Source organism: Sturnus vulgaris, chromosome 7, assembly GCF_052056855.1.
Source record: "Sturnus vulgaris isolate bStuVul1 chromosome 7, bStuVul1.hap1, whole genome shotgun sequence".
Classification (NCBI taxonomy): Eukaryota; Metazoa; Chordata; class Aves; order Passeriformes; family Sturnidae; genus Sturnus; species Sturnus vulgaris.
Window position 1 is genome coordinate 36,816,890 of NC_142249.1, and position 55,202 is coordinate 36,872,091.

Genomic DNA, 55,202 nt, shown 5'->3' on the forward strand with positions numbered 1-55,202 from the left:
ATGTGCCTGGGATTTTATATTACATTTCTGCAATTTTCATTCTGCTATTATCTATTTTTATTATGAGCTTTATTCCATCAGAAGCTCTGATAACTTCAGTAAAAAGTTTATTTGGGAAAACAAATCCAGAAAGGTTTTCATTGTAGACTGCTAGGGAATTTTTGGACTGCCAGTCATTCTTATTTCCAGTTGGGATTTATTGCCTGTTTGTCACTTGTAGTCTACAGATTATACTTATCAATAAACAAAGACCTGGGTTTTTTTATTACAGTTTATGCATGTCAAGGATGATTTTTCATTCACCTGCATCATCAGACAAGTTAATTTCTGAATATCCAGCAACTCTAGTTTGTTAGCTCATGGGATGACATGACACCCCTGCTGCCTTCCTTGAGGGGTTTTTACATTAAGTATAATATTAGTGTCAGACTCATGGATCTGTGACTGAAGGTACAAATGTGAGCAAACTCTGATGGGTAAGTTCCTTAGGATTAAGATGGTTTGAGTTCCAACTTAAAACGAAGAAAAATGTGGTTGATTTCAGAGTTTCAAGAGCTTTTTTTCCATGATCAATCTGCTAGACTCTGTTCCAGGGAAGGAAGCTAAATAGAGAAATAATTTACCTCTCTCGTAAAAGCTGCTCCAGGACCTTTCTGCTTACCTGCCTACATGGGTTAGAGCAGTCACACAGCAAGGAGGAGGCATGTGCACGGGGCCACATCCTCCATATGGGGTTCAGACACACTAAATAAATAATACATCCCTTCCTAATGTCTCAGCAGGATGATCTTTCACCCTCTGGCTCCAGTCTCCGGGAAGCCATTGTAGTTCCAGTTACAGTCATGCGCTTCTAATTTTTGAAAAGGTTAACACAGTTTTATCTTTAATAGCTGCTTGATCATTGCAGAAGCTAACAAGTCATGTTGGAAACATTAGTCAGGGAGACAGGGGGATATATCTGGGTGTCTCACACAATTATAAGGAGAGTTATTCTCCTGCTGTTATCACTGCATTACCATGGCTGGTATTGAAATGACATATTTATTAGGGGAGAGTACATGAGGTTCAAGAAGCTTTGGGTGCTTGCCAGTAGTGGAGTGTTTGCCTCTCCTCTCCTCCATCTGGTCATCTGCTTGTCCAAACCATCTTGTGAAAATAGTCAGGCTATTGCTGCTCCTCTTATATTCAAGGGTTTCATGCTGGCACTTTCACTGAAGGGCATCACCACGGTCTCTGCCTCAGTAATTTGATTAAATGGCAGAGTGCTGTGTCAGGTAGCTTCTTTTTTAAAATGTATTTAATTAAGCATATGCAACTTTGTGTCAATTGTCTTTGAAAAATGAATTGTAATACAAAATTTATTGTTCATTTTAAAAAGCAGTCTTGTGATTATCCCCACATCTTCTCTCTGACCAGATCCAGCCAAGCTCTCTGTTTGCCAGCAATAAGGAAAATCTCTGAATCTCTCCTGCTTTGGTGTTCCATCTTGGGAGAGATTAATATCAGGAACTGGAGTCCCATGGAAACTAGAGCCATGGAACAGGTCAAGGAACATAAGCAAAGTCAGTGGCCTCTCCTGTGGTTCCACTCTCTTTCCAACAATTCAGACTAAGAAATGTTATAATTCTTCCTGAGTTTTGAGTCACTACATGCTCTGGGAAAAAGGTAGGTGGATGCAAATATGTTTAAGTTGCTTTTTCACTAGAAAAAAAACTGTATTAACTTGGGGATCAGCACACAGATATAATGTTATTTGGCAGTTGTCCATGACTATGGATTTTTTCTAGTGAGGTATTTCTGTTTGCTTTAGTTCATAAAATACTTTGCAAAGACAGACTACAAACAAAACTGTATTCTTTTTTATTGCAAAATATATTATTATATTTTTGTATATTACAGATGAATACATAAATAATAATATATCTATATATTAATAATATATTTGTATCAAAATCTACATTTGTAGAGAGAAACAGATATGGACATTGATATAATTATAGATATAAATATCCATATGGATATTCCCAAAAGCATTTTGTGTTTAAGAAATTAGTAGTCTAAGTCAAATAGAACTAGCAACATCTGCAGCTGTTAACAAAGTTGCTGAGGTAATTTTTAACAAAAATTGTAAAATTCATTGGTTTAGAGAAAGCACACATTGCATGTAGGGCACGAAGAAATACTCAGTGCAAGAAGATTGATGTTTATCCACACCTAACTACATTTTAGCTGAATGTAGGTTAATATTACACCACCTTTCATAACAATTTTCACTAGATTCCATGGCAGGGAAGTCAGAATAAGATGAGCTCTAAGTTCATTTCCACACCAAGCCATTCTATGAGTCCATGGTTTTAGTGGCTTAGTGTTACTACTTGAAGGATCATTATTTGCTGTAGTTGCCTAAAGATTCCATATTGCCTTTAAGTGGGGAAAAGAACTAATGAACTTGTACAATTTGAGTAATCATAGCTAATAATTAAATAAGGCTGTAATTGCATCTATGGAGCTGTTCTGCGTTTTTTCTGATGTCCTAATTTTAATGACTTTGCTGAGCTTTAAGAGCAGAAGCTTAAGAGAAATTAAGTGTTCCCCATCTAGAGCTGATGACCAGAGATTGTGGAACACCCCAAAATAATTAAAATTCTAGCTGAAAGCCCAGCCCACATTCATTGTAATGTAATAACATTTTGATGCAGTTACTGCAGTGAATACTTAATAGTTACTTGATTTTTACAGTATCATGCGAAAGTATTTTGGAATTACAAAAAATTCTATAGAAGAAGAAAAAGGGACAAAAAATGAGTCTTTTGGCTTGCACAGTTTCTGGAGAGGTCTCTGACCTGTGCTGTGGGTGTGCACTTGGGGCAAACCCTGATGTCCTTTTTGCTGGTGAGCAGGGAGGGTACTTGGGACATCTAGAGCAGTAAAGAGGGAAGAAATATCTCCACTAAAAATTGCTACTTCAACATCACAAGCCGGGAGGGAAATGCTTTGACTGATAACTGGGGGCAAGTCTATAATGTTTGTGGACAGTAGAACTCCAGTCTGGCCACACCAGAGGCCAGAAAAAGGAAGAGAGAAGTGATTTTTTTTTTTTTTTAGCATTTTGAGATAAAGACTGGTTTTATGGGTTTGGATTTTTTTTCCTAGCTAGAGCACTCTCTTAATTTTCTTTATTTAGACTGTTTGCACACACATATTTTCTGGTGTTGGAATTCTCTGCTGCTTAATGTAAACACTGGGCAACATCTCAGTTATTTTATCAAGAGTGTTGCACTAAACATGAATGTGTCAACACATGAATAAACCTAGAAAAATTTAAAATAATTGGACAACTAGCTTCTACTGCAGCCTCCAGTTCACTAAACTAATAGCAAATGTGAATGCCATAATGGAAATATTGAGACCTACAGTGCAGAAAACACATAAAATGCTAAATGAATTAAGGAAACCCTGGTCATTGAATTACAACAGGGAAGCAAAACCTGACCCCAGGAGAAGGAAAATAGAACTGAAACTCCTGCTAAAATTGTGACAGGCTTTGGTCATAATCCACCATCTAAATCCATATGTGTGTCCCCTGAGTTTAACCTCAGTGTCACAAAAAACCCAAACCCCAGCCTGCAAAATACAGAACAACTGGGGTAAATTAAAGAAGTGCCTGCTTCTGCCTTCCCCCCAGGGAAAGGTGCTGCTGGTACCAAAGCTCTGGAGGCACCTGGAACTTGTAGCAAAGAACAAAACCAGTGTGGAGCAGCTCACAGGCTGGGAAGAGCATGTCAAAAGATGCCTCACAAAATCATCATTAAAAAGGCTTCTTCAACCTGTCAAGTTAAAAAAAAAAAAAAAAAAGACAAAAAAACCCAAAAAGCCCCCTAAAAAACCCAAACCAACTAAACAGAAGATAGGAACAAACTTCCAACAGATGTAGCTGTCATTTAAGATTAAAGCAAAAAGCTGTGGTACAAAACCTTACGATGTGTGCAATCACCCTTGTTTCTAGTAAAGCAAAAGCAGCAACGTTTCCCAAAATATATCCGTTAAAAATAAAGGAACAAAGTGCACCAACAGTAATTAAATCAAGGCACTGAGCAGAAGAGCTCCACAATCTGTCCACACATGCATCCTATAAGCACCTCAAAGCCCAGTCCTCAGGGACCAATAATCCCTCTAAGAAATTATTTACTCTCCTTGCCACAAAACGTGCTGAAACATGAAGCCATAAATTCTCCTGCTGAAAAGAGGAAAATATACCAGTTTTAAAGTGAGAGGAACAGAGGAGAGGAATGGTTAACTAAACTCACAGAGTGTGCCCTGCTGAGCCTGGGCAGGGGAACACTGCTGGAGCCTTGGCTTGGGATCAAGTGCCTATGAAAGAAGAAGGGAAGATGGTTGCTTTAGGAAAAAGATCCATTTCAAATAAGGCAGCCATGGTATCTAACACAAGTTAGTGGTGCTTCCAAAAAAAAAGCCTCCTGGAAATGAAGCAACCTTCCCATACTCATCTGTGCTGTGTCCAAACACTGCTCGTGTCCCCTCATCCAGAGGTGTGAATGGGACAGAAAACACCTCATGTCTCCAGAGCCTTTTCCAGCTTCTGGGATCAGGGAGGATTGAGGGAATAGGTCATTCCATGCCCAAAGTGGGAATGATTGCTTTCAGGTGAAAGGAGCTTACTGCCATGGCCAAAATCCACTTTTACTCAAGTAGCAGAGAGCTGTCTTTGCATATGAAAAAAAGAAAAAAAAAAAGCATCATGGAAATATGTCTAAACTCTTGTGTACTTAATTTATAAAGAAAAGCATATTTTTGGTTGATTTTTCTTTCTGAAATTATGTTTTCCCATTCTACATAGATGACTTTAAACCATCCTTCTGTGTTGTTTCACCTAATACCTGAACACTTGCATACAAGGAAACGTCATTTTCAGATTACTGCTTCTGCCACGCACATTAGAATTCCTTCCCTAGGGAATGAAATCCTAATTTTTAACAGCCAATCCAATTATTTGCATTTTAAATATCATCTTGATTAATCACTGACAAGCTACTCAGTACGAGACACTAGTCAAGTGAATATATTTTAAAAGTACTATATAATCAAGCCATTTAACCAAGCATTTTATATGTCTCAGGACAAAACAAACCTCTGTCAATAAAATTACAAGGCATATCACAATCTACAACAGATGCTTTATTGAATTCTTTAAATATATTACTCCATTAGCATCAGTTCATGTCAGTGTGGCACATCAGGTGAAGGCTTCTTAAATGAGCACGAGATAAAGGATGGACCTGTTGCAGCAATAGATTTACTGTTATGGATTTAAGAGGTCTCTGCTGTATTCACATTACTTTATTACCATTTAGCACATTCTAATTAAAAATAAAAAGACTTCTTCCCTTCGCCTCCTTCCCTTGTGCATTGAGAAGTGATTTAATTCTACAGAGAAAGAGCAAACGACAGATCAAAAGAAAATGTTAGACTATAAATTACCTGCTTCTCTGGACATATGGACTATTCATTAAGTATGAGGTTGAATGTTAGTTAAATTGCTTGGCTGTCAGATATGCTAATTCAACCGAGCCATTTTCTACACCGTGTACGACATTCCCATGCTGTGATTTAGGGAATTGTTTCTCATCTGGAAGCTCTGGCTCCCAGAGACTCTTCAGCCACATCTTTGCTGGTGTAACAAGGTCTGGCACTGCTCACAAGGCCAGGCAGGTGTCTGCTCTGCCACTTCCACCCAAAACCTGATATTCACTTAATTAGCACTGGATCACATCCTGAGAAGGTAAGCAGTGGATGAATAGTCCAAAAAAATTGCTAGGAATAGAAACGACAGCAGATTTGTCCTTCTCTTGGAAAAGCTCAAGTTTGCCTTTATGGAAATGAAATGCTGGGCTCCCCATATTTCAAAGTTTCCACATCTTTAAAGACAGCCTATGAACAGCAGGGCAAGGCAGGCAAATTGCACTCAAAACAGAAATGGAGTTGCAAAAAAAACCTACTTTGGTGACAGCCTAAAAGTTAATGGCAGAGTGGGTAGCTCATGCCTTTTGGTACACTTGGAGGGGGTTGTGCAAAGTACCTGTATCAGTACTACATTTTATTATTTAATTAAAACCTCCCATAGACATTTTTGTATTTATGCAAATTTTTGAGAGGGGAAAATTGTTGTTATTATGAATGAAAGTCCTGAATCCTCATTGTTGGATTTTTATTTTAAATTTTGATGGCTCTAATAATTCAGAAAATTAATAATGAGACGATTTGCACTGGATAGATCCTAGCAAATCCCTGCCAGAACCAGCTTAGCCCTTAGCATAGCTGAGTGAATGCAATTTAGCATTCTCCAGCAACCCTTTGCTCTTCCCAGGCTTCCTTTCATCAGAGACTTGCCAAAGTGTTTTGAACTGCTTGGTTATTTCTGACTTAGATAAACACCCTGTAGGAAATTAGATTAATACTAGTTCACAATGGGAAACCCTTATGACCCTGTTTCATTATTACCACTCCTATCATCGTTCACATCATGAATAAAGATGTGGGGCATTGCTCCTGGAAATACATTATGCTGCTAAAAGGCTGCATTTTTTTAAAGTTACCTTCACCTTGCTGGAAGAAATGGTTTCAGGCAGGTTGTCTGGAAGAGCTTCACATTTGCCAAAGTGAGCTGATACAGTGAACCTCCAAAAAGCAAGGCTAAGAAACAGCAGATACTGCCTTAGACTAGGGATTTGTTTTCTTTAGGATCATTTATAGCTTACCTAGTCTCAGATTAAATTTTTCCCCGTTGTTGGGACAGATGAAGAAAGCTGGGCTTTAATCACAGGCTGGCATTGCACTTCAGTATGGTTTTTGCTTGATGAGTTTCCTACTCGAAGAGCACGTGGTTAAAATTTATTTGGGACATTTTCCTATAGAGTAAATTTACCAAAAGGAAATTCAGTTCTGTGAGAGGAGAGAAATTTTCTGTGTATGTCAAACCTCTTCAGTCATTTGGGCTGTAATGAAGAACATGTTATCCAGCTTTAACCGGGTATTCATGTCAGGGAGAAGATTTCAACTACTTAGCAGGAATTTGGTTATAGAAATCAGGGCTCTCACTGTCATTTCTCTGAGAAAGTACTGCTGATTAATCCTGTTGTGGCAGGAGTCACCAAGCAATTTTGTTGCAACAGCCTTGAAGTAATTTTATTCGGAGAGAAGGCAAATCAGAATTTTTGTCTGAAAAAGCACAGTATTGTTCTCTGTTCTCCTAAAGAGTGGCCCTTTGAGAGAAGTTGTCAGACAGTGGAGAACTGGTTTTTGCATTTTATTCTCCACCTTTCCAGGGAGTTTCAAGGACAGAGCATCTTTCTGGGAACTGAACTGTGGTTCATGAGCTGAAGTTTTCAGAAGACTGGGTTATGGTTTGCCTGAATATGCCCTTTACTCTGATGAGATTGGTGAGGATATGTACAAAGTAAGTTAAACTCAGACTGTAACCAGACTCTGCTGCACGAATTTCTCCTCCCTGAACTATTCTCTAAGGGCAATGCTAAGCACTCAAATGTACATAACTTAACAGAATGACACTGAAAGTCTGGTCAATCGGAGAAAGCATAAATCTGAATTTAAATGTCCACTTTTGAAGATTTTTGGTTACTGACACTTATTGCAATAGCTTTGCAATCATACCCAGAAAATGCAATTGTGCATGAGTTTGTAAGGTTTTATTTGTAAATAATTAATATTTTGTCTCATTGACAGTGGATACAGAAAGTTTGCAGTGTTTGGGAAGATGAGGGGAGAGGTAGTTCCCACTTCAGTACTGAGAGCTGCTAAACTTAAAATTCAAGCTTCATTTCCATAAACGTGAAATATGAGGGTGAGAAGCGATTTAAATTTATGAATGGGGAATAAAATTCTCCTGCTCTAAAGCTCTCTTACCATGCACTAATAGTAGAATGGTAGATTATGATAGAATGGTTTGTGAATTTACATTGTGACTAAACTACAGATTGAACCAGCTCTGAGCTTTCAGAACATCAGAGTTAGATGACACACAGTACTGTGTAATTGTCAATTATCACAATATATCCATAAAGAAAAAGTCATTAAACAGCAGTGAAACTGCAGATGACTTGAAAGGTATCTAAATGTTTCTAAATTTAGCTCAATTAAAATAATAGACCAGTGTGAAAAATAGTGCTTAAGAAGTCTGAGGGGAGAAAAAATTATTCTAGTGATCTAGTAGTCTGCACTCTTTATAAACAAAGCTCTAAAGATTCAGAAACAAGATACTGTAATTGAAGTCCATTAAAATCAATAGAGGGATAAAAAGCAGATGGAAATAGCACAGGAAGGAAAACATGTCACAGGAGTTTCAGGGTACTGATTGTACCAAGGGAGTTTCAAAATATCAGGTGCTCACCTGCAATTTCCACTGAACTAAGGAAAGATTTTGATGATCAAGAACTGAGGAAGGCTTGGAAATCTGTCTGCTGGTAAATGTTGGCATGAAGCTCTAAGGATGTTGTTCTGCTGACCTTGCTCAGCCTGTGATTCCACCCCTGTGCCTCTGTTTTTCCTTTTCACAAGGTGTGGACTATAAATAAGTCATAATGCTGAATCACACCCTTTCTGCAGTGCAACATTCTCTGATCTGCATTCACTGCATCTGAAAGGGCAAAGAAAAGTATTTATGTCTGTCCTTAGGCTTGCCACGAATTACCCTGTCAGCACCCAGTATCTCTAAAAATATATCTGTCACTTAGAGAATTCTTGTCCCCACCCTGTCCTCCTCTCCCTCATGGCCATGAGGATCCTGAGGAGCCTCACCAGGTACAGGGACTGCATTCCAGCAGTGACAACTTTCACGTTCTGAGTTCATGAGCCCCGCTTCAGCAGCAAAAGATTTTACTTCTATTTGTGTTTTCCATCTGCTTTTTCATCTTCATCTGTCATTTTCATGATTTTCTTTCTATCTATGAAGAATGTCACTTTTCCTATTCAGGGAAATACAATTTTAAAGAATGTGATTGTCATTTTTCCTATTCAGGGAAATACAGTTTTAAAAAAATTGATTTTAAGTGTTGATGCTTTAGAAAAACATACACTAGCATGAGATTTATAAGATATAATTAAATGAGATTTTGTTGCTTTAGCTTAGAGGAAATTTCCCCTTATTTTCCTGACTCTTCTCTCTATTAAAATAACAGGAAAGGAAGGAAAAATCTACAGCATCCCCATGTAGTCACCGTTTGAATTTACTGTGCTTGGGTACCCAGCAGACCCATTAGTGAGTATCATTACATACAGACAGTGCTTATTTCAGGAAGAGCATCATATTTGATTATGAACTGTGGAACACATATAATTTTAATAATGCTATATTGGCCAGATTAATTGGTTCTTCCTCTTCCATTGTAAGTGGTCTCATTTATTTCAGTATAGCACAAAATTAAGTTAAGGAACAAATAAAAGCGACAATGGGTCAATTTAATAGTCAGGAGGTTGCACAGCCTGCACCACTTTTCCTGCTTCCACTCAAGACAGGCTGCTGTGATAATTTTAACTCTGCCTGGTTAATGATGATGTGAAATGCTGGCCAAATATTGTACACCTTGCTCATGCCAGCAATCCCACTGAACCCTGGTGTTTATAGCAGTTTCTGTACTCCATCACCCGGATGCCATGAAATGAAGTAGGATAGTCCATTAATTTCTTTTACTGCAGGACTGGCAAACTGAAGACTGCACCAATTGATGTGCTGAACAGGGGGCTGGGAGGTTGGAAATGTACCTGATGCTGAATCTTTGCACACAGCTCAAGTAAAAAATAATCATTAATCAATAAAGAGTAAAATGTATTTTTCAGAGGATTTTTTTTTTCCAATGAGAAATCAGCTGCTAAAATGGCTGCCATAGGAGAGTTTACCCATTTCAAGGGAGATATTTGTGCAAAATGTCTGATAAACAAAAGAAACAAGATTATTTTGCAGCCACCCTTAAAAGAAATTTTAGGCCCATCAAGCAAAGAGATGATGTGTTACTGTGCCTATGAGTGCATCCTTGCCTCAGAATTTCCTTTGCCTTCATTTGGTGAACTAATTAATTCCCATTTATGTTTAAGTAAATGATTCTTTGCAGCATTCACTGACTTAGTCCTTATTGAATAAACATAAACAAAATTTATGGATAACTCTAAACCCAAGTCCTTGAACTGCTGAGAGGACTGTCTTGAGAATTCAGCCTTCAATTCCTAACTTCTTAAAAAGTCCACAGTAAGTAATGATGCTCAGTATATCAGCCTGATACTGCCTCTGCACATTAGCATTGCTTGGATGGTGTCCATAACTCTTGAAATGCTGAAGCCCACAGTAAAAACAAGTACCATCATGAGGCTTTTCTCCCTCAATAAAAACGTTTCTTTGCATGGAGACCTATAAGCCTATATCAAAACAACTTGTCTAACTAAATAGCCATTTGCTCAATGCATTTTGGGGAGCAGAAAGGAGTTGAAGGCACAAGTTTCAGTGGGCTAAGCTGCTTGTCTGGCTTTATTTCCTCTGCCATCTTAAAGATCATAAGCTGAAAGGTGGGTGACATTGGATATATTGATGTGGGATCTTGTACCTTTGCATTATTTCCTCAGCCTGGAGAAGGGAAGCCTCTGGGGAGATCACATTGAGGCCTTTCAGTATTTAGAGAGGGCTTATAAAAAAGTAAAAAGACTTTTTACATGGGCAGATGGGGACAGGACAAGAGAGAATAATTTTAATCCAAAGGAGGAGAGATTTAGATTAGGTATTAGGAAGAAATTTGTGGCTGTGAGGGTGGTGAGGCACAGGGTGCCCAGAGAAGCTGTGGATGCTCCATCCCTGGAAGTGTCCAAGGATGGGTTGGGCAGGGCTTGGAGCAGCCTGGTCTGGTGCAAGGTGTCCCTGCCTGGAGCAGGGGTTGGAACTGGATGAGCTTTAAGGTTCCATCCCAACCCAAAACTTTCTCCAATTCTCTGCCTATGGGAGACAGAAATCTGGCATTTCAGAAATATCAACAAGAGTGAAGTTTACTAATGTCCCTATAAGTGGTCCCTTTTAGATCTTCAGGCAAAGGCATAAAAAATCATATTTATAAAATAAAAATAATGATTATTTAATTTTGCATTGGTGGTATCTACTAATCCCATACTGCCATTGCCTTTGGTTAGTAAAATTTGGGCAAGAAAACTGAGTGTGGACCTGATCCATGGGCACTGTGCTGGTGTAAGAAATCTGCTTAAGAAACAAAAGCAGGCAGGTATTTAAAAGAAAAAAGCAGACCAACAAAACCACATTTTCACTTAGAAAAGGAATTTTAAAGAGGAAATGGGAAGCAGGCACTGTAGGAGCATTTGTTCTTAGCAGATAGGCAGCATTTTAGAGAATATCCAGACTACAAGGGCAGTAAAATTGAAATAAAAATGGAACAACTCAATGAAAAGAACAAAAGATTCCAAGAGCACTGGAGTCCATGTTTAACATAATGAAGAATTCAAAGGAAAAGGAGAAAAATAATGAATTTTAAATACTGTTTTCAGCAATACCTAAATCTCTAAGTCTCTAATCAAAACCAGAAGCCTTTGTTCACAGCACAGCAATTACACTTATCAAATACAGTGTGCAAATTTATTTCTTTGGACTTTTTTTTCCTTTTTTTTTTCTTTTATTCTTTCTTTATTACTCAGTTTTTTTCTTTTCTCTCCTCCTTGTTTTCTTCTCCCTCACATGTGCACTCTATCCCTTTTTCATAATTTTTCAATGCTTCTTTTTATTTTCATCGAGTTATTTCTAGCAAACATGAAGATGACATAGTGAAAACATGTGTGATAGCCACTCTTGTTGACTTCTGTAACACAAAATTCCTAAAAGTGTGTTTGAGCTTTGACTGTGAATAATTATATTTAGGTGCTAAGAATGTAACTTGATCCCAATGGAACAATATTGCTTGTTATCTGTTGAGCTGTATTTTGTAAACACAAGGATGTCTCCCAGGGGGATTAGATACCAAAGTCCTTTGGCATCAGATTCCTGACAACAAGATAAAATAGGAAATTAGGCAGGTGGAAATCAGTTATCTGTAGCTGTGTTCCCTTTGCTGAGACTGCAGACTCCAAAACAGAGTTTACATTGGTGTCACCCTCAGCAACAATGGCATTCGACAAGAAATGTCTGATATTATAAACTAGCCCATACTCAGCCTCTTACCAGCAATGATCACACCAATCATTTCAACATCAGAGTATATAACCCTACAGCAAAAGTCTGAGTAACTTTAAATAATTTTTCTTTAAAGTGGTTTAGCTTGTTGCTCTCTTTCTGTCATTATATATCTCTCTCCTTTTTTTTAAGGCTTACATAATTTAGCATCAGAAACAATTGGGAATAAAATGGTTTACGTTAGAAAAAATATTATAAAGCAAATAAGGCAAGTAAAGCAGAAATCATTGGGTTTTTTTATCCTCGGATCTTACCAAAAGATTTCTTCATGAAAAGAAAAAGAGCTTCAGAATCTCTATCTCTGCCCAGTTTGGTTAAGCAAAACACAAGAAAGCTGTGGATAGAAGCAGAAAAGCTGCTTTTGAATAATTTACAGTGCAAAGAAACACATGCACATCTCGCCTTTCTCGCTTTCCCAACTGATACCAAGCTTTGTGAAATATCACATCTTGCCAGACATATCTGAATGTCATCCCACCCACAGGATTTTCTATAGAAGACAACCTAGAATGCTGCAACATTCATACATTAAGTAGGTTTTGTTTTCTGCCATTATCAGGGCAGAGGGATGTTTTGGTGTACACAGACTAGTTCCTCACAACATTGCTGATCCCATTAACATAACAAATATCAATAAGGCGATATGAAGCCTCCAAAATTATTGATGCCCATTGACAAAATTTCCATTTCAAGAAAAGCCTTAAAGACAATTTAAGAGGCTGGTACACGGAGCTTTTAAAAGGCATTGCTGGAGACTGATCATCCTCTATTTTGTCTGCAGCTTCTAAGTCTTCCAAGCTGTTCATTTTCAGGGAGATTTACATTAGAGAGAAAATTAAAGAGTTTAGATTAAGCATGAAGATTGTTAGATTACAAATAATAAACCAAACCTTATTGCCTGAACAAACCAAATTATTGAGATTTTCAGGCTCACCTACAATACTTTTATCACTAGTTTTAACAGTTGTGATAATTCAAGTTTTAACTGGAAAAAAAAAAATCCATTCCTTCAAAACAAACTTGCTCTAGAATTAGCATAAAACAGAGCTTAAATATTTGGTTTTTTTCAGCAGGATGCTTGATATGGTATCTCTTAACTATAAAAGCATAACTCTGTATTTCCTCAACTAGTGAAAGACTTAGGAAAAAAATAAAATTATATTGCTTTAGTGTTTCCTTGGGAGACCTCCTCTTTTCCACTTCTTATATGATTTCTGAAGTCTCCAAAAGAGAATAACTTATGACATAAAACAGGGAAAAAATAGAAGCCATTTTCTTTCAGCTTCTGTGGAGTACACTGTAAGTAGGAGTTGCCTCTTTTTTCCCCCAGGAATCATTTTCACTCAGTTATCAATACTGACAATTTTACCTGTTTAGGAAAGGTTTTGACAGGTCCTAGTGAAGGATGCACACAGTTGTGTGCAGCTCTCAAGCTCTGTGCTCTGATTCCTGTCTCAGACACATTAAATCTCTGTTTTCTGTTGGTTCTGGGATGTTTTTTCCTCTTATCTCGTATTTGCATAAAAATGAATTATATTTATAATTATAATTATAAATATGAAAATAAATGAACATATATAGATACACACAACAGGATGGGACTGCTGGAGTGGCTGTCTTGAAGCTTTATTCCATCACAATCAATCTCATTTTACAGAGCCAAGAAAGGGAGATGGAACAGCCTCAGCTGCTTACAACAACAAAGTTCTCTTTGTTACAAAGTCTTTTAACAACTTTTTAGCCAACAGTATAATATTAAGAGCTGACAAATGTTTGCTCAGGCCAATTAATAAAGCTGCATGCACATCTTGCTTTGAACAATGCTTGCTTGTAATAGCTTAAAACAATGGATAAAGCTTCATTTTTAAGCTTACATATTTCAACTGTCTTGCTGAACATCTTTTCCTGAAGCCTGTCTCTACACAGCTCACAGCCCTGTTGCTTCTTGTCCTTGCATCTTCGGCATTCTTGCATTTCTCCATCCTGAGATTTGCTTTCACACAGCCTTCTGAGCGTTCTGTGCTTTTTCTCTTTCCCATTTTCCAGCAGCTCAGGTGCCACACGTTGCCCTGAGCAGATCAGTTTCCTCGAGGCCGCTCAATGAACGAATGAAGATGCTGCTGTCCCAAAAATCATGGTTGGGCACTGGTGGCTCACACTAGCAAGAGGCAAGAAGCCAAGAGTGATTCCCAGAGTTAACCTTCACACACACACAGAGGGGCCTGAGCAAGAGAAAATGCCATGGACAGCAGAGCTGCAAAGGCCCATCAGAAAGACAAATGCTCCTGATGGAAAGAGATCTTTCACCATCAGGTCCTTGGTTTAAACCCATCCAGAAGCCCTGAGATTAAGCAAGGTTAAAGGATTGAAGTTACTGAGAGCCCAAGGCTCCAAGAGTTTCCTTGTCCTCTGTGTGTACTTAAAAGGAAAATACAAATACTCTGCAATACCGGCTAAAAGTTTCAGTGAAACATGAATGTCCTTTGAAAACTGCAGAAAAATAGAGCTCATACATTTCATGTATGCTCCTGCTTCTAATGGTAAACATGGCCACATTGTCCCAGAAATTAAAGGAGCTAAAAAGTGAGTGGAAAAACGATAATAATAACATATTATTATCATAATAATATAATAAAAAATAACATAACTCACAATAACAACAAAATGAAGAAAGTGGTGACAATGATAAATAAAGAAAAATATTTGTGATACCAATGCATGTTTCTGAAGCTAATCTCAGAAGTTAATAGCAAAATGTAATCAAATAAAATAAAAAATGGTGATAGGGACATCATATATACTGAAAGGTCAGTCCCCAGAACATCAATTGCACCTCACACTTCAGAACAAGCTCACCAAAACTGTTAACCCCCATTTGCACTTCAGCTGGAGTACAGATGATTAACAGAGATTTTCTATCACAAATGTTAGCCTCAGAAACAGCAGCACCTTCCAGATATGTCGCTGGCCATAAAGATGAAAAGCACGTGCACAAATACCTATTAAAATGTTTTCCTTACAGGAAATCCTAGGAAATTTAAATATAGGATCTTTTTCTTCTATTCAGTCAAAGTTTACATTATCTGAAACTTTCAAAATACCTTTACTTGTGGAGCAGGTAATAATATTGTCTTTTCAAGAGACTGGAATTGCTACATTTTCTGTATGGCTGTGATTGACTTTTAGTGAAATTGTTACTGGAGCACCTTTATTATCTCTGAGAAATTTTCAGTCTGTCCTTGACTCACATAACCTGGACAATGTCTGTGAGCTGCCTCAGTGAGGGCAGTGCAGGTCATGGCACACATCTTAAGAAAGGAGTAAGGTCCCTGATTATAGTTAAATATCTGCATCTACAGGACTGGGAAGCAGGGACTGTACTGACCTCTATTTTGGTGCTTTTGAAATTTCTGCCTTTTTATTATTGTTGCCACTTAACTGGTGGGGAGAGGAATGAGAAAAAAAAACTTCACATGTCAAATGTTAGTAAATTGATTAATGCACTTCTGAAAGACACATAGTTGATATAGGAACCTGTAGTTGATATTGGAACCTGCATATAACAATACTTCTTCAGCTCTTTTCCTAAAGAGAAATAATATGTACTCCCCACATGCAACAATCAATTTCACAATTCACCATGTTGAAAAATATTTAATTTAGAACTCTTTTTTTTTTTCTCCCCCCACTAGCACAAGGTTTTAACGTTGAATCCTGAGTTTTGATGCATGGCTTATTGGATAGATGACAAAACCCAGCATGGCAATTAGCATAGACAAGTATGAGGAGCAGAATCAAGCTTTCTTGGCAGCACAGTGAGTGCTATGCCCCAATGGATCCATTTTCTCATTTGCTTGCAGAAACAACTGCACCATTTCCTCATGCTGAGTCTCAGTTAGAATTCAGGAGCAAATGGGGAAAAGTCATTGACAAGTTTTTTCCCAGCACAAAAAGTTAACTTAATTTGCTAGGAGATTGTTTTTTTGTGCAACAAAACCATGATATCTGACATGAGGAGCTTTCTTCTGAGACCTAAACTGTTTTCACCAATTCTTACACCACCATTTGCTTCACTCTCCTTAATGGTTCAGTTACCAAATTAGAGGAAAATATTCTCTTATCCCTTTAAAATTCCAGGAATAATTAACCTCAAAAAATAAACTTTTGTTCTACTTTTGAAAGAATCATTAAGCAATAATGGAAACAATAGACATTTTAATTAAACTTCACTGGAGAGGCAATTCTGGTATTTGCTGAGCTTGTCAGATGCTTTGATAGCATTTCCCAGTTTTGCTGGCGTTTTGCTACTTTTTCTCCCTGACCCTCCCTGAACTCTAGCTTTATTTTGGGAATCTTGCTCTTCACAAAGATGTGCCCAGCAAACTGAGTTTTCCTCTTGCTTGCAGACACTTTCTGGCTGCCAGTGTCACCTTGTGCAGTCCAAGTGTGAGGTGCAGGCTGCCCTTCTGAGCTCACAGTGGCAGGTCAGGATTCAGAGAAGGACACATCCATCCTTTAGACTTGGTCATTGGCCCTCTCTTTGTATTTCCTCATGAGCTTCCTGAAGTCCAGGTACAAGCCAGATTTCTGAAGGTGTTTCCACCCTGTTTAAAAGGGATTTTACCTTGACATTTGAACCACTGTTACTGACCACCCCAATCTCTGGTCAGGACTCACAGGTGCTTCAAGGAAATCAAAGGATCTGCTGAGGAAAGGACAAGGAGAAGAAACACCAATATGAGCAACTCTAGATTTTATCTCCTTTTGAATAGTGTGTACAAGAGCAGAGAAAAAGCAGAGTAAGAAGTGGGTGACAGAGGCAGAGCAGTGAATTAAGATGTCAGAAGCAGCAGAGCACGATGAGTTTGGGAAATCTGTGCTAGACAAGAGCTGTGCTTGAAATGTGTGATAAGAAGTTGCCAGACAAGGACACACACAGAAGAGTGGTCAGAGATGGGCTTATATTTAGGTGTGAGGGTGGTTAGACACTAATGGGTTTTGCAATCTCAGAGTACAATGGGTATCAGGAGCTGAAACCAGAGCAGCTGGTCCACACTCCCAGAGGGAGAATAAAGAGAACTCACCTTGCACAGAGACTTTGGGAGCAACAGAAAGAAACCCTGCTGCCAAAGCCTGCCGTGCTCCCACTGTCTGCAAACACAACGTGATGAAGGCACCCATACAAGTCTCTGTTGGTGGCACAGATCTCCTAAAAATGCTGCTGAGGTTCTTTTAAGTCTTGGGCAGCCACGTCCAGAGGTAAAAGCAGAAAGAAAGGCAGCTCAGATGCAGTGCAACAATTGGACCTTCTCACCCAGTCAGGTAACAGAGTGTAAGAAAAAGCCTTATAACTCCTCGTGGGGAGGTGGAAATCTGGGTTAGACAGGTATATCAAGGTACTATTATAAAGGATCTCAGAAAAGTACTAAAAATTGTACTAGGAGATTATTGTGAACAGGGAGTTATAAGTAATCAATAATTGTCTGGATGTGAAGAAAAACTTGGCTGTGAAAAATCATCCAAAGGAAAAAGCTATTTACTGTATTATAAAAACTAGTCCTTTAAGATCAATGTCTATTTTAGATCTCATAACTTCTTTCTGCAGTTATCCAAAAATTTCAGTTACAATTTGTCCATTGCAGCTATGGTAAAAATAGAAATAAACATTTTTTATCCTCTACTACCAGCTGTTTAAAGAATGGCATTCAGTTCTCATAAAATAAATGAAAAATATAGAAATAATATGTTTGGGTTTTTTAAATTTCACTAAAGAGAAAATAATTTGTTACTTGAAAATTACAGTTTTCAAACACCAGGAGCTTAATTTCTGACCAGGTGATTTTAATGGGAGTGACATTGGATTACTGCCAGGCATTGCATGAAAAATATCCCCTTAAGTGTCTTCATTATAATTATGAAAACGGTGCAGTTCAGCTAAATCTAAAAAACTTATCCCTAAGTAATCTCGCCATGACTTTTCATTATGGTGCATTAGTTTAAAGCACACATTGAACCCAGGCCAAATCAATACTTGATTCAAAGAGGAAGAATGGGAAGTTTTGTAAAAGTCTGGAGGTGTCAGCATCTGAACATCTCTTTTTTCCAATAAACATGCATTGCAATAACATTTTCTATCCGAGAAAACATCTTGTTGGCAGATTCTAAACACACAAACCCCAAACCTGACGCAGAATGCCTCATATAAAGTCTGAAATCCAGCTGAGACCCAAAGCTGCAGGAGGGACATTTGAATAACAGAATAAATAGGGGACCATTTTCTGGCTGACCAGCTCATTTCTCAACTCGTGTAATTTGAGAAGTGCCGAGTTTTCCCTTCCAAATCTTCCATCATCCAGAGCACACCTAGCAGAGTCTGATCTAATCCTTCCAGGAGTTAATTTCCTTTGTGTTCAGCAAAATGTTCAAGACTCCCTATTTAATCTTTTGTCTGTTATGTGAGCTTTTAGAATGGGTTCAGAGGGTAAGGCAGTTTTTACATTATGTGTTTTAACTGTTTGTTCTGATCGATGTGAAATCTCAGTCAAATATTTTACTTTATTTTAAAATCCTATTTTTCTATTTTTTCCAGTAACATTAACAAATATTGTGTTAGTGCACAGCTAAAACATTAGCATTAAATACATGTAAAACACCTGGATGATTTCTAGTCTGAACTACACCTTCAGCTGTTGCTGTTTAACAGTCATCAATCCCTGGGAATTGGAGGAGAGTTCAATTTTTCTTCCTAATTTCTCCCTTAGACATTTTCAGCTTTCAGACTCTGTGGCCTTTTGGGGGAATATTCTCCTTTCTGGACATATGTGTTACAGTGCTGTGGCCATGGAAACTGGAGTCCCAAACAAGAAAGAAAAGCAGAACAGGAGTTTTTGCCTCCTCCAAGACCCAGCAATAAGTCCCAAATCATCTTCTGCACTTCTCTTCTCTTCCAGATAATTGTTTGCTTCCAACTATTTATTTTTTCTCTTGAAATGGTTTAGTTTTCATCTTAGTTTTCAAGTATTTTTAAAGTATAAAGATTGATTACATTCTCTCCCTTTCTTTTTAGCTGCCATTTGTCACTGTTGTGAAAAACATCAGCATGAAGGCTACTTCTATTAAATGGGAAACACTATAATTCCAATGCAATTTGTCCTTGTATAAGGAACAAAAAAAAAAATAAAAAGGAGAAATAGCATTTCTTCCATAGCTAGATTTCATTTCCCCACATAAATCCACACCTTCACACATCCCACCCACACATCACACATGCTGCCGAGTTAGTGAAATGCCACAGACTACAAGCAAATATTTTAGAAACAATTGCATTTATCTTGTGAATGGCACCCTCTGATTAGCTTCCTTATAATCAATCACACTGATATCTGATTCACAAAAGCCCAGTTATGCCTCTGTAAGAGCAATTAGATGGAAACCTTAAAAGAACAGATTAAAAGGTTTGAATACTTGGAGAGAGTAATTTAAACATATTTAAAGGAAATTACATTTTAATTTTATGTATTCATCTATTTGTAAGTTAATGAAATTAATGAGGCAAGAAATGAAATGGAAATTCCACAACTTTGCATTTCTATAGTTAGTTTGTTTGCCACAAGCAAGCACAGAAAACCATATTTACTACCATTCTGGAGCTAAAAAAAATAAATAGCCTAATTGCAAGAGTAATTCTATTACATATTCTGCCCTTTTTCCCTCATATAATCTACAAATATCCTAAATATCTCCCTGAAGGAGTCTCTGTTGGCCAGCATGAGGCTGAAACTCTACTGTAAATGTGTGTACAGTGATCCTGGAAAAATCAAGCATTTCTATTAAGATTGGTTTTTTCCCTTCTGCAAACAATATCTGCTCAGCTTTCCGTGTCAACCTAACTTTGAAATGAATCATTTGTGGAGCTGAAAGCTGTGGCCTAAGAACTGTGAAAAAAGCAGTTTTCAGAAGATATGTGTGTACTTGAAGTGTTTTCTTCCTGCTGCAGATGGGGAGAGATTTGCTCGTTTCTTTCGTCTTAGCTTGGAAAAATCAACACAATCAAAATAAATATAAGAAATGGGCTGAAAGTCAGCCTGCAGCTCCTTTGCAATCACTGAACATCCATAAGTTTTGATCAAGCACCCAAGCTAAGGAAGAATTCCAGTGATTGATTAGCCCAGGTACTCTAACGAGGTAGCTGGGCAGCATCTCCTCCTGCTGACACCTTCTATAGGTCACTCTTGGTGGGCTGAATTCTTTTGCTTATAAAAGAATCATAATTCACATTCCCAATGCAGGGACACACTAATATACACAAGGAATTAAGTTTTAGGGTCTTAGGTTGGGTTATGATGTTTATAAGTGGTTTTGCTGTAGGCAGGATCACACCTCTGGGTTAGGATGGGCTATGGGAGGAGATAGGAGGCTCCTGACAGACAGTGGCTGATATTTTTTTGTTCTTTAGGGCCAAAAATCCATTGTCAGTGAGTGCAGACACAGAGCAAGGGAAAACTGACAGTGTTGAAATTATGCAGGAACAGGAACCACCACTCCTGAAAATTCTCCTCAGAAATGTTAGGAAAGTCATTAAATAAAGCCTTACTCAAGGAGCTGCTGATATTTAATAAAGTCCTGAACCTCAGGATCTGACATTATTGCTCATGAATTGGGAGCCACTTGGTTGAATCCTAAGCCCCTTTTGAGAATATGCTTGGAAGGATCAAAAAGGGGAACAAGCAAAGCATCAAAATCTGAATAATTACATCTAAAGTGAAAGGGAGTCAGTGTAAATATTCAAAGAAAGTGACATCAGTAGACTTTAGCTCTTGTGAGGAACAAAATGATAACTTTTGAGAAAAGCAAGGAAAAGTACATTATCAGGGCAGATGTCCCAAGCTAATATAACACCAACAGAACACATTTTACTTTTACTGGAAGCCATGAAACACTTAATTTAAAGGATCAAGTTGGCAAGAAGCCTTTTTATTAGTTATATCTAATTACAAGTAATTGCTGTAGTATTAAATAGGTAATATAGCAAAAAATGTCATTTATTGTTATGAGATTCTGTGTAGTTTAAAGCTCTTTTTAATAATACCAACAAAAGTGATAATAACAATAATGTACAAAACATTAGCAGGAAGCTTATGAGGTCATTGTCCCTCTTGTCCTACTCAGAAGGAATCCTCCTGGCAGTTTTGGGTCTCTAATCAGACTCAAACAAATAGAAAGTCTCTAAGTTGCAACATTTGGGTCTCAGCCCGTCAAATATGAATGTTTTCAACCTTGTCTGTATCTCTTGCTCTTGATCCCTCATCCTTGGAGACCAGGGTGCAGCATGGCACCATCCCCAGGATCCAAGCATGGGAACATTCTTTACATTGGTATCTTCTTTGAAGAGGATGGTTTAAACCAGGTGGGTTTTCTTTAGCTAAACCAACTCCTTTAAAATGAATGGCTGGAAGCACAGCACTTCAAAAGCAGCAGGCATTTGGCTTTAGCTGCTCATTAGTCGTTCTTTGGCTGGGGTAACAAAGGCTCCAATCTGGATTTGATAGGGAAATCCTGTAGGTATTTATTCTCCTGCCTTTCCCCACTATATATATACACATATACCCTGACCCTCCACTCCCTCCTGTAACTCATTTCTCTCCTGCCAACCAGGAATCCAAAATCTCACCTGACCTGTGAGTTCCCTTCCTCTTCCACTCATGCCCCACTGCAATGTTGCCCAGAATGTTGACTGTGTTTCAGCTCTGGTGGTGGTCCACGTGCCTGAATGGTCATCAAGCTTTAACAACTTCCCATCATTTCCAGCCAAAATTATGCTGATGGAAAACTGCACAGAACTCAGATATATCAAAGCATCAAATTAGGGAACAATTTTAGACTTCCACCCAAAATTCATAAATTCAGCATAAACAGATTCCTGAAGCCATTCCTGTTAAGTCAACTGTGAATATCTGTGGGTAAGTGCAATTGCTTATGTAAGTAGAATAAACAAATAAAATAACAGATGACATCACACCTTTAGTTACATAAAAATAAACCTTCGAAGTAGAAATAGGATTCAGTACATATTTGTGTGAAGACAGAATCTTGCTCAACATCTTAAAAAACATTTAAGCACATGGACAATGCCCAGCAGGGCAATAGTTCATCCCCCTGCTTGCAGCCCAGTGGCCGCACTGAAAATCTCAGGCCTTGCTGTGCAAGAAACTTGACTTGGAGAGGGTTTGGACCAAATTGAGTCAGCTGCATGTTACAAAAAAATTCTACTGAAATAAATCTCTTATTGTATATTCGATTTTAGATTTGAAGGATAAACCCTTTTAAAATTTAAATCTAGCCAAATTTTTACTTCCTTTATGACCTTTATATTATTTTTACAGAGAGATATTTTTCCTTCAGAGCCTGTAAGCCAACAAAATATCATGATATTCTCACCTGCACAAATTATTATATGTAAAGTCATGCTATTTTCTTTGATGCTTTCTCATTGAAATTGGCATAATTGATATTAAATATATTGACATCTGTATGATTTTAGGTGCATCAGTGCATCCTTAGGTATTATTATTTTTGTATTTCTCATTGCTAGATTGTTTTTCTTGGCAGCTTTCTCACCTTTGCTCACGTCATTGTCTGATACAATTAATCAGCAGGAAGTGCTGGTCTCTACAGTCACTGACTCATAAATATTATAAACACTCCTTCATTGCACCCTGAGAATATAAAAATAACGATATCAAAGTGTATTTCTATGAGTCACGCAGTTACTTCTATGGAACCAAAAATACATCATTTTTCATGGAAAAAAATGGATCTTTTTGGCAGAGTTTGATTTCCAGAGAAAGAAGTCACTATATCTCTGTAATTCTACTTGTTCTTCATTTGCTTCATGGATGATTATATTCAGATTATGGATATTATAATGACTGAATCTTTATTTCAATGACAGTTTGAGAATGAACTATCTAAATTCACTCAACAGAAAATAAATTCATAGCAAATAACAAAGTATCTTTGTCTTACGAAGCAAACTAAAAAAACTTCCTTGAGAAGAAGTGTGGAATGTTTTCAAAATATTAATTTAGAAAATTGGATGCTCATATTTGTTTCTTTCATTTCAGGCTGATCTGCAAGTGGAATCACTTCTCAACCAAAGCAGGAAAGAGAAAGAATAACATTTTCAGGAATACTTACAGTAAACCTAAGCAAAAATATTTCTTTTTCACTTTGAAAATAATTAATAATAGTGATATAAACCTATGTCAGTTCCTGCTTTTGTGTTTTCCAATATATTGGCAACTTTTGCAGTGTAATCTTAGGTCCACTGAAGTCCATAGTACAAAATAAAATCCCTCAGTGGATAAACACAAGCACACTGTGAAAAAAGTGGTACTCTGAAAATGAAGACCTTGAAATACAACAGACTTTTTCTTTCATCCTGGTTTAGCATTTTTACCTTAGTGAGCCCTCAGAAACCTTCAGCTTATTTTTCATGGAAATTATGAACAACTTTCTCTGTCTTTTCTTTTAATCATCCACCAGTGCAGAAGACAACTCCTCTTATTTGCAAAGCAGAGCTTTAGAGCTATTATTTCTCCCCCCAAAAAACCATAATATAGGCAGCAGCAGCAGCAAACTGCTCTTGTGATCTTCACATTTTGCTCCAAAATACTGCAATCTTTGAAATAAATGCTGGAGCTGGACAAGTCCTACATTCACAATCCCCTCAATAAGGCTAAGATTTCTTTAGTGGTCCCTGCCAATAAGACATGACATTTATTTTGGCCAGGATTCATATGTGTTGACAAGGGAATGAGCAAAGTCCTAACCCACTTTACACAGGCCATGAAATATTCCCATCAAAGGGCTGCACTGCTAAACTAAGACTGATGTTAAGAGGTGAAGAATGCTGTATAAGCATGATTCCTTGGAGCAATTATAACCTTCAAAAGGCAACCGTAAAACAGGATTTAATCTACAATAAGAAATAAAAGACCTACATTCTTGGGTCACATATGAGATAAAGCTCAAATTCTGCATTTTTAATTTTTCTCCCAAGAAATGATTTGAAGAACATCCACTTTATTCAAATGCCAGACCTAAAGCTTTCCAAGCTAATACACTGCTTCCTTTGATCCTACTTTGGCGCAGGCACAATCTGCCTCATTGTAATCTGAATCCTCTCTTTTGTTTTCTGTTTAACATCAGACACTTTATGAGAAGAATAAAAGGCTTTATTCTGTTCCATACAGGTCTCAAAACCCTCTTCTCTCCATCCTTTGGCTTTACCTCTGAAACTGGCAGCTCTGACAAGTATAAGACTCCAGCTATGATTTTCCAGGGATTTCTGGAAGTTTCCCTGTCCCACAGCTCTTGTGTTCACAAACCTGCAGTTTGGCCCCATAAAATACCCTCTGTCCTTACCTTGTGGAAAACACTAAATATACACAAGGATTAAATATTTCCAGTTCTCCATCACATCAAGATGGTTGAGTTGAGGTTGCTGCCATGAACTCAGACCCTCAGATTTTTCACCCTGACCTTCAAGAAGTCAAGTTTTGAATCTGAGCTTGCTATCATTGACTAAAGCTAGGATTTGTGGCTGAGCTTCTCTGCATCAAGGAATCATCACTGCTTTTCTGAGACAAGATGGGCTTTGCAAAATCATTAGCACTCTCACATTTTCAAAAAATTTCATAGATTTCCACCATGTAGTCATTAAATATTGTTCAGGCTCTTGAGCCACCTGTGACAGAGCAGAGTCCAGTTCTGCACACAGAGCAATGTCACAGTGCCCAGTAAGGGGTGTTTTTGGAAAACAAATCCCACAAAAAACAAGTCCATCCCTGCAAGTAACCACTTCAGATGGTACAAGAAGGGTTTTGTGAATCCTTGGGGCCATCTATCTGCTGCTACAGCAGAATCACAGAATCACAGAACAGTATGGGTTGCAAAGGACCCTAAAAGTCATCTGGTTCCAACCCCAGCCATGGGCAGGGACACCTCCCACCAGACCAGGTTGCTCGATGTGTCATCACATCTTTCATTGCATCTTGTCAGAAAATCTGTGTATTGCTCCTCACCAACGAACAATACTCCTTTTAATTACTCTTAGATATGTTTGGCTCAGGTTTTCCTGACTACTTTGAAAGAAAACTCTACAGTTTTTAATTTGTTTTTGTTTACATTTCACTGCCACAATTTCAAGGAGGATGGACATGTCTGTATTATGGAGAAATCCCTGCATGGCTGAGAATTTAGCAATTTGACTGTGCAAACCAAATATTTTCTGAGTGCAAAAGCACTGCACATTCTTGCCTCACTTGTTCAGAGGAATATAAATGAGTGGGTCAGATGGGAATCTTTATTCTGTCATTTTTAAATATCTACTAATGAAGCAATTGTCAGAAGGCTGAGTCATAATGTAAATGTGTTTCTGACCAAAGGTCTGACTACTCCAGCACACTTCAGAATATCCGGAGGAGTACATCTAATCTGCATCCACTTTAGTTATTCATCAGACTCCTGCAATTATCTCAAGAGTGCTGGAAGGAAACAAGCGGACACAGGGAAATTCTTGGAGTAAATTTTGATCTAACTGAACTGGACCTGCTACTTCTATTACAAGAAGAAAGATTCTTTATGGAAACCAAAAACAATTACAGCACAGAATATGTAATAGTTCATTCTGGCATCAGAAAGGTGGCTAACAAGTGTTTGTTTTCAGCATAAAGGCTGTCTTAGAATCACAGAATCACAAAATAATTTCTCTTAGAAGGAACCTTTAAAGGTCACCTAGTCCTACCCCCTGCAATGAGAAGGGACATCTTCAATCACATCAGGCTGCTCAGAGCCCTGCCTTCTAAAAAGATGCATAAGTCCGTCCCTTTTGATGCACAGGGGAGAGAAAAGAGCCACCAAAGGAGAGGGGGAAAAAAAAGAAGAACCAGTACATTTAGTTCAAATCCTTCAATATGATGCAAACTAACAGAAACCAAGCTGCAAATAATATCTGAAATTAATACAAAGTAAAATCATAATACATGGTGAGAAGATTTAGCATTGCTCATGTAAGAATGATGACACTGTCCCTTCCCCTTGAGAGTATGTATCATTCATAATTATTACTCCAATTTAAAGGCTTCTCAACACTTTTCAAGCACCTTCTCTAGATGGTGGATATAAGAAGGTCAGAAGTTTTATAAGCATATAGGAAAAGAAGAGACAGCTAGCAAACAGAAGGAGGAGAGAGAAAGAAAGATATTAAACTGGTAAAAAGAGACTGGGATATTTGGTAGCTTCTCCTGCAAATACTGGAATTGTTTGCAGAGATAAAGACCTTCCCTAAAAGACTTTATCAGAGCAAAGATATACTTGCAGTTTGGTAAATCCTGAAATTAATCTGTGCTTTCCTATAGGTCTACACATCTTCACATCTTTCTTCCAAAATTTCAAATGATATTACCAAAATATGTAACCACAGTATTTGTTTTCTTAATGTTAATTGTTGTCAAAGACCATGATCTGTTTTGACAGCCAGGGTACATTTATATGCAGCCTCTCAGCTGGAAAGGAGCTGAAGCAGAAGGAAGGATTTTTCTGGACCAGCCTTTTAGGACACGAGCTTTTGGCTGTACAAGCAGGCTCTGACTCTCAAGTAGGTATGTGCATGTGCTTGCACAGTGTTTCAAATATTTTTAGCTTTGGATTGCCACCAACTAGTAAACTTTCTGCGTGCCTTAATTCTTTTCCTTACTCAAAACTTCCTCACCTTCAGGGAAAAAATGGCTTAGATTTTGTTAGGAAAAGAAACAGACTTTGCCCTAGGTCTAGGTCAAACATTGACTTGAAGAAACAATACTTGTGTCAGTAAATTATTTCTGGCACAATATCTGTCACCTGTTTCAAAAGAGTTGAAGGCAAACATGCCCATTCCTCAGCTTAAACAAATCTGGCCTCCATGCTGCTGAGCTGGCAAGAGATGCTTATATTCCTTTTCTGCCTTTTTTTTTTTTTTTAATCAAGTTTTAAAAGATCCTTGTTGCCAGGTTTCTAAACAAGCCATTTCAAGCCAACTTCTGATTTCTTCTCTGTTTTCTGAGGGGGAATTTGAGGGTTTCACTGTAGAGGGGGTCAGACAGTCATTTTCTTGTACTTGTGTCTCCCCTTCTGCTGGAGATACAATGTCTGGGAAGGACTTAAAATTTGGGGAGTTGGTAGGGACTAGCAGTCAAAGTACCCAATGAAAGTATTTGTGTAAACACTAGGAAATCAAAATCCTACATAATTTTAACATTATTGTATAGGAGAATAACAGTATTGAATAGCTGAATCCACATACCTGCTCTGGGGAGCTCATTTTAAATAGATTGTTAAGGACTCACCAAATGCAGTGACTTCTGTTGATGCTTGTACCAGTTTGAAGCTTAAGTGCAATGTTATTATTAGTTGATTCTCAGTTTGCTTCTCACTTTACCCGTTTCTGAAGGATTTTAGACCAATCTTGTTATTTTTCATACTAAATGAGGAAAACCAGATGGACAAGATGGATCACAGGCAGCGTTGAAATTATGCTTGTTCTCCAAGGAAGGGATGAAATCCTGCAGTTATATCATTTATGAGTGGCTGTTTACTTTTACTGCCTCATAACTAGACCTTGGGATCCATTAATGACTAGAAATCACAGACCCTGTAGCAACCATTTATGCAAACTTTAGTGAGCAAAAAAAAAAGAGTAATCTGTATTTTTCATGTTATGCTATAGGAGAATAATAATATCAAATAACCCAGAATATGCTGCAATGTAAAAGTATCAGCTGCAGGTCTGCATGCAAAAAAGAAGACACATAAAACTTTATAGTCGATGTCTTTTTAATATTCTAAATTAACACATAAGAGTAAAAAACTACTTTGCCTGTGTCCTGTTAGCCAAAGAGGGCAGAGGTCTAATGTTTCATCTTATAAATTTATTTTAAGAAATAAGAAAACCTGCCTTTGAGAGGTATGTCAATGCAAAAATAATTATTGCATGCAAGCCCCTCAGCATAAAATGAAATTAGACAAGAAAGAAGGGAAATGAAACAATACTATTTGAATGATTAAATCAATTTTGGCTGGGGTCATGTTGCATTAAGGGAAGACATTATACAGGCAGGAGTATATTTTCCCTTCCTGTCAAGAGGGCTGCAGTTCATTTGACTCCTACACCTCAGCAATACTTGTGCCACAGAGGAATGTTATCTTCCACTGCCATTTTAGTAGGAAATGAAAGCTGTTCCTCTTCAGTGCAAACCTTGTCACTGTGACCCAGGTATTGTTGAGCTTGGGTTTTATTCCAGTAGTGACCTCGGCAAATTCAATTATCAAGGGCAATCATATCTCCTCTTCTCAATGTTTTAGCAGAAAAAAAGTCTGATTTTGTAAACAAGATCTCCTCTTAGATCCTTTATCCCTTCCCGTAGCAATTCCAGTCTGGATTCACCATATCTGAAAAGGGATTACAGTCAAGATATGCAGCAAAATACTTTAGAATCTTATTCTTTAAGACACGTAAATATTTAATTATCTTCACTGGAAAGAGCCTACAATTGCAGCCCCACAGAGCAGTTTGTAAGCAGTGTGCAGCTGAATTTGATATCTTACATTTTCTCAGTTGTCAAACTGATGACTTCATCACCAGCTTCTCTACCTGAAGTAAGAATTTTCCATCCTGCAACATATTAGATATGCTGCTGAAAGTCAACCCCCAAAATGTTAATTTACTTTTAATTTTCTTTTTTTTTCCCCCAAAACATATCATGTCTAAAAAATCATGATGGTTTAGAGACAGTAAATTTATAAAACATATTGCTTTATTGCCTCGTATGCATTATTTTCGTTCTGAGTGCAGATAGAGGTGAGCCCAGCAGATGTTCAGCAGTGGTTTCACATCTTGCCTCAAACTTTTTTTTCCTCAGGGCCTCATTCTAGAAGTTGTAAAGGCTACATCAAAAATGTCTAGGCAGTGTTTGTGTGAAGTTGTGAGTCAATAGATTATTTAAGATTCTAAAGACTCTTTTATTATTTGTTTACATGGTTGGCATCAGACAATTAGGCTAAGGAGAGGCCTGGGTTTTGGACCATGCATTTGCAATTTGTTGAACTGATTGGTGTCAGAATTACCAGGGAAGGAGTTTAAAAGGATTCAAATGAAAATCAGCCATGGGTGTGGATGGAGAGGAGGCTGACTGAACATCAGATAAGGACAGCATGAAGGACTGGGAGGCTTTTGCTTCAGGCCATAGCAAGAGCTGCAGTGCTCAGGAGGAAAACTCTGCTGAGACTGGTTCTTTCCATCACCACCAGCATTACTGGATTTTCTTATTCTTATCAAGCAGTGCCTAAAGAGCAAAGGATGCTGCAGTGGATGGACCACAGGACAGTTGTGATATTCCAAGGAACAAACTCAGAAAATCAACACTCATCAGTTTAAACCTCTTAATCTGTTCTATCATTTATTCTGCCTATTCTGTTTGTAAACTCCATTAAATTGTATTAACAAACTATAATACTGAAGGCAGACAAGAAATCTAATTATCTTTTGTCGCAGAGCACCATATGCTTCTTTTAACTTCAAATAATAGGCTGAGAAACATTAGTATTTTAAATGAATCTTTGATGAAGTTGAACAAGAGAGAGGAAAAAAAATAAGCTAACCAATCTCTTCCAGTTATATTGTTTTTTGCTAGATGGGTTTACCTTTTTCACATGCTTGTTTTGCAGCATACCAAAGGGCAAATGAAAACAGGTGACAGGGTTAGTCACTTTTATGTCAGACATCATTTTGCTCCCAGCTGTGGCCCTGAGGAAGGTTTTGTTCATGGGGTTTTTTTATTATTACTGTATTTTTGGCATGCTCATCTAGCTGCAAAAGCACCAGATGTCTCCATTGACTTTTTGAATAAACAAGCAAACTAGAAAATTATAATAATTTTAAATCCCTTCATATGTTGCACGCATAAAGGAGGGTCCTGTTCTTTGGGATTTATTTTTTTACTCCAAAATGTTATACTGCTAGAAATAAAAAGCAAACAACACCCCAACCCACCAAAACAAAACAACCCCCTGGAGCTGATGGCAACTTTGGATCCACTGAACTGGAGACTAATTTCTCAACAGAAGTGAAACCAAGGCACTGCCTCTCCATCCTGAGTGTTTGTGTGCAGCACTGAGGTGGGTGCAGAACCATCCCAAGCCATGATTTCATCAGGATTATTGGGTGTGCCAAATGGGGTGTCCATTTCCCTAAGGAGGAGGAACCTGTTGTCAAATGGCAACTCTTCTAGTGCTTAGCATGGAAAGATAATTAAAAATATTTCTATTGCTTAGCTCTGAATTTTTCTTTTCCTTCTTCCTTGTTCATAGGTTTTACATAAGAGTTTCTGAGGTAACTGGTTTATCTGTACAGCTCTTTCTGTCAGCAGCAGCTATCAGAATTTTTTAAAATGCATTATTAGTCTTCTATAGAATAATCCACAAATAAACTTAGAGGATAAAAGTGTTTGCTTACAATACTGACGATAGAAAAAAAAATCTATTTTAGATACTTGGCAACACTCATTTTTGCTTTGTCTCCAGCCAGGAAGAGAACAGGAACCATTTATTGTGTCTCTGATGGTAATGAAGACATACACATGGACTACCACCAGCTCTGCTTCAGGAAGCCTTTCCATGCTCTTCAGGTGATTAATAAAAGGCTTTATGGCTGAGATTTAAGGAAGAGAAAGGTTTTCATACATTTGCTCTGGTTTTCTTTTAAAGGATTACTCACATTCTTCCCAAAAGAAGCTGGAATGCTTTTTCTCGGAAAGGAAATTAATTATAACAGCAACTTCTGGTTTCATTAAATATATTAGGACTTTAATATTTCATATTTGGTTAAGATCTGAAAAGAGAAATAAAAGCTGTTAAATCTTTTGCACATCACTTCAATTTCCTCAAAAAGTCTGGGGAAGCAATTCCATCTATTCTATTCATTACATAAAGGAAAAGAGGATTATTTCAAATGTATTCAGAGACCTTAACTATGCAATATCCTGGTGGAATTTGCATGTAATGAAGATTTTAGACAAAAATATTCTTTTGGATAAAGTCACAGTGGTATTTTTGATTTGAAGATGGGTTCAAATTAAATCAGTTCTTGACCACATTGAGCTCTAGCAGTTTTTTGGGCAATGCCTCCTTCCCTGCTCAAAGAACTGTTCATATGGGTCAATCCTGCTCTGAGTGGAGTCTCAGGGACCATCAGTCACCTTCAACATCCTCTGATTCCAAGTGCAAAGTGAAAGGATATGGAATTTAGATAAAGAAATGCAATATTGGTTAGCAAAAGAATTTTACTCAAAGCAATATCAAATAAAAATATGTTTAACTAGCCCTAAGAATGCCCTTTTCCAGTTTCATCTGCAGGAGAGACACAACTGGCTAATACAAGTTCCAGACTGGAAAGAAATATTTTCCTTTCTAAGCATTTCATTTGGATCCTGACAGTTCTTTCACAATCCTCTGGGTTTTCATCTCTCCATTTCAAATATATTATTCCAGGTAATAACTACAGTATTTACCATTTTTATCTCTTCCTCTCAGTGGTGCTATGAAAGTAATTTTTGGAGGTCTAAAATGTTCCTTGCAGAGCATTTGAGTGCACTGAGGGGCACTGCAGCCCCTCTCAGTTGGAAATGGCTTCTGACCTTTTTACCCTTTTATCAGTGAGACTTTTGCATACTCACTTTACACTTAGACCATGCATACCAGTCCTATTTGTGTTTCTTTATAAAGTCTCTCTGCTGCCTCCTCTTAGCAGTGATTCTTTTGCAGCTGGCCTTGCTTTTTTTGGGCTGCATGTTCTATTTTCCTGGAATGAATCTTATATTACTTCTGAAATGCAGAATACTCTCACAGGGAGGGATACTGACTGCATCCTCACATAAAACTGCTGAGAAAGACACATAAAATTGATCTCAACCCAGGCTGAGGAAGACTTAGCCCCATCCCAAGACTACTAGACTAAACTTGGCCTAGTAATAAAAAATACCAAACTATCTCCCTTTTAGGAGCTCTACTCCACCTTTAGCCAGGGGTGCTGTTCTTAGTGAGCCTCCATCATCTTTCCAAAAGCAAGCATTGACATCTGTCTCCATTCAGTCCTTTCAGGTGAGATGCACGTGGATGATGACATGCCTACGAAGCCCCAGGTGAGAAACCTGTGCTGCAGTGGGGACAGCATGCAAAGGGCTTTCCTCTTTAATATCTTACACTTCTTTTAAGTGGCTGTGTCATAAATTGTACAGTTCAAGACTTTAATAATTGAGGGAGTCTCTTCACAGTACAGTTTTGTATCCCAGACACTCAGGAGAAAGGCTAGAATCTATAATGCAAATAACTGAAATCCACTTGTTGATAAAATTAGGGCTTGAGTTTTTTGGTGGTTTTGGTTTTTGTTTTTTTAATCCTTTTTTTTTTTTTCTTTCTGTTAGATTGCATTATCATTGTAGGTCTCTTCTAAGTGAAAATAATCTATTCTGTCCCTTTTATGAGTTGTCTTAAGCAACATTTGCACTAGCAGGCCCCCATTGTATCTCTGGGTAGCAGCCTGTCTTCACTGCTGAGTGATTCTTTGATCAACAGGAAAGAACAGGGAAATGGACAGTTTCCCCTAAGCCATCATAAATATTTCCTGCCAGGACCCCCATGATAAGATGGAGCTGCTGATTTGATATTGCAGCTGCATCCCAGAATGGCAAAAAGGAATTGCCTGGTGTTGCTGCTTAGGGAGCTCATAAAGTCCTAGTGGGATCTCTGTCCCCACATGCCCACACCAAGGAATGGATATGATAAAGCCTGGATGTCATCCAAACTCTGCTTTCTGTCTCCAGCTTTCTGTTTTCAGCAGCCAAGCCTTTCAAATTTATACTAGAATAATGTGACCTCAGGAGATCTTTATTTAAACAAATAGAATTAGGTTGTATAGCTATGTGGTTAGTGACAGTTCCTGAAACACATTCAGCAGCAATTTGATGTTATTATTACAGCTAAGCCATTTTCATAAGGTCTCTGTTAAATATTTCTCCACTAACTCATCAAGACAAAGAGTTGACCTCAGCTTTCTTTTGGAGTCCATCAATACAGCTCCTTGTGAGGCAGAGGGGCCGTTTAAAACAAAAATAAATCCAAGAACTTCCACCTCCTCCTGTTCCATATTAGCTAAACACACTGAGTCGGCAGGGCTGCCCATCCCCTGATGGCCCATAAGAGCTGTTTGCATTCTATTTTTAAGGGTAAAGTTCTCCGTAAAGGTGGGCTGCCTGCTGGGCTCCTGATGGATTTAAGATCTTGGTATTCAGATTAGGGCAGAAGCAGCTAAAAAGGAAGGAAAATATGTTAAAGTCTTGCTGTTGTGTTCAACGAAAGTCTAATCACATCGGGCTTTTTTTTCAAATTAACATTATTTGTGCTTCACCTTCATTAGTGCAGCTTAGATTGAGCAGTTGGTTTCAGTAAACCCAACAGAAACAGGGATTCAGCTTCTCTGCAAAGGGCTGTATATTTATAGAGATCCATGGAAAAGATTACAAATAAAAAAACACAGATGCTTCTGTGTGAACTTAATTCATATTAGTAATGTGAAGCTATCAACATGAAGGAAAAAGATCCTGTTAATAAGGGAGCATCTCTGCACTTGTCAGCATGACACCAGTGTTCTGTGGATGGGTATTTTCTTTAGCATATGCACACTGTAAAGCTCACCTGTCAAGCCTGACATTGCCCCAGAGTCTGGGGTCATGTTAGAGGCAGATATAGAATGGTTTGGGTGGAAAGGGACCTTAAAGACCATCTTTGTCCCTGCCATGGTTAGGGACACCTTCCACTATCCCAGGTGGCTCCAAGCCCCATCCAACCTGGCCTTGGGCATTTCCAGGGATCCAGGGGCAGCCACAGCTGCTCTGGCACCAGGACCTCACCACCCTCACAGGGAAGAAGAAGAAACACAGACATCATTTTCCCTCAAAGCACAGCTACATGAAACTTGCATGAATTTTTGAGGGTGGAATACAAGTTATTTACTGCTTGGTCTCTCTGGGCCTGGGAAGCTCTCCTGGACCCAGGGAATGGTGTGCCAGGCAGATCTGGTGCCCCAGAGGTGCCCAGCACTCTCTCAGAAGGGTTACCTGAGAAAGAGCTACCTGAGCTTTGTCTGCTGCCTGGAAAATTTCTCCTGGCAGTCTGTGAAGCTGCCCTGTTATCCCAGATGTCCTTGTCCGTGCCTTCTACTTGCCCTCTATACTTTTAAGCCTGAACTAATGTAAAACTACATCCTCCAAAACGTCAAGGCCCATTTCCTTCAATCTTCCCTTCATGAGCATTAACTCCTAAACAGTGTGGGATACATACAGTTTCCTGACTGGCACACAGCTCTCTCTTCCAATTCCACATAAATTAACAGCCTGAGCTGCTCTTCCCTCTGTTCAAGGTTGTGGTTTTGCACCAAGCCCTTGAAGTCTGGGGACTAAAAAGGTCATGGACAGCTCTGGAGGCAGTGCCAAAGTTGCCCCTGCCCCGTGAAATTATGCCCATCCACCAGGGAGCAGAGGTGATGCCACTGCAGGAGGAATTAGCCCAGCACTGGACAAGCAGGACACCTCTGTGTGAGTCTCCACCTGCTCTCCGTGATTTAAAAAAATAACAGAAAAATAAACAAGATTTTGCTTACAAACAGAAGGAGATATGATTGAAACACCTCTGTGGAGGCTTTCAAAGCAACCAAGGGAGCACAGTGTGAGTTTGTAATCAGGCCACGCTGTACTGAGTCCTTTCAGCAGCCCTGGCAATGACGTGCATGTGTTGAAAAGTGAAAAAAAACAACTTTATGTTTTTCCCTGTGGGGGAAAACACTGAAAGTCTTTTTTCCTTTTTAATATACTAAGAGGTGTAAAAGATTTCATGCTATCTTCAGATGTCAGCGTTAGATTAGGATGTGATGACAGAGGACATAAGGTATTGCTGGACAGTAAAATGCCTTTGGCCACAAGCAAGCCTGTCCTCGTTAATTTTATCTCAGCCTCATCTCTCTGATTTGTCACTGGCTCTGAATTCTTCAATCCCTTCTCTCCATAAAAATGTCTAGCTGTCTCTTAAATTCATTTACGTCGTTGCCTTTTATGACCTTTCTTGATAACTTACTCTGTATTTTCTCTCCTGAGTAAAAAGCTCTGCCTCTCAATGAATTCTCTCATTGGTCTTAATTTCCTAATTTTGAGGGTTTGTGGCTGTCTGTCCGAGTTATTCAATTCTGCACCAATAAGAGCATTATATTTATGGATATTTCGTTTTTTCACTAGCTAAAAGGCTCGGATAGTGTTGTTTTTTGTTTTGTTGGGTTTTTTTAATAGTAGTTCATTTACTAAAACACCCATGGGCAGCCTTTTTCTTATTTTCTGCCAGATGTAAGTTTGGAAAGAGTTTTAAAACGACACATATCTATACTATACCTGGAGCAGGGACTCTTTAGTAGGGTTGGGTGTGAGCCAGATAAACACAGCCCTGAGTCAAGGTGCTAGCTTTGGCAAGTTCCTTCCCAGCCTACTGGTCTTTTCCCCTATTCTGTGGATTGTGTGTTTTAAACCATCATCCTCTTCTATGTCAACTATGCATGTAGCTTCTGCAAAAATGTTCCTCTTGACTGTCTTGATAATTTTTGCAGTACTTGGAATATTAAAAAAAACTTTGAGAAACAGTAATAATAATACAATGTTCGCATGTGTCTCTATTCATGTGCAGCTCTATTCTTTACACTTCAGCTTGGGCTACCTATAAAAGTCTCTCATATGCATTTTCTATTTCCAGACTTTCCAGACCAGCTCAAAAGGCTTTATTATTAAAACTTTACCCATTTCATTTCATTTCTGTGCAGATTTCATTGTCCGTCATGGCCAATATATCTTCCCTTAATTTTCACAAAGTCCAGCCAGGTAGGTCATGACCAGATTCTTCTATAATCTTTTTATATATTTAGACACTGTAATGAGATCATGATCATCATCCAGCATGCTTTTTCTTTCAGGCTAAATATGCTACACTTCTTGAGTCCCTTTCTCATCCATGGCATAAATTTAACTCCTTACCTTTAACCACACTATTCTAAAAACTGACTGAAGTGTCAAAGCTCTGGGTGGCTTTTCAATGTTTTGAGTTGGTACATGATTTTAAAATTTGGTGGGTCTAGCTCTGGTACAGTTCTTTCTTTCTTTCTCTTTCTTTCTTTCTTTCTTTCTTTCTTTCTTTCTTTCTTTCTTTCTTTCTTTCTTTCTTTCTTTCTTTCTTTCTTTCTTTCTTTCTTTCTTTCTTTCTTTCTTTCTTTCTTTCTTTCTTTCTTTCTTTCTTTCTTTCTTTCTTTCTTTCTTTCTTTCTTTCTTCCTTCCTTCCTTCCTTCCTTCCTTCCTTCCTTCCTTCCTTCCTTCCTTCCTTCCTTCCTTCCTTCCTTCCTTCCTTCCTTCCTTCCTTCCTTCCTTCCTTCCTTCCTTCCTTCCTTCCTTCCTTCCTTCCTTCCTTCCTTCCTTCCTTCCTTCCTTCCTTCCTTCCTTCCTTCCTTCCTTCCTTCCTTCCTTCCTTCCTTCCTTCCTTCCTTCCTTCCTTTCGCAGAAATAACTGCCTCCATGACACTGCTGAGTGTTGCAGAAGCTGCCATTCTATTTCCTACATGCCAGCTATTCCATGGATTTTTCAGCACTTGGCCTGGAAAGAAGGATAAAGGCTCAAGACTTTCTTGTTCCTGTATTATAAAGCACACAAGTCACAGAGTAGGGTAGAAAATTGAGTAAATTCTCAGCAAAACAACTCGAGTTCTGCTCTGGAATGTGCCTAATGCTCTCTTATAAAGGGATTTTTTTCTTCTGGACTTATTAATGAGGGGAAACTGAAACATTGAACCCATGGGTTGTGCTGCAGCATAAAATAATTATAGCAAGTTCTTCTAGTTCCGTCTGTGGGCTAGCAATGAAATGACTCTGTCCTTTCTCTCAGTGTTTAGCAACATTAATTCCTATGTCCCTGAGTTATTTGGCAAGAGTAAGCTGAAAATCCAGAGGAAATGCCGCATTTATTTTTTAGGACTGCCTTCAATCTCATGGGGCCAGCATAGGAAAGACAATAATTTGTTCTGCTTACAAGGAAGGAAAAAAAGTAATTGTGGGGTGGTATTTACCATTGCTGTGTAAATAAGAGCATTTTGATGTTGAATTTGGAGACAGATGTGATCAGACAGCTCAGCAGCCAGGACAGGGAGCACCAGGGACGAGGTCACACAAGTGCAAGAAGGATGGTGGGCTGATGCCTGTATTGCCATCCTTTCCTGCAAGACTAGCTCACACACATGCACTGTGCATCACTTTCAAATATCTGTTTCCAGCTGCAATTCCGTGCATGAACTGCAGCTGCTTTGCTTGGCTGCTGCATGTCTTGCTTGGGTGTTTTCAGAAAGATGGGAAAGTTTATCAGCAGAAAAGGACCATGTAACAGATAAAGCACCACAAGCAAATATATATTTTTTATATTATCAGACTAGGACTAGATTAAAATTATAATGTCGAGAAGAAGAAATACCATGATAGGTTTGATTTGCTGAAGTCTGGCTGATCATATGAGCACAGAGCTACACTTCCTCCAAAGCATGCCTGAGATCTATTCCTGAAACTGGATCCAAGTGATATTCATTAACAGCTCTACCATACATATTTATTTTGCACTGCACATGATAATGTGTGAACAACAAAAGGGACAATGTCATTATGGAGGTGCAAGTAGCAGCTCTGTACTTGTGAGCAGGTTTATGTTCTCATCTTCTCGTTTTCTGCTCCAAAGGTCTGTCTGCATGGTATTTTTGGGTAAAATAGCAGACAAAAAAAAAAAATTCCAGGAAAATTAAATCCAGATTAAAAAAAAAAATATGCTGATTATTAAAATGTCATTTAAGTATCGTCTTATGCTGTGCTTTTGACATAGATCTCCCATACCTATGAAAATTGCCAGGGGGCAGAGATGGACTTGCAGCTTCTCTTTGCTTCAGGAGCAAAAGCAAGAGATGCAGTTTAGGCAGCCCACCCTGGAGATGGCAGCACTGGCCAGGTTTCCCAAGATTCTCAATGTTTTGTCCTGTCATGCTTTACTTGAGCAGAGCTTTGGCACAAATCCTGGTGCCAGGATTTATATCAGTAAGTGTGGAAAGCCCACAGGGCTCCACTGAGCTGCCTTTTGCAGCACTGGTCTGTCCATGAGCTCCATGGTTTCACTAGCTCACAACTGCATGAAGAAAGATGTGATTTTGAAGGAAATAAAAATCATACCCAGGAAAAGAAGATCTAAAACAACCCTGGTTGTGAGGGTGTGAGAATACGGAGGGACAGAAAAACGTTAATATCTCAGCCCAGGATGGCTCTGAAACCGATTTTGAAGCAAACGAACAGCCAAAGAAAGTTACAGGGGAGTTTTAGAAAGGTATTTCTGTGAAAAAGCAGGCTGCTCCTGTATTTATTTCACATGAGAAGGATGCAGGAGCCTTGTGCATGCCCAGACTCCTTTGGTCACAGCAGGAATTGTGCTGTCCTGCCTGGAGCAGAGCGATTTCACCCAGCCCCGAGCACCGACTGCACGAACAAACAAACAAACAAACAAACAAACAAACGGCTGGAACCGACCACACTCGGGAATTTCTCTGATGAATTGCCACCAGTGGAGAATAATTTATCATAGCTGAACCATTTTTGGTAGAAAACACAGCCTGAGCAATGAAATATGTCAGGAAGTACTTTTTTAGCTGGAGGTTCTGTTCGGGATGAAAAATGCCTTCCCTGAAGGAAGCAGCACACTGATACCCAGTTCAGGAAACAGGGATGTACAAGGGAAGGTGCTTTATCCCAGGAGTGCTCTGCAAGGCTCAAACAGGAGAATTCCTAAAGCCTGCACAACCCCATGGGGAGGGATGCTCTTGGAAGACAGAGAAATGGCAGCATGAGGACACGAGTGTGCATCCTACACCTCCAAACAGAAGATGTCACCTCTGCCCTAGAAAATTACTCAAATACTTCCTAGGAAGGGAAAATTCTTCTCATGAGTGAAATGTGTCTTTTAGGAAGGATGTGCTTGTTCTGGAGCAACAGCCAGCCAGCACTGCATTTCCACCTTTCACCAGAAGTTCTCAGGAGCCATTGACTCTAATCACTTATTTCTTGTGTCATATGTGTTTGCAGACTTTTCTCACTCTAAAATTAGTTTGTGGTGTCCTAGAAAACCTGGGCACCAGGAAGAAAATACCAATTTTTTTGTTGGGGCTTTTTTTTTTTTTTTTTTGAGATTTAGGAAATATTACCATCTACCCTAGTGGTATAATAAACAAAATACTTATTGAAACAAATGTACAGCTTTCATTTTTGTCTCCTTTCTCCTTTGAAAGAAGCAGGAATTAGCTGAAACTAAATGAAACAACTATGCATGGTAAAAGTTTGTAACAACCAGACAGGAAATTGCTTTCTGGTTTCACCCAAATTTTTTCAGCCTGAGACATTTGTGGCTGCCTGGAATGGGTGAAGGCCAAGATCTCACTCCCCATCACAAAAAGGCTGTGAGGCTGGTGGAATTCTCATGAGTCCACCAAAACTTTGATTTTTCTCAGGTTTAATTTCAGTTTTGATTTTCTTATATTTACACTGCGGTAAGGGAGAGAAACATAGCAAAACAAAACTCATTTTCAGCCTTCAGAAAACATATAAGTGGGTTTAGAAAAGGTTGGAATGTAATACTTCAATAACATGCAAGCCTTTCTCTCTGAAGAGCTTCACATCAATATCTTCGTGGAAACAAACATTTTTCTGATTTCAACAGGCCAGTACTTCTCCTTAAAATACCTTTCAAGGTTCTCACCTAATTCAGACTAATTCAACTCCAGAAATCTGACTTTCTTTAGGCTTTTTGAACTTTCCTAAAACAAAGGCACCAGTTTCTATTCCGTTTTCTGGGACAGAAAACCTATGGAAAATTGTAATTCTTTAACATTCACTGAAGTTTTGCAGCAAGACCCAAAATACAAACCTTTATTCTCAGGTTCTCCAAACATCACAGTTTGGGTCCAGAAGAGAGCACCAGACATTTCCTCAGGGTCCTCACCTGACACTGGTGATGGGCACAGGCAAAAAGCTCCACGTAATTGGAATCATGCTTTGAAATCCATGCCCCTTTTTGGGAAGCTGAACATATATTGTTCAAGCTCCACCAGCAGAAGGAGGGCAACCAGCTGCATCCTCATTTCCCTCCCAGTGCACTGCTAAGAATCCCAGTGGGTAACAGAAATTTTGCTTTATTACAAGCCCTCTGTGCATGGATTAATGCACTCACTGCAGCCTTCCAGAACTCCACTGCTCAAGTAATAGACAGTAATATCCCTGACATTCAGGAAGAAAAAAACAGAATACAATTAAAAACAGAATACATAATATTCACTGAAATAAAACAGATTTCCAATCAATTAAAACAGACTCTCCTTCCAATAGCACCAGACAAATAATACATTTACAAAACTAATCGGTTCTACACAAGCTGAGCTAATGAGTGTCATTTGGGTCACATCCTCAAATTGCAAATAAATGTTATCATTTATCAACCTAACACATTACTCAATAAATCTTCTGCACCACTGTTCATACTTATCAGCTGTGTCATTTAATATTCCTTTCTGGTTTAGAAAACTATTTCCTCTGGTGCCTGACCCTTTGTAATGGAAAACTCCTGAAAACAGACAGTAGCTAATTCAAGAATCATATAATTTGGAGCTAAACAGAGCTGTGGCTGGTGCTGAAATGCTCTAATATTAATTTTTCAATGGGTCTCCTCCCAGGTTGGAAATACTACAAGCTGTTGAGATGAAATTTTCATTTAAGGAAGGTCAGACTGCAGTCAATGCCATAAGAGGTTTTACAGTATATAAAAGCATGAAAATTATTTTCTGTTTTTTCATTTATGCAAGAGCAATTTGGACACTACTAGTCCCAGGCATAAACCTTCCCCATCTCAGGCACCTGATGCACAACACACCACCTCATGTGCAGAGTGGTGATTCTGGTGATTTCAGCATCCCCCAGTCCCTGCTGGGATGGAAATGAGAACGGAGAAACTTCCAAACACTGCTCACCAGCATCCTTCCCTCCTTCCCTCACTGACAGCCATGGGGCAAAGGTCTTGGTACCCCATGGGTCCTTTCCTGTGTCCCAAATTCCTCCCCAGCAGTGTCATCCTGTCAAGGCTCACTGCAGGTTGACACAAAGAGGCCCCTTTTGCCAACACATCCATTCCAGAATTGAATACTCAGAATTGAATTATTCCTCTTCTTCACTGCAAGTACATAAAGGCACAGGCACATGGCCACTGGGACACATCTGGAGGGACATCCTGTGACTGCCCTTCTTCAGGAGTGTTCTTGTGTGTCTCCAGAGCATGTTTAGAGTGACTAAACACTAAGGGAGTCATGAACTGCAGTGTCCTCTTTGTGCACTTGCTTTACAGCCCACAGCATAGCTGGACACAATACATAGGCACAGGTGCACATTTTACCAGAAAAGCCCTCACTAGCAGTGCTTGGGGTAGTAAATGATCCATTTGATGAACATGGCTGAGCTGGGCATGCTGGTGGTCACCTGGCTCAGGTTATTGTGTGGATCTAACTCATTCCTCGTTTTCAGTTCTCTTTGCCCTAACTCCTTCTGTTGCTGCTATTTTCCCCATCTCCTGCCCCACTGCTGCTGGGGGAAGTGCCCTTGCATTGATTCCACCCCCCCTTTAGCACCATCATTTCTCCTACCCTTCATCTTTATGGCTCCTAATGTCCTCATCAGCTTCCTTACTTTTACTTTCAGCTCACATCCCACCCATTACTATCACCTCCTTTAGTCCTGCTCCTTCATTTCCCTCCTTTTCATCCTTCTCTGTCCTTACCTTTCATCATTTGAGCCAGATATGTTTTGTGATCCCCTGCCTGCCTCTGGCACCTGCAGAGCTAAAAGCAAGGATGAGACAGCATTTTGTTGTCAGCTCGAGCCTTGCTGTGACAGAAACACCCAAATGCAAAGAGATTTGAGTGCTCCAGCAGCTGGAGACCCAAACAGAGGCACAGAATGGTGTGGGTTGGAAGGGACCTTAAAAATCATCTGGTTCCAAACCCCTGCCAAGGGCAGGGACACCTTCCACTAGAAATATGAGCAGGATGTCACCCCTGAGTGGCAGCAGTGGAAGTATGGACCGTGCATGCCTCATGCAAAGCTCTGCAAGAGCTCTCTGCAAAGCTGGGGACACCTGCAGAGGTTTGCAAAGATTTCCCCTTTAGGGAATTTGTGATTGCAAAGTCAGCAAAAAGCACCTCTGGTACAAGAGGATCTGCTGACAAATAACAAGGTCTCATAGCAGGAGATTAAATCAAAGTAATGTGGTTTAAATTATGTCCCCAGAAGCAAACATAAGTGTGGGGAGTTATAAACGTCTGAAAATTAGAGGTTGATTATGGGAACTGTTGGAGCTTAAACATAGAATTTTCACTATAGATATGGTTCCCATACTACTTATAAACAGGCTTAGATCTACTGAAATGCTCCAGCACAAGGAATTTTACATCTATCAAAACCCAGCCTTAACACTTTTAAATTCTACCTTATCTGATTTCACTAAGAATGTATGGAAACAAGGAAATCTGCCATTCTGGATTTCCATATCAACAGAACTCAGATAAACATCCCAACACCTTGACTGCTTGTTTGAACTGCAGTTTTGATCTTACTGCTTTCAATGAGAGCCCTGCAAACTTAACAGCACTGGAATATCCTAACTGGTTTCTCTGTGCAGATCTGAGGCAGAACTTTACACTTGACTGTTACATTTATTTTAATGTTTGTTTATATAATTTAATAAACACATCACTACTATAGATGGGATTTAGCAATGTGTAAATACCTCAAAAGTAGTATGCATAGCATTTATGGTACAGCATAGTCATAACACATCAACCACTATTAAAAATCCATTTACATGAATTTTAGGGTTGCACTTCACACTGCTAAATGTCTTAGATAAGTTTATCCAGCCATTTCTAATGTAACATGCAACATTAAAGTAAAGGCATTTGCAGTGCCTGTTGACCACTTTAACCAGTTTAATAAGCCATGAATAATAAGGTACATGCACAGAAGTGTCAAATAAGTATAGGGTGAATCTTCATTATTAAAATATTCGTTCCCCCAACTAAAAGAAACACTTTTTCTTTGAATGACAATGTGCTGAACTCATGTGAGTTAAAGAGTCTCTTTGTGCTTTCAGTAAATATTTTCCTTTGTGAGCTCAGTCTGTGTGCATTGTGTGTGGAGGTGCTTCAGATGAGTATTTTCTGGCAGTATTTACATTTCTATATGCATGTCACCTCTAGTGACAACGAACAGTTGTTAAGCATTTTCTAGAGCTTTGTCTTGCTCAGAACTACTTCTTCCAGTTGTGCATAAAGAAACTGCGATTCCATAACTGTGTTAAGAGTGTTTGCATTTAGAGCAAACTTCATTTTATAATCTGGAAATATCTCGACTGAGTCATGTTATGTACTTCAGGCAACTTTTAGGTAGCTTCACATGGGGTGGACATGCAGCCTGTTCCATGAGAGCATCTATTTTCAAACACATAGAGGTGAGACCTGAGAGCATTCACAACCCACATTCTGCTCTCTGTTGCTTCACTCCAGTGCACATTGCTGCACAGAAGTAGCAAGCAGATTTTCACAGGGATGTGAACTTTCTGCAAATTCCTTGCCTGTTTGCTCTGTGGAGATACATTCCATACCTTTATTCCTTTGCTAAACAGTCCTTCATTTAACTACATCTTTGTGGCACATAATCATTACACCCATGCACAACCAAACTCCTGTCTCTGTGTCTTTGTCCTTCCCCCATTCAGCAGTGTGCAAAGCCTTGCTCTGCATTTATCATTCTTCTCCCTGCTGCAGATCCTGCAGAACCTGGCTCGTGTGCTGAGGAACAGCCAGAAATAAACACCACCCAACCATTTAACAAAACTTTGAGCACCAGTCATCTGGATTTACTCTGTGGGTCTTGCAGCTGGTATTGATCACAAGGAATAACTCTGACCCATGCTCCCAAGTATCGAATGCTCCATTATGAAAGCCATTCTAGTTATAATTCTTCCCTTATCCCAACTTCTTTCTGCTGCTTGCTATTTTCAGTAAAAGCTAATAAATAGTTTCTCTAGGGTTTTGTTTTCAAGGATGCAGAATAGTGGTTGTAACTTGCCTCAGGTGCCTGTTCACCATGGTTACCACGTCGAGGTTGAGAGAGCTTTGGACTGTGGGGATGAGGGCTGAGGGAGTGAGCCCCTGGCAGGACAGGGAAGCAGCTTGGAGACTCCTAAGGTGGCACAACAATTACAGATTAATTGCCACTGTCTAAGCACTGACAATCATAATTTATTTTTCAACAAGAGATGACATCAGAAGTCTTAAAAAAAACCCCATGTCCTTTTAAAGCCAAGCAAATTAACACAGGTATGTGATATGTCTCCTTCGATGGTTATTTATAATTGCAAAATTTTCTTGACCTTCCTCTGAGATGTCAACATTTTACGCTGAGCTCTGTCATTTCTTAGTTTTGCCCTTCAACAGAATGCCCAGATTTCTAAAAGAATTGTCCACAGCACTAAGCAGCAATCAAAGGATGATGAATTTTAGACTTTGATTGTGTGTAGAGAGACAACAATGCATGAATATCCTTCTACTCTGAGCAATGACTGAAGCTTGTTCTCTCACCAGCTTTATGGCTATAGGAGTCTGACTCATAAGAAGGTATTTTATTTAGTTATATCACAGAGCAGGTTGTGCTCTGTGTAGTGCAGTGCCTGCTGACTGAGTCTTCAAGATTAGTAATTGTTCTCCAAAGATGAGATTCAGAAAAACATCACCTAATCAGTGTGCTCTCTTTATTGCACACGTTAGTTGACATTAGCAGTCTGTTTTACTCCAGGCTCTGCAGCATTTTGGACATCTTTTTGCAACTACTTCAATAAAGTTTTGGTAGAGAGCTCAGGGTGTTAAGCACATGTTCAACATTAACAATAATGGCAGTCATGCACATATTGCTATCAGGACTTCATTTGCTAATTACCTCCAAGGCTTTATATTATAAACCAAATGCATTAAGTGTAGCATTTACCAGAATGCACTTGAGCTTCTTTCATTCATACTTCTGTTACAGGCTCCAGACAGACCAAATATTCTGATCGTGTCACTCTTTGATGCTTAAATTGGATACAAATGTACCCAGGTAATTAATCACACTCAGTGTTTATTGTGCGTCTTTCTTATTATTATGCAAGCAGATTTCTCACAGCTTGTAGTTCATTATCAGAGTGCATGAAAACAGCTGATTACCTTTCTTCTCATATAATTACATTAACAGCAAGGCCAACTTCCTTTTTTCCATGCATCTTTGACCATGTGAAATACTCAGGAAGGAATCATCGGGGAAAAAAGAGCAACATTTCACATTATCCAGGTTTCAATTACCACTGACAAATGCTATGTCCAGTAACACCCAGCATTCCCATTCCCATAGAAAAAATACCCACAAAAACATAGGAGTGCAGGAAAAAGAAAAAAAAAAACAAAAAGACTGAAGAATAAGTCTAGGTTTAGATAGATTTGGCTGAAGAAACATGTTTTTCATGGATCTGTGGTTTCATTGTTAAATGATTAAAGAAACAAAAAATTACCATAACCCAATTTGCATCAGTTCACTGACTTTTACTCATCAACCCTCTGGGTCACTGGAGGTGAGATTTTTTTATTTTGTACAGGTATTACTTTACTCTGTGTCCATAGTCCCAAAACACAGTCATTTGGGACCCTTCTTTGGAAATGAGTGCTCATTTTCCAGCTATCCCACAGCTCCCTCTGTTCTTTTGTCATTCCCACCTTGGGGACCTGCCCAGGCCTCTCTGTATTCCCCTTGGCCAGCTGCCTGTGTGTTCTGAATAACGTGGACATTCAGATCTGGAGCAGCTAAAAGAGAGGTGGATCCCATTAGAATTTAAATTCAGACTTTTAATGATGAATACATAGCTTCACCTAAACTTATGCTGATGATGGGTATTTTTAAAACAAAGTAGAAGTGTTATTTGGTTAATGCTACCTTTATTTCTTCTTGAAAGGATATGCTTGAAAGGAAAACTTTTTTTCCATTAAATTACAAGAAAGTGCACTATGAGATTTTAGCTTCATTTTTGAGTTCCCATAGTAGATATTTTGCTTTGTATTGAATCTGCATTGCATTATTATTCATAATTGCCCCATTTTGTCTGATAAATTACAGGGAAATGAAGAAGAGTGACTTAAATTCTACAAAGAAATTGGGAAATTTGCTGGCAAAAGATTAACACTGTATTGACTCACTTTAGTGTTTTTTAAAAGACAATTTCAAAAGACAATTATTAGAGAATTCTTCATCTAAGCTTCCCCTAAATATATCAAGTCTCAGCCCATCTCTGATATAGAAAAATATCACTCTTATAAAAAGTCATGGTAAACATAAAGCAGAGAAACCTTTGCTCAAGGTGCTCTAATTGGCCCCATCCATTGAAAACAAACACAGAGCTGCTGTGTCCCAGAACAGGGGATGAAATCAGCCTTGCTCTCCCCGTGCAGCTTTTGCAGAGTTGAACAAACAGGTGAGCAGATAGATTTTCCTCAGTCAATACTTGGAAGGGGAAGGGCTGCCAATCAAGCACTGGCTGCCAGGAGATGGATGGATGATGGGAAGGGCTGCTTAACAGCCAGGGCTGCCTTCTTGTGCTTGTAAGGAGACTCCTCACTGCAGTTCTGTCCCACAGTGCAATTACAAATCCTCGTTTCGCACCACGTGCCTTCTTCTGTTTGAAAAACAGAATGCTTGAGCAGTTACTGTGCTTATTTGCATACAGGCATTTTACAGCACATATCATCAGCCCTGTTCCCTTATGTAATTATACCAGTCCAGCTTTTTTCCTGGGGCTTCCTTCTCCTTCTCATTGTGCCTTCACCAGTGCTAAACTTCTCTGTGCCTGCCTCTAAATTATCTTCTGGACCCAATCAGCGTTTAGAGCTTTAATCAAACTGAATTTAGACTCTGCATCCTTTCTCATTAGTTTGGTTACATTTTAAAAGCTGTAGAGACAAATAGCAGTATTTCTATCATGCTTTGGAATTATTTAATTTCTACTATGCTTTGGAATCACTTCTGGGATCAAATTATCTTCCACATCTAGATGAAGCTGTTGACTTCAGTGGGATTCCATGTACAGATATGAAAACAGAGTACAAGGAGACCAATGGATGCTTAATAAATTAATACTTTCAGAAAATTAGCTCTCTTCTCTGATGGGATAAAGCAGTGGCACAAAATCAACCATAAACACGTACTTACAACACAGAGTCCTCAATTATTTTCCTGAAGATTATTTTTATTGCCTGTAAATTTACCAGGAGGGTAATTCCCTCTGGTAGTCCTTATGAAATTTCATAAGTCTGTTATTTTCTTATTAATGATTTCCCTCTAGAATATAAGGGGGGGAAGGAGAAGGTAGGCCATGCACTGTATTTCTCTGGTGTCATATACAGGTTTAAATACTTACTGCTTGCATATGTGGGTCCCACTCCAACAGCAAGTAGGGAAGAGAAACTTTCAGTCAGCTTCTGTAGTTCCAGGGTTTCTCTCATCACTGCTTTTAGACTTTTATGCTTGAGGGAAAAAAAAATGATCTTCACTGTTAATTGCATGTATTAAGCAGAGTTGCCTTTGAAATTTCTGTATGGCTCTTGTATATATTTCCTATGAACATGAATGTACCATATTTTCACTGTTACATTATTGGAACTTTTTCAGATGGCAAATTGTCCATGAGATTTATTCTTGCAAACAAGAGTATTATTAGTTCCTTCTTTCATTTCCTTTCAAAAATTGGTATATGAAAAAAGAGAGAACTCTAGCCTCAGATAATTATTCAAGTAAACTGGTTTCATCTTATATCAAAAGCAAGCCAATAACTATGGAGCAGCAAGAGACACAACCTAGCATAAATAAAAAGGGGTTTAATTACTCCTATGATTATATAAGATGAAGGTAAAATCACAGGTCTCTGATGAGCAAAAGCTGCATCTCATCATGTCTTATGTGGAAATTCAGGATGTTTCTACTTATGCTGTTTGGAGCCACTGTTTTAGCTTTCAGTCTTTTCCCTCCTTTTCCTCCTTCCATTTTTATTCCTATTTTACCAAGAGCTTGAATTTAATTTCTTCAGAAGGCCAGGTTAGAGCAGCTCACCCTCCAGAAGTGTTTGAGTTCATATGCTGTGGGGCACTTTGAAAACATGAGATAAAATACTATTATTGTCTCCTGATATTCCCTGGGACTCAATGTGCTCTGACAAATATGTTCTCAGACCCAAATTATCCTACTTGGATTATCAGAGCTTGCTGCATCCCAGAAGGAATGCAGGCAGCACAGACCTGTCCTGCTCTTCTTCCTGTGTAAGAACTAAACCCTGGAACAAACATCCTCAAAATCACCACCCTTGTGAAATAACAACAGATGGACAACCACAATTTAGAATCTCTCTGGAATTCCTCTGGAATACTTAGCTGTGCTTCTTTTGTTGTTGTTGTTACTGCTGTTGATTTATGGAACTGAGCAAGATTAAAAAGTATTGTCTCACTGAAGAAACCAAAAATTGTAATGAGTTTTGTGGTCAGCAGTGATCATATTAGCTTTCCCTAAAACAGGATATATCCAAATTCTCATCTAATTACATTTTCAAAATGAAGTAGGGGAGAGAAAGGTCACAGCATTATAGCCAGCATATTTTGTTTTCCACTGGAAAGAGTACAAGAATAGTTTCAATGGAAGCAGTTTGTGATTATGCTTGATAATTTGTAATTAACTCTCCAGGGTGCTGTGAGGCCTAATTAATTACTTATTGGAAAGCATTTGGAGATCTTTGGATCAACGCTGCTATAATAATGCCAAGAATTGTTGTTATTGTTATCGTTAGGTATTTTCCATCCCCAAATGCAGTTAGGTGGAAAATGTACCTTTATTACCTTATGATGTCTTACAGGCAGGACTAATCTGCAGAAAAGCAGTATTTAAAAGCTGAGAATAATTTTCTCTGCAGTGTGAAGCCGGAGATGTTTATTCTAAACCTGTGAATATAATTTATGAATAAGGCAAACACATAAATTGCATTCAGGAGTTTCACAGTAATAACACACTTTATATTCTCCATCTGCAGATAAGCAGGTGCATCTATTTGTAGAATTTGTCTTAAGTTATGAAACTGTCTTCAGTGCTGTGGAACTAACATCTCATGAATGCCTCTGTGTGTTCAGCATCCAGCATTCATTCTCAGCCTGTCAACAGGAGCATGCCACCTGTGCAATTAACCCAAATTAATACAGAAATGGAGGGTCGTGAAGAGATGAGGATCTCTGTCCAAACCAGGATGATACCTTGCTGCAAAACATCAAGAAACCAGTCCATGCAATTTTTTTTTTTTTTTTTTCCAAAGAACCTGGGTTTGCTGGGTGGGGCAGACCCATGTGTAATAAAGAGAGATGCTGGCTCTTCTCCCAAAAGTCAGAGAAGGAAAGGACAGCTTCAACAAACAACACCTTGCAGGAGGCTTGAGCTGGAGGAAGGAATCGACTTCTGCAGTCTCTGCTGTTCAGTTGAGCTGTGGAGGAGGGAGGTGAGCAATGGAACAAAAGCTGTGTGCAAGAACTCAGGAGCCCTTCAGTGTCTCCAGACAGAGCTCCAAAAAACGTTCAGTCTTGGTATAGAAACTGAGGAATCTGTAGAGAATTTTCTCTGAATTGTAGATATTTTTCTCCCCCTCACCCCAGATCTTATGTTTTATGGTAGGTAAACCTAAAGCAAATGCTTAAACTATGCTCTGTGACTCCTAATCGTAGCTGCAGGTTTATCTTCAGTACCAAAACCCCTTGGAAATACCTGCAGTGAAAAAGTATCTAACTGTGTTACACTGAAGAGTCCAAGAGATAGGAAATATTCCTGAGGTTTCCTCGCTGTGAAGAGCTATCAACCTGGGAGTCTAAGGCAGGATGCTTTGCTATACACTGTTCAAACAAAGACAGGCTGAAGTCTGAAGATAGTGAGTGTCTTTCAAGTACAGATCGACCCTGGAGGAACCCTGTGAGTGCTGGGAAAATGGGGGTAAAAATAGACACAAATATGCATATGATCTATGGGACTCATAATAATTACCCAGAGAAATATGGTTTACTAGTAGTAGGTATTCATGCTTCTTTCAGAAGAAGAAAGATCTCAAAATATCTTGCTTTCAGTGTTTTTTCCTGTGTAGTAATACATTTATGTATAAATCTCGAGATAACCATATAACACTCATTTTTATATTTATTTTTTATGGTGTTGAATGTGTAGTTCCCTCAAGCATTAGCTGTCTCTAACAAGCAGGTTGTGGTGGCTCTCTGTTTACCTTGTCAACAGTACTCATTTCTGTTATCACTCTTCTGGAAGAACAAAGTTTCAAGATATGCCTCAAAGGTGAACATAATTATGCTGTTTACATTGTTATTCCTACAGGGATCATAAAATAGTACTTAGAATGATGTTTACAGTCATCAGCGAGGCAGAAATCACTCTGTACATACGAGAAAGGCAGAAAACAATACCCCATCACTGACTAATTACAAATGGGACTGTGCTGTGCAAAGATCCCCTGCCTCACACGTGATTCAGGTGTGGGTACATCAGTAGCCTGAAGCAGTCAGCAATTACTCTGTCCATCAAAACAAAATTTCTCTGAGGTGTTTTCACTGGGGCCCTGCAGACAGCGTGACTTACCAGTTTCTAACCTGATATTCAAGGCAACAAAATAAATAAACCAAATATAATGATGTAAGCTTCAATGTACCAAAACCCTCACATCCTTCCTCTGTGTCAAACTTTCCTGGTTTTCTGCTAGGCTCAGCAGCAAAGTAAAGTGAAGCCCACAGAATAATTTCCTTTGACTTCAGAGCGGTTTGGGTCAGAAGTTTGCAGAGGGGCTCATGAGAAACTGCGATGAAGTGGAAATTCTGCTGCAGGGGTCTTCACACCAAGGGAGCACAGCTGCTCCTCCTGCCCTCCACCCTGGGAGCTGCCTGAGAGGCCACAGACACAGCAACACTTTTTAAAGTTACTTCTCTAAAATATACAAGAAATGCTGATTTAAGACAGCTTAGCAATGATAATTCATGCTTTGCTTTAGACTAAAACTTAGATTTTTGCACAAAACCAGGTGTTTTCCTTATTTCCCGATAGCTAATCACCAGCAAGCCTGTTCCATTCAACTGTGATGTTATTTCATATTCACAATCTTCCTGTTGTAATATGAAGTTTATCCTGGCTGACACTTTCCTTCCCTCGTTTGGTGGCTTGGTAGTCAAAAATCGTTTCTGCTTGTGGAGGAAGAGCACGGGGGGGGGCATCAGCTCCACTGCACATCCATGGCAACATCAGCCACAGAAGTTCAAATTAATCAGCCAACATCATCAAATATGTATCATAAAACCCCAAAAGCTATCATTTCAGAGAGAGGAAAAAATAATAAAAGAAATACAGCATATGAAATGCATCGAGGACGCAGCAAAACCAATTTTTGTGGGAATCCTTGGACCTTGTCAACACAGCTCTGTTGTTTATGGAGGCAATTATGCCAGTGTAAACACACTGCTGAGAGAAAAGTGCAACTTTTGAAGTTAAACAGATGGAGGATGTACCTTTGCCCTGGTTAAGGATAAAGGTCTGGGACAGTCCTGCTGCGCTGTTGGTTTGCCCTGGAACTTCAGCATTGTCCTGGGATACCAGTGAAGGACACCAGGGCACTATTGCTCCATCTCGAGGACATAAACCACAGAACCATGGAATGGGTTGTGTTGGGTTGGGTTGGGATGGGTTGGGTTGGGTTGGGATGGGTTGGGTTGGGAAGGAAGGGATCTTTCAAAGCCACCCAGTCCAGCCCCCTGCCATGTGCAGGGATGCCTTCCATGAGACTGGGTTGCTCCCATACAGGCTGTCCTTGAATCCAATAATTCACTGGAAAGTACTGTCCAGAGACTAAAAATACTTTTGAGAGGTTTTCAGTAATTTGCCTTTTTTTATTTTCCTTTTTATTCTGCATAAGAGTGAGAGCTGGTGAAGTTGCTGAGCACATAACCATGGATGACAGCGAGGTCAGGGTTTCCACCCAGCTGTGAAGCTTGTTCTTAGCACAGCACTTCCAGCTGCAAAACACAGGCCAAACTCAGGGTTATTGCTGTCACATATATTTAAGAGGTGACAGTCATGAAAGAAAGGGCACAGAGTCCACCAGAGGTACAGTTCATACATTAACAATTTCACAACCCATCTGTTAAATTCTTATCTCTTTAGATTTATTGCCAAAATAAAGCTCTAAGAAGACAGAGGCATCTTCTAATCACTCAGAAGGCTGAAATAAAACATTTCCATATCGTGGTTTGCTGTATCTTTTGTATTTTCAGTCTCAGTTACTCATGGAGTGTTTAAACTTTTTAAAGTGAAACTGGAGACATCGTTGTCTGCTTTTCTCTTCCAAAAAGAAGAACTTATCAGGTCTCAAAAAATTCAGTGTTGAATCTGGTCTCATAATATAAAAAAGAGGAAGTTTTAGTGTTCTTGTCTTTCTAGAATACTATTAATACTCTCCTCAGCAAATGGGGAGAAATTGAGAAGCCTGCACCACCTCTAAAGCATTGACAAAATTTCTGACATTTCTGGTTGACATGTATGTTTTTCTTAATTATTTCTTATTTTATCATAGACCAAACTCTCCAAGTTCAACAGCCATTCATATATATAAGGACTCTCATTGATTGTGATTAAATTCTTTCTGCATCTCAGTAATGATGGATAAATGCTCCAATTAATTATAGAATTAACTGTTCTCAATGCCATTACAGAACTACTTTTTAAAAACTCCACATTTACATGATTTAGCAATTAATATCAACATAATGAAAAAAAATTAAAAATGGAGAAGATCTGCTCACAAACTCTCAGACACATGAACAAAACACAGCTGGAAGCTGAGGTAGCACAGATAGAAGGCTTCACTGTGGTGCTTTCAAAACCTGTCTCCCTCCTCTGGATAGCCACTCTGTTTATGGCCCCAACAATCTCTTAAAATTAAATTTGCTATTTCCATTGCTGGTTTAAATTCTGACTATTTTACTTTTCCAAGTAACACCCTAATTTTTTAAATTGCAATAATCTTTTAATTTTTGGATTAAAATGTGGCTAAATTAATGCACCATTTCTTAGGTGAACCAGGAGGATGAGAATACAGTCAAGAAATCTGCTTCTAGGAAGCTCTAAATAACATAAGCAATATATTTTAGGAATAACAATCAAGCCTGTCTCATTTCCTTGGGATTAATCATTAGCTGGGAGAGGTGATGGCCTCAAGTAGGAGTCATTATTTTATTAGACGTAATTGTTTTGTTTTGTTTTTAATTAGGCAACAATTAGAAAAAATCCTGACTTCTCTGCGTGTAAGAGGAATGAAAGCATCACAGGAGAAAAAAATACAATCACTCAGACAAGGGAAAAGGTCTCTTTAAAGTGTTTGATAACCTTTGGTAAGATAAGCAGGTTAATACTGCAACAAACCAGTATTTTCTGTGGGTTTCATCTTTTCTCTCAAGTGTTTGTGTTTCTCTGCTCCCAATGTTTTTTTTTTTGGTTGATGTTTTGAAAAATGAAGCATGTAGGTTTTGAGAAACATTTGTAAATCTATTGTGCACGCTTGGAAAAGGTTTTACAACATGATCTTTTATGATGAGTGGCTCTGACTGACTTCAAGTCTGTCATCTAAAATGCATTGCAAATGGGTGAGGAAAAGGAAAACTGGAAAATGTCAAAGACCTTTAAAACATAAAAGCCCACAAGGCCCTAGGGAGATAAAAACCTAAATCAAATGAAAATACAAAAGAAGAGTCAGAGGTTTACAAACCAGTCAAATCTAACTCCTCATACCAAAAAAACCAACAAAAAACCCACAAACAAACAAACAAACAAAAACAAACAAGCAAAACAAACCAGAACCAAAACCAAAACAAAACCAAAAAAACTTAGAACAAATAGTTAAGTCATTGCAAGTACCCAGAAAATATTAGGGAAATAGTAACAACCAACAAAAGTTCAAGAGCTGTGACATGATTGTGACAATTTCATTGTCAATTGTGTCAACTATTTTTCTATACCACAGTAAGGGATTCGTGCTGCATTCATGCACTTTTCTTACACTAACATGACTTAAATGAGCTTGTTAGGATGGAGAGTGAAAAACTGCCAGCAAACACACACTGATAAGGAAGGCAGGAGGGGCTGAAGTGTCAGAAGGTCAGACCTGGCAAGCAGCTCCTGAAAAAGCTGCAGCATCCTCAGGTTCCTGTAAGGACAAGTTTTATTAGTGACCAGTGAAGGTCAGAGCACAGACTTATAAAATTTACACCTAACATGAAGCAGAAGGGAACTGCAAACACATTGGAATATGAAAACAAGTTTTAAAAAATCAAGATGATATTGAGTGGTGGAGCTGATCTGAAAAGAAAAATAAAGGAGAAAAATATTAGTAGGAATTAATTTTGTGCTTAAACAGGAACAATCATCTGCACATCTACAGAATGATAAAAAGCACCTAGTTATGGGTGCTGTAAATCTGAAAAAGTTGTGGAGCTCAACCAAAAGTGTCTGAGAAGTGCAGAAGGTATGACCAGAGGTTTACACAATGTGCAGTTCACATGGACACCTAC

The 55,202-nt window shown here is 38.8% G+C and overlaps 1 long non-coding RNA gene across 1 annotated transcript; it reads right to left on the reverse strand.

Annotated features, from left to right (window-relative positions):
- Nucleotides 1-13,868: 13,868 nt before the first annotated feature.
- LOC148223238 (uncharacterized) lies at nucleotides 13,869-23,516 on the reverse strand. Its single transcript, XR_015804922.1, has 3 exons — nucleotides 21,921-23,516; nucleotides 17,335-17,488; nucleotides 13,869-16,955 (listed from the first exon to the last, which is right to left on the reverse strand). It is a non-coding gene; the product is annotated as an uncharacterized LOC148223238 (long non-coding RNA).
- Between the last annotated feature and the right edge of the window lie 31,686 nt (nucleotides 23,517-55,202).